Here is a 72,089-nt window from a genome sequence, read left to right as displayed (position 1 = left end):
TAAGGATACTGCCTACTTCTTGAGATTCTGCAACAGAATAGAACTTTTTGCTGAAAATACCCAGAGGATCCCTGAAACAAGACTGTATAAAGCACTCCAGAGTAAATCAGTCTGGCATAAGGGAAAATTCCTTCTTTTCCCTAATTCTGGCCATACGTTTAATCTACGCAGCAAAATAAAGACTGCCACACCAATCAGATACAGGCAACTAAAGGGTTTCCCAGCATGCCTGGAATAACAGGCTTTCTGTGGCATCAGTCCTTGTCAACCCCTAAGGTAGCTCTATTCTTTCGAAGGAAAGCAGCACAAGCTCTTACCCCAGCCACTACCCAGCACTTCTCCCCAAAACAAATCACATATCAAAGGAGAGGATATTCTTTCTATCTGGGTCAGAAACCTTTAAAGACAGCAGTAATTGAATGCAACACTGGATTAAGGTAAGAAAAAAAAGAGTGATCATATCTCATTTCAATTTCTGTTTGGTATTCATATACAGGGTCTGGAGCAAGTTACACTGTGCCATCCAAACTAATTGACAATGAAGAAAGATAAAAGGAGACACTAAAAAACATCGATTGTTCAATGTGTCATTACAGTCAAGAAATGACCATATATCCATCTAAAATGCCATCTCCTCCAGAATAATATGTGCAGCATTGACCGCTGTGTTTCAAAAAAAAACGTGTTAAAGAACTGGCAGAAGTTCAGAAAAGGGAGTTCAAATCTCAGAGAAAGATTCAAAGAAATGATCAAAGGGAGGGAAAATTGCTCAAAAAAGTTGGAATTTTTTTACTTAAAAAGGTGATGGAAAAGGTTTTCTTATCATGTATATCCATCACAATAAAAACATATGCACTGATCGTCTGGAAATGGCTGGAAGCTTCTGATCTCTGTTTCCCGTAGTAAGTGGACAGGAAATAATTCAATTAAAGGGTGGCAAATTAATTATAAACACCTGTTCTACATAGCAGAATAGAAGTCACTGTTCCTGGAAGCTGCTGAGATCAAAATCTCAGAGACCTAAAAAGAACATATGTATCTGATGACCATCCTGAATTCTTACAAGTTTCAAAAACCTTTATTTTGGAATATGTATAAAACTTCAGGACTAAGGGTAAAAACTTTGTATCCAGCAGAATTCACTTTAAGACCTGGAGGAACAGAAAGAAAAAAAAAATGTAAATTATTTTAGATTAACCGAGCCAGAAATTCTCACTTTTTTTTTTTTTTCTTTTTTTTTTTTTTTTTTTTTAATGTAGCTTACAATATCTTTCCTATGGTCAGAGTGAAAATATTGGACTAGACAGACTCTGGTCTAGTCCATTATGGAAATTCCTAAAACAAAGGAGATTAAAATTATCTAGAAAATAAGAGTGTCATTAAATTTTTCAACAGAAATTGATCAATAGCAACAATGGTACCTTTCAAATAATCCTACTGCTTAAATGCCCAGGTAAACTGAATGCTATTGTTTATGTAACAAGTTTATTTTTTTTATTAAGTAGTATTTAATTTTATCTAATTGTATCTAATTAATTGTATCTAAATTTATTTTTCGACTTTCAGGTATGATTTTTTTTTTTATTACAGTTCAACTATGTGTCATATACTCTACCTCAGTCAGCTCTATTTCGATCCTAAAAGACAGCTTGCTGCATGATTAGGTAAATTATAATTCATGGTGCATACTTTATTGCACATAGTCTATACATCGCAGATATTAAGCATTTCATTGTTTTAATGGCAGTATAGCTATTGAATAAAAAACAAAGAGATGTCATTTAGTAGGTAAAGGAAACATTTATGGCCCCACTTCCAAAAGTTATATCCCAATAAATATGAAGAATAGGAGAATAAAGTGTCATGAATTCTACGGTCATTTGCTGATATTATGGTATGCCTGTAATAAAAAAGGCTAACCAGACTGTTAAAAATACTATTTTCATGCTCTTCAAAATCATGTGCTTTTATACAATGATTTATTTTAATTAAATGTAAATTTAAAGTCTTCTTTTTCCATTTGCTAGTACATTATTAGAACATTTTTCATATGTCCATTATAACATTTTGTTTCCCTTGTCATTAAAATGTTAATTCATCAATATATCTTTTTCCTTAACAAATTTATTTTGTTTAGGTCTGTGTATTTTACTTATGTGTGTCCAAATTGGTTTTACTATTAAGAAAAGACATAAAATAAGCCCAAATGCACCAAATTTCCCAACATTTTGCAAAACTACTTTTATTTTTCTTCAGTCACTTCAAAACATATAACAGCATTATTCCTTTTGGATAACTAGGAAGTTTTAAGCCTGTCTGCAAAGAATTGTATAGTCAAATGGACTTTGGCATGCAAAACCATACCAGACACTATGTATTGTATTGTGGTCACCATGTACCCCAATTAGAGATTATTATTCCTGAATTATGGTTCATTTCTTAAATGGCAAATGAAAATATCAGCAGTTCGTGCGATGTTTATATATCCTGCAACATCTTATAAAACAAAGCTTTTGATTCTTTAAAAAATAAGAATGGCTGAAAGATCATTGTCACAAAACTTTATTCTTTATAGATATGATTTGAAAGTAACTAAAGTGAAACAATCTCCCCGTGTAGCTCAGTTGGCATACATTCACAGAATCATCAAGGTTGGAAAAGACCTTGAAGATCATCTAGTCCAAACATTAACCTAACACTGACAGTCCTCAACTGCCATATCCCTAAGCGCTATATCACAATCTTTCTTACATTAACATTTAAGCAGGTACAGCTTCGAGTTTATATCATGCTGCATTTCTGAATGCTTGGTAAAGTGGCGTCAATGCTTTTTTTTCCTTAATGGAATATTATCAAACTTTAATTTTAAAAACACAAACACAGAACACCTACTGGCTTCTTTTAATTTTATTTTTTAAGGAAACAGAACAATCTCCCAGACTTGATATGTCATTAGAGAGAGATATTTTTTCTCACTTTTCCCCCAGTTAATTTATTTTTTAAAATACCAGTAATATTTACAAAATGCTACTGTATTGTTAATGCATCATTATATGTTAATTTTTACAATTAAAAATTGAAAGAGTTTAATTTTGAAAACTTTATGCATGACCTCTGCTAGTCTTTAGAAAATTAAACCTGGGAAGTCATAATCAGATATATTTCTTTATTAATATTTTTAAGTGTTTTTCTATACATGCAGTAACAATTGTGCATTGTATTCACTGAATTTGTCCAGAATGCCTTCATGCATAATCTCTGGATAAGCATGTGAGTTTCAAAGTGATCTTCAGACTCAGTCCATTCACACTCAGATGAGAGTTACAGAGTAGTGAAAGGACGAGAGTGTCTGTTCTCTCACAGTAGCTGTAAATGAGTCCAGATTGGACTAGTGAAAAAAACCTTGATCTCACTCTAATCAATGACAGAATTTTCACTGTAGTGGTGAGACTACAGTGTTTATTGATGTAACATACTCATTACACGGAGTAGAATAATATGCAATTTCCATAAATCGGTTTTGCTCTGTTATATTCATATTACGTTGAAAATTATTTCAAAGGTATCTTTCTAAAGATCACTACCTCTCTTTCCTAAAGCATTTTTAGAAGTCCATTTTTCTTCCCCTTTATTTTCTTTTATTTGTTAAATAGTATTTCTGTCTCTGAGTGGCAGTCTCTGTTGGCAGACCTTCCTGAGACTTTATTTTCACCCATATTAGCACTCAAATGCACAATGCAATGTATAACCCGAATCTAGGCAGTTTCTGCCACTGTGAAAGAAGTATGCCCAAGCACAAGAATGACTAACTGGGAAATTAATCACACCTACTTCTGTTGTACTTCCAACCTAAAACTTCCATTCTCGTTCAGATTATAAACTCAGCAGTTCAGGTACGCGGGCATAAACAGGGCTTGGGATTTTAAATCAGAATACTCAGCATGGTGGTGTTTTAAACTAAACCCTTTTACTAGCCACTTGAGCCAGATTAGGAACATAAAGACTCATCTGTTATTACACTGCAGGTAACACAAGAGAGGACAAGGTTTTCTTTGCTGTTGGGCTCTGACAGTCTGCCTGCTGGCTCCACACCAAAGCACCTCTGCACCACATTCAAAGTGAAAAATATCCCTCTGAGGAAGCTGGGCAAGGACTTCTCAACATCTGCAGAGAGAAAGAACCATTTCTGCCACCATAGAAGTCTCAACAAGCTTTTGAATTTCACAAATGCATCTTCTGATTGCTCCTGCTACAAATACAGAGAAGAGCTGTAGATCTGATGGAGAAATTGATACTATGGGAGAGAAGAACTAGTTTTTAAGCCTACCAAAAGTCCAGAGGTTTGATATGATTGCCCTCTGCAGACATATCAAGAGGCAACGTATCAAAAAGAGAGAAATGTTATTCTATATCAAGGGTAATGTGACACAAGAAAAAATGAGTATAAATTGGGCATGAAGAATTAAAATTGTTCTAGAAATTCAAAGCAAGTTCTTTGTTACAGGTCACTGTTCTGAAATACTGGGAAGACCAAACATCAAATCTGCTTTTAATGTGGACTTTAATAAATTGATTAATGGCATTACATGATACAATTTCTTGTAATATTAAAAGAAAAGAAAAAAAAAAAAAAGAAAAAAAGAAGTCGTGCTTAGCTAAGCAGGATATAAATAGGAACGTCTGATATTTCACTGTTTGCCTCACAAAATGCAGTGATTAAAGTTGCTGATTCAGGCACCTTTACCGTCAAGTTGATGACCCTACTTGCTTTAAGACACCAATGTTGCAATTTGTTTGTCAGTGTTCCTATTCTGATATACATCATCTTCAACTTTTCAAGTAGTAAATATGCAGCACAAGAAGGATTCACATTTCCATTCTCCTATCAATAATTGTTAAGTAATATAAGAAAGAACCCATACCTTATTCTAGATTTATTAAAGCCTATAAAGGTAAAAAAGTATAGCACTAGGTCACTCATTTTCTATATGTATGTGGATTTTTTTTTTCCCCCTCCTGAGTGTTCTCATGAGAAGGAAAAACTAGATCTCACCATCTTTGATGATAATGCAGTAGAGATTTGGAGTCTTTGGGAATTCAATTTAAAACAGCAAGAGCTGTTTACAGAAAGTTTTTTTGTAAATGTATGACTCGAAGTCCTGTCTTCTGATGTGATCTTTGACACTGCCTTTTCAATTGAATATTTTGTCTTAGTTATATATGCTTACTATACACTAATAGTATAAATTATACACCTTGCTCTCTAGTGTGTATTTTTCATATGAACACTTGATATCTTGAATTCATTAAGAATTAAGTAAATTAGTTTTGCAGAAATACAGGAGTCCTACAGGCAGTATCCTAAAAACCAATTGGATTTTCTAGAGAATTATGTTTTTTCTATAGAGTATGCTGAAGAATATATACAATTAACAGCAGAATTTTATACAAAAGTTGAAACAACACACTGGGAAAGTTTTCTGAAATTCCCTAGGCCATTTCTACAAGGTAACCACACAGCAGCATATTAAAATAATTGTTCTTCATTTATTACATATTGGTCCCAGTACAAGTCAATTGCACTTTGTGATAAACTTCACTTCTTCATAACACGGAGTTTATTCACCATTTCAGACACATACAATATTTTTGACCATGGTGTTATTATCAATATTGAAAGACTACATAGATTTGGGGGTCAATCATTCGCAATCTGGTTCAATGATTATATCATAAAAGAAATTTGAGATAGTTTGCTGACCAACGAGTAGACAAACTTAATTAAATGAGAAAGAAATTTTAGTAATAAATGTAAAATTGAGTTCAGAAGGGAAACATGTTTGAAGATGGCTATAAAATGGAAGTATAGGCATATATCAAGCATTGTTAGAGACATTGAGTTTATCAGTCGTGCTAATTACATCCAGAGGAAAATTATCTAAATAGGTAAGTAAACTATGCTGGACACAAAGCATTGAACTATTCTTATTAGTGCAGTACACACTATCTTATTGGTCTTTAGCCATAAGACAGCCTTTGTTTTTGCCACCTGTAAAACTGCCATTTTATAAATCACAGTAATCCATAAAGATGAAAACAAACATATGTATGATTAAATAGGGAAATCTTGTGTAACAAAAATAATGGAAATACCTTTTTTCATAGCTGATGCCTATACAGATGCTCTAACTCAAAGGAATAATTACACTGACATAAATTATGTAAATTTAAAGACAACAGGACAGGCATATAGAAGCAGAGATTTCTAAAATTTTTATAATTATATAGGAAAAAAAATTCTGAAAATAAAATTGATTTTCAAATCTTTAGACCAAATCTAGAAATAGACAAGTTGGTAACCAAGATTAAAAGCTCTGAAAAATAAGACACACTATCATTGTTACATGAATTGTATAATCTTCATGCAAATTTATAATCTAGCTTTGAAATTGGCATTCATTGGCACTGAGACAACTAGTAATTATCTATAATGCTTACTGACAAGTTGGAGCAGTAAAACCACTAGGTGCCACTTTTTTTTTTTTTTTTTTTTTTATTCTCTAGGTCACACAGTATAAAAACTCTGCTTTTCCAGCAGGTTTGAAATACATGACAGCACCTCTTTAATGCATATCTGTAAAGGTGACATACGTTTCACAGAACATTAAATGTACCATTTGTATCTATTCATTCTTAAGAATAATGATTTTATAGTTGAGATGTCTTTTACCCTATCACCAAGTCTGATCTTTGTTTTCTTTTGCTTGATTTGGGGGAATACAGATTGAATTCAATTTGTCTAAGACACTTTTCCTCAAAACCTATTTTAATTGTTGCTTTAAGGTACCTAAAAAATGTGAGACTTTTGTTGTTTTTAAATCAGTGGCAATATTGCCACTGATCTCAATGGAGACTGGAGAAAGGAGTGTCATTGACTAGACTCTTTTAAGAAAGAGAGAAAAAAAATTACACAAAATCCATAAAGTATTGACAAGTTCTATATTGATGAAGAAATATGTGCTTCACACACAAAGCAAAAATAAATTAGTTTCAGCATCTCAGCTGTCTCAGGTTTCCAGTAATGATTATCTCCAATCTATTTTTATGCAGTGGATAATGGAACCGGGGCTCATTAACCTGTTTTGGATCCTTGCCTTAAAGATTTCAAAAACACAAATGTCTGAAATCAGTATAAGTCCTTAGTGATACAGGTTTTTGTACGGAAAGAGCTAATTATCGTTAGCACTTAACCACCAGTACTTACATAACAGTTTTCAGTGTTCAAGGGTACATTGGCAACTGTTTCAAATCACCTGTAAATTAGAGGTACTGCATGAGAAGGAAAAAAAGAGGGGTGGGGGCGTGGTGTCAGTAAGAACAGCAAAGATTACATAAATTCAAAATAAAGTATTCCATTATATAAAGAATTGTACTGGGTCTGGCTGAACTGGAATTGGTTTTCTCCTACAGCAGCCCTCACGGTGCTGTGGTTTATGCTGGGAGCTGCAGGGTGTTGATAGCACCCTGGTGTTGTGGCTGCTGCTGAGCAGGGCTTACACAGCACCAAGGCTCTTTCTGATATTTCCCCCAGTGGGACGGGGGGGACAAGATCTTGGGAGGGGACACAGCCAGGACAGCTGACCCGAACCGACCAAAGGGATATTCCATACCATATGACGTCTGCTCAGTATAAAGCTGGGAGAAAGGAGGAAGGGGGTGGGGCCACCCTTGGTCCTCCGAGGCAACCACTCCACGTATTGGAGCCCTGCTCCCTGAGAAGGCCCAACATCGCCTGTCCATGGGAAGTATAGAATAAATCTGTTTGCTTTTGCTTCCGCACGCGGACTTTTGCTTCATTTTGCTTATATTAAAACTGCTTTTGTTTCACCCACAAGGGTTGGTTTATCTTCTTTCCCCTTTTTACCCTGTTGAGAAAACAAGGGAAAAGGGGGGGGGGGGGGAAGTGGTAGAGCGACTTGGTGGATACCTGGCATTTAGCCAGAGTCAAACCATCACAGTCTATTCTGGCACCCAGCATGGGGCTGTGCTTCCACCCCTGGGGCAGTCGATTCCAGGTATACTGGACACCCCTCCACGTGAAAGCAAACTGTGGCCTGCACTCTTCTGCCAAAGGAATTGAAAAGAATGCATTGGCAATGTCGATTGTGGTGTACCACTTGGCTGCCTTTGTCTCCAGTTCATATTGGAGCTCTAACATATCTGGTACAGCAGCACTCAGTGGTGGCATCACTTCATTCAGGCCACAATAGTCTACTGTTAACCTCCACCCTCCGTCAGACTTTCGCACCGGCCATATTGGGCTATTAAAAGGCGAATGTGTCTTACTGATGACACCTTGGCTCTCCAGTTGACGAATCAATTCTTGGATGGGAGCCAGAGAGTCTCGGTTTGTACGATGCTGCCGTCGGTGCACGGTCCTCATAGCAATTGGCACCTGTTGTTCTTCAACTTGCAACAGTCCCACAACAAAAGGATCTTCTGAGAGGCCAGGCAGATTAGACAACTGTTTTACCTTTTCTGTATTCACATTGGCCACACCAAAAGCCCATCGGTATCCTTTTGGGTCTTTGACGTATCCCCTCTTGAGATAGTCAATGCCCAAGATACAAGGGGCTTCTGGGCCAGTTACAATGGGATGTTTTTCCCACTTGTCCCCAGTCAAGCTAACCTCGGCCTCCAATACTGATAGTTCTTGACAGCCCCCTGTCACTCCTGAGATCCAGATAGGTTCTGCCCCTCTATAACTTGACGGCATTAGTGTACATTGTGCCCCGGTGTCAATTAAGGCCTGGTACTTCTGTGGATTTGATGTGCCAGGCCATTGAATCCACACTGTCCAATACACCCGATCATCCCTTTCCTCCTCCTGGCTGGAGGCAGGGGCCCTCTATTCCCGTTCTTGGTCAGAGTATTCACTGTCTGACTCTTGCCGTGCCAGGCCGGAGGTTCCTTCTTCAGGGTCAAGGGAGGTGATCTCAGTCTTCCTGTATCAGGGAGATCTCTGGTTACTTTCTTGTGGTTTTACACCAGCTACATTAACAACCTTCTTGGATGTCTTCTTCTTGGCAGGGGTCTTTCCTCGCAATTCATGTACACGTGCTTCCAACTTAAAGGTGGGTTGACCATCCCACTTCCTCATGTCCTCCCCCTGGTCACGCAGGAAGAACCAGAGTTCGCCACGTGTCATGCGCCTTGGCTTCCCTTTCCCCCTGACTGGGACAGAAGAGAAATGATTTCTTGGGGAGCTCCTAACATCCAGGGCACTCGCCCGTACAGATGAGGAGGTACCAAGACTCTCTTCAAAGTTCTGAAGCCAGGAAGAGACTGCCTCCACAGTTGGCGTACATCTTAGTCCTTCTCCTGCATCCATTTCTGGGTAGTACATTGCGGCCAAGCCGGCAGAATAAGAGGATGGCGCACCTTTAATCACCTTCCTCCACATGGTCCGTGTGCATTTAGCCAGAGTCAAACCATCACAAGAATATATTCAAATAATAGAAAGTAATTTTACTTTACAAGTAAGAAAATAATTTTACATTGTTTAAAATACCTATTTCTTAATTCATTTATAACTTTATTTTGAAATGAAACAATCTTTTAGAACCACTGGTGTAAGTAATAAAGTCAAAGTGGTACCTTCCATCAGCAGCCCAGATTGCATGTCTGACTCTCCCCACCTTAAAGCTAATGGAGCAAATGCTCCAGCTTTACAGGGATCCCTTTTATTGTATAAACAGCCAGTGTAAAATCAGGAGAAAAAAATAGCAGAGTAATAGTATTCCTGTCTTGAGAGGCAAGAGGATATGAAGGAGGGATGTTTCTTTTTATGGAGGAACACTGTCCTCCTCTGTGGTACAATCTGACTGTCAGTGTTACATCTCTTCCAGCTGAGGATTAAGCTACAACAGAATTTCTCTCTTTAACCAACCTTTTCCTCTCCCTTCCATCTCCTAGCTCCATCTACACAAAAGGTGCTGATCAAGTAACTGACAGAACTGTGAAAGAAGAGAGCAAAAGATCTAGAGATTAATTTATCGATCTGTTCCCTACTACCAAAGTTTTCACTGATTTTATACCATTTGACTTGTTTTAGCTAGAAAACACCTCCCCTATATTATCTAACCTAGGAAAGTGATGTTATATATTCATGTATACATATCACTTCACAAGGGCTTCAAAGGTCTTTACAGATTTAATGTATAGCACACAAGAATCCTTTCAGATACTTGAGATTTGCAGTTAGTTCTATGGTAAATTGTAGGGACTATAGTGATTTTGCATAATACTACATAGTAGGAATTGAAGACTGCATCCAGTTGGAGCTGCAGGTGAAGTTAGGTAAGGAGAAAGTAATTATCAAAAATGGAATTTTAATAGAGTGCTAACAACTCCATTCTTGCAGAACAATACTGACATGCTTCTGGTTTTGTCACTCGTGAAAAACTTAATCATCTCTATAATATTGAGCCCCTTACTCACTGATGAGTCATAAATTCAGAATTGACTCAAATGTGTACAGGTTTTGGGTTTTTTTAAATCTACCACTTGATTTTCTTTGTGGTTTTACCAGGAGGAAACCAGCCTCTTTGATCACAGGGTCGTTGCTTTTTTTTTTTTTTTTTTCCTCAGGAATAGGCCTGTTTGATTACACAACTGAAAAAATACAGACCAAAATGGATTTTGCAAATAGAGAAAACATTTTATATGAATTTCAGCTGTTGAGCCCAGTTCTCTGTAGCATCACTAACATTGTTTTCTTTGTTTTCAGAACAATCCCAGGAGGAAATGCTCTCTGTATGTACAGCACAGGAGCAAGACACGACTTATGGGTCTGTACTGTCTTTTTAGGGTTGTCATAAGGTTGCTGTCAACTGTAGACTCATGGTCTGACAGTGAGTGCTGAAAATCCAGGATCAGTGAAGAACTGGGGTTCAGGACCTTCCCACACCTAATCAGAGTAATACTCTGATCAACATGCAGCCCAGTTTGTCAAGATAGAAAACAGAAGGGTTAGCCTGCTGGTAGTTTAGTTGTAAACATTGTTCTGGCTAAGCACTGCAAACTCTCTGTACTCCTTACAAATTTCCTTTTTTTTTTTTTTATGTGCAAGGAATTAGTTGTGATTTTCCTACAAACTAACTTTAATTTAAAAGACATCAGATTTGCATTAAATAAATCAAAACATCGTTTTGTTTCTTTTAGTTTTGCTTTAACCTAAACTCAAAAATCATTCTTCTCATCCAGAAGCAGAGCCTTTGGTGCTGATGAATACTGTTATCAGAATTTTACACTTACATTTCATAGAATGTTAAAATCATATAGTTTTTTTTCTGTCTCTGAGAAAGCCATAAATGTAGTTAAGCTGAAAATTAACAAAATCTTTAAACATTACCAGCGATTATACTGAAGAAAGCTTCTTATTTTGGTGGTAATAAGCAAGACCATGAAAGACCCAGGCATGCTTTTTCAGATCACTTCTGGGCAGTTTTGCTGTCTGAATTAGATACAGCCATTGCAATTATCCTGTAGATTATAAATACTGAAAGGAAGATACAGCCTGAATACAGACGGCATATGTGATTTAGAGACAGGGCTTCCAAGACTGAGTATCAAATAACTGGAGCATCTACATCATGTTTTATTGGTGTTCAAACAAAGAGGGCAATATTTACCCCATCATCTATTCACAGGAAGTGAAGACAAATATATCTGTGTCACTGAAGTCTAGAGACTTGAGAACAGTTTCAGAAGAGCTCAGAAATGGGAGGAGCTTTTCAACTTTCTCATTAACCAAAACCCGAAGACACATGTTTTCACATATCAGAAAGAAACGTTCTGAGATTCCACAGCAGAAGCTCTCTACTAATTTCTATTTATCCCATCTTCTGATGGGATTGTCTCACCATGAAGAAGCTATTGTAATCCACTCCTGCTTAGTGGGACTCGAACCCAGCAGATGCCCTTTGACCCTGTTGTGCCAAGTAGCACAGGTACTTTGAAGCTGGTGTAGAAAAGGCTCCCAAAGGAACAGTGTGCTCAGGGATTCACGTCTCTTCGTGAATTTTTAGACCCAATTAGAGCAGGAGGATGAAGCATAGAATAGAAAAGAGACTGTTACAAGTTATTATACATTATAATAGTTGCTTCTGCTTCTGCCTTTCATAACATATAACACAAGATAGCATTGGAATATTATTCAACTTTCCTATACAAGTCTTAGGATCAATATTACAGCAATCCAAAGAATCTATAACTATCTACTTCTGCTATTGTCCTTCAAGATTTTTATATATTTTCCAATCATCACATTAAACTAGCCTATTAACTTGATCAGTTAGTGTTACAAGTGCTTTTCTGGTCACTTTCCCACTGCCTTGACACTCTTCTAAAAGAATAAGGCAAAACTTTAACAAAAAGCTATGTATAAAATATAATCAGCCTATCACTGAGAGTTCAAATAACTTTAAGATGTAATATTTGTCTGAGGGTCTTGACTCACTTCAGCTAATGATACCCACTGAAATCAGAAGTAAAATTCCCACTGACTTCTTAGGGAGGGGAATTAGTCTGATGCTAAGCATTTTTAGCAGATTAACTACAAATACACCTTTTCTCCCATAGTCTACATTTTTTTCTATTCCAACAGTTCTCCTGCCTTTTCCTTAGGATGAGTTGCATTCTCTGATTTACATCAGTTTAATGTTATTTCACCTGGACTGTCCCAAATCTAATCTTTTAACCATGTTTAAATTGATATTCAGATGTTAAACATCAATACATGACTGTGCATGATGAAGGGTATATTTTAAAGTTATCTTGACTGTCTTGCTTGTTCTCTCATCTCCCCATCTAAAAACTAAATTAGAATAATTAGCAAGTAACATGCATATGGAATTTACTTGTGACTGACATGTGAATTGTGCAATTTTATGATGGGTGAACTGATATAAAATGGATAAGAGAGAAGACTAACAATTCTGTTCCCTAGGATTAATTCATCAGTGAATAAATATTCTGTAAGAGAAGCTCCATCCCAGTCTAAAAGATTTTTCTGCTAAATAGAAAATGCTAAATAATTTAACTATCTAACATTCAGATTAGGCCCCTAGTATGGATTTCTGAACTATGCCATACATTTATCTTTCCTAGAAATGCTACTACTGAAATTTTTCTTCAACTTCCTGTTTTCTGTCTTTTCAATTTAGAATTTTGGTACTTCCAGGTAAAAAAGATGTTCATTTTCCTGGAACTTTCGATTCTGGACTGTCCAGATATAAACCTCAATACAGCACACCTTAATTAATTTTGTTGTTTCACTTTGTTTCACATTTTCCAAAAAGTGAATGCCTCCACATTTTGGGCTTGAATTCACAAATGTAAATGACTCTCTTAGAAAACGTTAGACTGAATGCAAGGAAAGTAATTTTTCTTTACAATTACAGTACAAGTCTCATGTGCAGTATACTAATCTTCACTTCATTACACAACTGCAGTTATATAAAGTACTTTACACCCAGAAAAACAATAATTTGGATGTGATTTCATGCAAAAGAACAATTGCATCTACAAGATATTTTCTATTTGGACTAAGTGCACTCTAAATGGGTTTAATTTTGGAGCTACAACTAGAAGAGCTGCTGTTTAAATATTGTTTCCTAACCAAAAATCTACAGTACATATCCCTTTTTTACCTAACATATAGAAACTGAAATTAATGGTTTATGTAGAATGCTTGTTATATTCTATTGCCTCTTGTTCACAGTAAGTACAGTTGAGGTACAGAGTGAGATGGATCACCCTTGTCTTCAAACCCAGCAAATAAATAAATAGAGTTACTCAACTGACAGAAGTATTGTTCCTTGTCAGAACTAACGCTAGCAATTTTCTGTGGATCTATTAGGAGTCAAAAATAAAGTCCTCCACAGACAAGTAATTTCCAGAATTAGTGTAAGATTCAGGAAGAATTAGGAAAATTATTTTCTGGGATATACTCAAGTAAGATGATGTAAAATGTGTTAGAGTTAAATCTGTGGCTCCAGAGTGAAAAACGACATGCTTATTCTAAGTCAAACTTAGACTGGATTCAGATTAGAGATTTTTTCTTCACATTCTTTATCACACTTGAAGCTAGAGCTGAGTCATGCACACTTAAAAGGCAAAATTCAGAGCACAAGAGGTAGAGACATATAATAGATCTGTCTCAAAGTCTGTATCAGAGGGTTTAAGATAGATTTCTATCAGAAAGTTTCAAATTAACTGGAGATAGCTTCCTGTAAGTTCTTAAACTCAAGAGGGAAAAAAAAATGGGGTTTTGTAGCAGTTAGAATGATTCTACAGGATTGTAATAGTCAAGGGTTGGATTTTGTGTTAGATTTTTACTAGCACTGTATTTGTTGGCCTTATTAACATGCTGGAAAAAAAATATTGAATGCTTGAGAACTTCTTAAAAAACAGAAGCTTTTGAGAATGGCATTAAATCCCCTGACAATTTGTGTGTTTGCCTTTTGATTTTTTTCTTATAAAATTATTCTCTTTCAAATCTGGATGAAAATTGAAAGACCTACTTATTGAACATGAGGCTAACACAGGGCAAGAAAGAAGTTAAGAGAACTGAAGCTGACAGACCCTTTGGTAAGTAAGCTCAAAGAAGAAGGTTTAAGGCAAAAAATAAGGATACACTATCACACAGACAAAAGGCTATCTGCTTTCAACGTCTTCTAAACAGGTTGATGTAAGTGGTGCACCTTTTTCATTGGCCTTCTCCAGAGGGCTCAAACTGAGAAAGGAAAGATTAAAAAACTATATTTCTCTCTAAATAGCCCAGAGTTATTGTATTTGTGGGGAATCTTCAGGGTCTGTGCTGACTGAGTATAGTTAAAGAAAACACAGGAAACCGGAAAGGTCGAGCTCTTGAGAAAAACAGATCACTTAAAATTTATGATGATCGCCAATACCCAGTGTGAGCACTGTTTGCTGTTGCAACTGCAAGACATGAACTTACCTGCAGTTATGTCAAACATACACTCAAGGAGAAAATGTCCACGGGAGAATGGGACTGTGTCCTCCAACAATTTTGCTGGGGGCCTGCAGTCACTCATAGGCATGTAGATCACCATAGGTCAGTAATCAAAAGTCAAATAATCACTGTGAACTAGTTTGGAAAAACAACCTTGTTGATTACTATTGTTTAACTGAGTCTCTATGCAGTAGTGTGAGTATAAGATAATTTGGGACATAGACCTAGAAGTGGAGTTCTGCAAATCTTCACAGCCATGCAAAATAATTTCAAAACCTAAACATGGAAAAACATATAATTTATTATTTAAATCAACTAAGTTCTGTTAGAATCTATCACATATTCTTCTGTATGACAAATATGTACTGAGCCTTATCTGACATATATGTGACACAAACTTTTGTATAACAACTCCAAACAGCTTAGACAAGAGCCTCATAGATATATAAACTTCCACCCCATCTATCTATCAGCTATTTGAGGCTTAAGTGCTGCAAAGGTCATACACTTTCTTCTTTAATATGGAACAAGCTACCCTATGACACATGTGTTCTTATTCAGTTAATGAAACTTCAATTGATTTAATTGTTGACATATAATATCTTGAAGACCTTACAAGCTATATGTCAAATTGTGTCAAATTGCGAGATGGTCACATATAAAGAAACACACTGTTGGCAGTAGTGAAGTACAAATTTCAGGGATAGGTAAGTAGCAAAATACATCATCATTTTTAACTCCAGGCTTAAGAAAAGATGGGTGTGAGTATGGGCCACGAGCACTATTGAATGTGCCAAGATGAATTATAAAATATACTATTACCTTTAGGATACAAATAAGAAGAATTAAAATGGTGAACTGGGCACAGTCAGTGCTGCAAAAGGAGTAGAAGACCACACTTTACGTTCTCCACACCTTCTAAAATTTAAGACCACAAAATACCAGAGGAGAAATTTACACAAAAAGCAACTGCACTTGAATGGATGGATGGGGTGCACAAGCATGATTATAAGCTGTCTGCATAACAAAGTGGAGGGAAAACAAAAAAATATTCTATGGGAAACAACTCTACAGAACTGTACTCCGTGGACACTTAGATGATGAATTAATGGTTTGCACATACGATAAATATGCTCTCAAGAGGCAAGGTGGCATGAACACTACAGGTCTAATTGAAAGGTTTAGAAAGGGGACAAAACCTCCAGAACATCGTGTTTCCGCACTGCTGTAAGGAGTCATCCAGTAGCAAAAAGAATTGGATTCCTTCATCCCCATTTCCAAGATACTTACAATTTCTCCATCTCAGACACCAGATTTAAGTCAATTGATTAACTACAAACTACTTAAGATCTCCTTTGAGTTTCAGTGGAAATACAAAGAGGGCGTAAGAGTTGTGAGTCCTTTTAACCCAGCTGCTCATAGGGGCTCCCGTAACAGAAATCAAAGCTGAAAGAAGTGTGAGCACAGTATTTTAGTGAGGCACAAATCAGTCCAATGGAGGCTACCGATTTGTACAGTCCCAAGCTACCAAATCGTCCTTATTGGGAACAATAGGTCATCTGCCTCAGGAACTCATCAGGAGCCAAAAGCTGCTACCCTAATACAATTCAGTGGCTCTCATAGAGTTCTGAGGGGTGGAAACTTGTGCAACATGCAGCAATCTGTTTTACAGCTCCTTTGGTAATTCAGCAGGAGCCGAGAGCAATTGCTTTATACAAAGGCAAGATGATGGCCCATTAATCAGTAAATCAGTGCTGTCAAGGTGGAAGAGTGACAATTTTTAAGTTATTGAGGGTAGCAAAATACCTTACTCTAGCCATGCCATTTCTTCACTTGAACTTTAGGACCAAAAGCGTGTGCTTTTGAAAGCTGAACAGATGAAAAATATAGGAAGAGTGTACAAAGGTGAGGAGAAACATTTCTCTTATGTTGAGAAATTGTCATGGGCAGATTTCTAGGAATATTTACAGAAATATAATTCCTGCAAAAGCAGTAGAAATTAATTTCAGTCATTATTGGATGTGAGGACACTCATTACACCAAACCACAAAATTGCACATAAATATCATAGTAGATGGCACCTAAACAAAACTGCTAAAATAACCACTCAGACTAATTATTATTTAGGATATTTATCAGATACAAACCAACACTAAACAAAACAGCATAAATCAGTGAAGAAGATTTAAAAGCTTAAGTTTCATCAAGGCCCATCATCACAGAGTGAAGATTGTCGTTACAGCTCTTTATACATTAAAATAACCCAAGACATGCCATGTTAATTTTCACTCCTAAACTACTCTCTTAGCTGGAGGGTTCAATGCTTAACAGCCTCTACCATTGCTCTCATAAACAAGCCACTTATTTATATTCCAACATTTTCTGTGCTGGCTTGCAAAACAGCAGATATTCGGTGCACCCAAGCCTCGACAGTGTCTGGTAGTCACATACAAGAGGACCAATGACCATAGTGACTGATGATGGCCAGATGCATGACAGCACTGTTGGTTTACACTTTGTTCCTCCATGAACTGCTGAGCAAATCCCTGAGAAATAACATCACAGCTGGAAGATGCCCTTTGCTGCCATGTCACTGCATGTCTGTATGAGATTCAAAAATGCTACAAATCTTATTTAGATATCATGAAAATATTTCCACGGAGAGCTGGTGAGCACTGCCTGATCTGCATTTTGTTTTTTAATGAATCACCGCACTGAACTCAACCAATTTAGGTTGTTCAAAGCTGATAAAAATGCTCCCAACTGTATTACTGACAGCTCTTTTTTATAGTAAATCCCTAGACATGAAATCAGGGTAAAATGGAAAGGGCCAGACAAACCACAGACTTACCTTGTTGGCCTTAAGATTCCAGGAGCACAGGAGAGGTGAATTTTATGTGATACCTTAGGTCTCCTCCTGCAAATGTAACCTATTCTGTACCTTCCTGTTGTATATGAGGCAGAGTGCCAGGTGTCACTGACTGTTTCACAGATGGCACAAAAAACAGCACTGTACGTTAGCCCTTTTGTTCTGTCTTGCTGTTAATGAATGTATATGACACCAAGTTTTGCTATGCTATTCACAAAATCTATGCTGACACAGTAGAAACAGCTGGCAAGACTGCATCCTTAGAGATGTTGCATATACTTTTACCATAGATGTTGCATATACTTTTACCATCCTCAGATTAAAGTTAATTATATTGTGCCTCACCTGATTTATTAATCCTTTCCTTACTATTATATTGTATTCATAAACATCCAGAGCCCATTTTTAAGTTATAAAAAACGTTTTACCTCCTTGTGCTCCCTAGATTTCCAGCTTGTAAATTAAAAAGTAATATAGCAGCTCTTCATTCCATTCTGAAGAAATTAAAGTTACAGCATTATGATTACAATTATTAATGAATCCATTTCCCAAAATTACTTTTTTATGATGTACATGAAAAAAAGCGTATAACAGCATAACAAATAGATGAAACAAATGTTGAATGGAGCGTGGCCAGCATTTGATTCTGATAATTAGAAAAACTGAAGAAGAGATTTATCAAACTAGGAAAAAAACCCATGATGTTTGAAGCCAAAGTATCTTAATATTTGCAAGAGAAACACAGAACAAATTCTACTGCTGTTGCAAGCTCTGTGTGTAATTTGGGTTTCAACAGGCATAGTCCTCAAAAATGAAGAGAGACTTCATTTAAAGGGCTGCAGTCTGCATAAGAAGCTGTTGTCTTTAGAAGAGATAGAAGTTTCAGTGGATGCAGAGACTCCATCGAGTCAGTTTTCCTCATTATAATGGCACCTGCTGAAAGACTTTATTATATTATGTTCTATCATAACTGCTTTCTCAGGAATGTGAATTATGGTTTGTGGTATAATGATAGGTAGTTAATCACTGGTGATATTTTCTGCTCAGTATTTTCTATACATCAGTGCACTCCACTGTCAATGTTTTATTATAGTGACTGATTTGATTTGATGAAGTGTGATGATTTATTAAATATTTTTTTAAATTTTCAGGTGATATTTCAACAGCTAGTGACACATTCTGTTGCCATTACCTTCAGCTAATTAGCACTCCTGGATATTTTTTTTTTTTTACACAACTGACTGAAGATGAAGCACAACACCACCAGGAAATTGCATGAAGGATGTGGCACCAGAAAAACTGCAGTTCAAATGCATTGGACTGAATTTAAATGTGGTATTTTAGCCACTGGAATTCCACTAGGAAACTGAAGATCCACTGAATGTATCACACCTGAATTTGGTTCCTTAACATTAAACTATGTTGCTGCTCTTGATTCTTTCTACAGAAGAGCTCCACTGCCTGGGTAAAATTCACCTCAGCACAATAGGTCAACACAAAGCCAATGATTAATTGAGCCCCACTTATATGTTGCTCAAAATAGCACTATAACCTAAATGGTCTTTTCATGACCCTCTATAGAAAAGTAAATTGTCTTCCCTTCGCCCCCGCCCCCCTGACCAATCTCTCTCTCTGGATATTCAGAGGTGAATTTCTGAATAATAGATCAGATTTTTTCACGTTAATTGATATAGCCAGATAATCTAGGACTAAGGGCATCAAACAATAATGATCAAGTGAAATTCTCAAACAGGCAGGTTCAGTATTTGACAGGGGAATAAAAGGAAAGTGTTAGCAATATCGTTAATAGCATTCCTGTCAGTAGCAATAAGAAATGTGCCGTCATGACTAGCAAATACTTCACAGCTGAAAATATTTTATCTCTCTCTCCCATTTCTACATGTGTCTGTATCATCAAATGAACTGTTGATCTCAAAGGAAACATGATCAAATCCTAAGCCTGGAGTGTGCATCTTATCTTCCATATACACTATGCCATTTTCTCTAACAGTTGTTGTAACTACATTGTGTTTTGTGTTACTTTTTCTTTCAGAAATGTGTATGAATAGATTGTTACCTTATGCTTCCATTATATTGCCTTTAAATTGGCTTTTCTTTTCCTGTTACCTCTTACACTGGCAAGAAAAATAATAAGTATAATAGAAACTCAACATACTGTGATCAAATCCCTGCCCTTTCCTGTTCCATTCTTGCTTGTTCAGTTTTGCTCAATCAAGGCACAGCATCATACAGTCAATTTTATAATCCCTGGGTATTTTCCTCTAAAGCTGCAGAATGGCCACAGGCAACATACTTAAATCCACAAGCAGTATCAGATCAGTAGAAAACACTTGATATACCAGCTTTATAGATTTTTAAAAAATAAATGTCCCACTAATATAATATTTCTTTATTTGGATATTATTTAGTTAATAAATTCCTTTATTAAATTAACATATTCTCAGCTATGTTTATGTGTAATATTGATGACATTTTATAGATATAGGAAACCTTGACCTTTATTTCCAAACTTACTTGTAATATTTAACAGTAGACCATACAAATAACATATTTATGCTCATAGTACATTTATTTTTATCACTATAATGTACTCTCGGATGCTGATGTTGCTGCTATGACATCTTTTACCAAAGTCAACACCAGTTGTTCTTTTTATTAGAATTATTAGTGACAAGAAAAAAACAAACAAACAAAACAAAAAAAAAAAAAACAAAAACAAAACAAAACAACTAAAGGATGATTGTGAAACAAATGCTTTTGTGATTCCTTTTTGTATGACATGAAATGTCAGGAAAGGGATTAAAGATAATGTTATCATTTAACAAATACAAGAAGAACAAAGATCCTTATTGCTTTAAAGGTAATGGTATTATAAATTAACTTTAGCTCAGAATCAGTTTCCAAATTGGAAAAACCTCCAAATATTGCATATACTTCTGGTCCCTTTTTATTTAAGAAATATGAATTTAAATTGGAATGGGTTTCATAGCAGAACTAATACAATGATTAGATGACTGGAAATATTTTTTTAAATTGAAATATAGATTAAAAGAACCTATATCATTTTGTCTTCAGAAATCAAACTGGAATGGGAAGCTGAGGAAGTCTGCAAATATTGTAGGGATAGGAGTAAATATTAAGATGAGAGAAGAATTACTTCAGTTACAAGACATAATGGTCTATAGTCACACTGATATAAAGTTTTCTTGTAATAATGAAAGTGAAAAATGAAAGGTGTTTTCCAGGCCTCCAAAGAGAGAACTTTTTTAATGGAATTTAAAATAGTTAGGGAGCATTTATGCTCTTCACAATTGAGAGAAAATGTGAGAGAATATAAGTGGATCATGGAGTGAAAAGGAAAGCTGGGGTTTAAAAGCCTTTCCTAGCCATCTTTTTCACCTCAAAGGTCATGTTTGCAGGACACTGAACTGCTGTTTGAATGTCTGATCTGATGTCTCTCCTGCTTTAATTTTGTGAAAAATTACAGTTGATGCTTTTCTTTTTCACTGTAGATCTAAAGTTTATAACAGTGCACTAAAAACATTTTGTTAACTGTTATGAGGGAGAAGTAAATGTTTAGGAACATAAAAAATTTGTAATCTTAATTATCTTCCCTTCCTCCCACCTATACACATGCTCTCAAAGTTTTGTTTTGATGTTAGGGAGTCAGAGCTGCAAGAGGAACCAACATGAACACATCAGTCTCCATCTCACTCAGGGATAGAAATCCATAACAATTTGCTAATTTTACAAGAAGAAAAAAAAAAAACACCTTCTTTCCTTCTAATCCATGAGCAGCTGACAAGTTTCCCTTTTCTCCTACTGCATAGTGGTGCGTGCAGTTGTGATACAAAAAAATTACCCATACAACTCAATGTTATCCACAGCTTATGTTTATTTACAAGGCAAATTATCAATTATCAGCTCTAGTAAGTTTTTCAGTCTCAGCATCAGTGTTCATATGCCTCACAAAAACAGAAGGAGAATTGTTCCTGAGGTCACAGGGACAGATTGCACAAACTAATTTATGAAACAGAGAGACATAAACCACCAAAAAACAACAGCGTGCAATTTCACTGAACCAGAAGGAAAGGCAAACGTAAAAAGGCTTATTTGAATCTGGCCCAATAATTGACTTCTTCAATATGGTAATTATCAAAGATATCCATGCAATCATTCCCCTTCTTGACATATTCTCTATCAATTAGAAACTGAAGTCAATTCACAGTACTGAAATCATTACTGTTTTTACCATTAGAGACTAGTGTGAAGTGGTGTCTCTAATTTTCCAATAGCAAATTGAGACAAAAAACTAGTAATGCAAAACCACTATTTACATAATATAGTGCCACCAATTTAAAGCAAAAATTCCTCTCCAAATGAGTATGAACAAACTCAGGGTATAATAGATTTAGCCATTCATGCAACTGTATAGGAAGTATTTTTCTTCCTTAAAGGCATTTTTTTTCTAATTTCACATAATTTAACCACTTTTAAAATTAATTCCCTTCAAGAATGTACAACACTTTATAGTTGTTATGGTAGAAGAAATTACTTTTCTAACTTACTCTATAAATAATGTAAATAAATGTATTTTAACATTGGATATGATGGAATACACAACAAATATGTCAAACACACCAGGAATAGAAGAAAATCCAGACAGGTTTTTTCAGTAAAGAAGAAAGTACATTTCCTTTGACCACTGTTCGACATTAGCTTGATGAAATCTTTTTTGGATAAATGATTTGGACCAAGAGGACACTTTTCTGCCCCCCCCCCCCCCCGCCCCCCCCTGCAGTTTACCACACTACTCATGTATATTCTTCCCTAACTGTCACTGCTGTGGCTCTGAGCATTACAGCTGTCTAGGATGCAAAATGCCAGAAGCTAATTTACTGCTCTGCTTAATTAAAGTTGCTTTTACCACTGAAGGTAAAAAAAACTAGATCTCTGTTAGCTACCATTAAAAATGATAAGATATTTGCATTTTTGTTCGGAAGTGCCCTTGCTCCCCTAACAGTTGTTGTAACTTGCTAGAGAGAATTTACAAATTATTCAAATTTCCCCACGCAATTGCCAAATATCAACAGCTGCTGTTTCACAAGTAATAGACTTCTGCTTTAGCATGGGCACCACAGTTAGCATGTACCTAGACTAGCCATACAGAAAAAAAGGCATGTTGCTGAAAGACTGACATGTTCACAAAACTCTCCGATACAAAGACGCTTAAAGTTCCATGTTAAAATCCTATTTTCTGTTTTGAACCTCTCTGTTCTTAATAATAATAAAAATACATCAATATGAAAGTAGGAAGAAGATACAGCAGGAAGGCATTAACATTTTCAATTCATTCCTTCCTGAAATATCTATCCAAAGTTTGTTCTTTCCAGAATTATTGCAGTTTGGTTTTTTTCTTGATGCTGCTTCTCCTAGGCATTTGTGGGCTTTCAGACCAGCCACTAAATATGTGGAACAGGGTGCCTCCACTCACAAAGAGATGTATAATAAAAAGGGATGGCAAAATACAACCTGGCAGTAACCTCTCTGCATCATGTTCTTGTTGAACACTGATGGTATTAGAATCTAGTCAGCAAGGATCTGCCCACACATCCTAAGGGACTGTTGTTAAGGTCAACTGGAAAATAAATTAAAGCAATACTGATAGAAAAGGAACAATATTCAGAACATTTGTTCAGATTAAACAGGAAGGAAATTTATTCTCTGGATTTGTTTTTACTCATTTCTTGACACTAAAGACACTGACATTTTATGATATGTTGTTAGCTATTGAGAAAGCAGGAATGATGATAGGTCTGAGGGATTACGGAATCCAAACTGTTTGATCTGAAAGGGTTATGGTGACCTATGGTCCTTGTCTCCCACTTGCCCCAGAAAACAGTATGAATAACAAATACTGCTTTATAACTGCAGGTTATTGTAGGTGTTTACAAGGCAAAGAACATAACAGCAGAGCTAGAATCTGAAAGTAAATAAATCCAGAAACAGTCTGTGTGGTAAAACTACTGCAGAAACATGACTGGAAGATCATTATGACAGGCACATTTAATTAAATCACAAAGAAATAATTGCATCTTATTTGTTCGATTCCTTTTGTTATTTCTTCTAGTAGAATCACAAATTTTTACTATTATTTTAGCAAAACATGTTTTAAAAAGAATGGATGCTCTTTCTATGTACACCATGTCAAAGGTGATTTCTCTGATAGCAAGAACTTATTTGATTGAGAAAGAGTTCTATAATTCAATTGTTCAGAGAGAAGTAAAATATAATTAAGAAATATAGGCATATTTTTAAAGAAATAGGGATCTCTATGAGTTATATTTTTAATTTATTTTATTTTCAAAGCCCAGGCTACTTACTAGTCTGTGAATCTATGTGAATCTCCACTGATTTGCAGGGTATCATGTTATCCCTCATAGGATTAACTACAAAAGCCTAAAGCCCATCCATTGCCTTCACGGATCACAATCACACTTGAACTATTCTGGTGCAATGCCAACAGTAAATAAAGGTTCTATATTAAGTGCTATTGCTTTTGAGAATGAAGTGAATTGCTTTTATTCCAAACTCTTCTAACTGTCAATTTAAAATCTCAAGTTTGCCTCAAAGTTTTAATATTCTACCAGATTTTTTCTAGAGTTCTGAAACTTTGCAAAAACATAAAACCTTTAAATCCTAATATGGTAAAAAATCCCTGATCTGAAAGTCTTTCTTTTTTAATCTGATGAAGTCTGCTGGACTTTTTGCATTTTCAAATACATATTTTAATGTCAAATTGAAGATGTGTGATAGCTTTCCAAAATTTAAGGATGGTTTCCCTAACATTTATTTTCACTGATTTAAAGGGTAATGAATTCTTAAGCAAATAATTCCTGTGTTTCTTAAAAATTGCTGAAATTAAATTAGAGCCATCCTTAAAACTAAATAATGGTTATCTGCGGATGTATAAAGAAAATGTTGACTTCCCTCTAGATCATTTTAAATTTATGTCTAAACTAAAAGATTTATCAACACAGAACAACAAGGTTGGACAAGAGACCAAACATACATCAAAACTCTGAATGTGTTTTTTCACTTTGATTTCCAAAGGTAGGAAAGCTGTGTTTGATCTTTGAAAACAGGTATAACACATTCTGGCCAAGTTTACAACACAGCTGGCACAGAACCAGAAGGACAAGCTGCCATATACTGGAGTTGTAAATTGACTAAACTGACCAAATTTGAGGTAATAGGTATTTAAATTCCTCATCAATTCCTGTGTTTCCACCTTTCCCTAAGCTTGCTTAATGTAGGGTATAAAAGTCCTCAAAACATCTGGGCACTGTTTCTGAGCTGCACTGTCTAGATTATCTTTTTGAATTTTCTGACAGCTGTATGAGAATTCTAATTCCAACTTTTCTATGGTAGGTAGAGTCCATGGGCCAAAATGTTGCAGAAATAATCTATTATCAGCTCACATAACTTACACAGTTATTTTTGTTTTAAATTAATTCTACTAATCCCATAAGATTTAGACTTCTTCCAATAAGTCTGTGCACAGAGTTTTCCAAGTTCATGTTCCCCATATTTCTCCTTCTCTTAATACAGCTGCAATATATGTTGATCTGATCTCCTCCTGTCTAACCACCAGGATAGTCTGTCATATTTGTAATTGTGCTCTTCTTTTCAGTCTAAATAACCTTAGTTAACCTTCCACTTTGGCCTAAGAAACCTGAGTTTGAACAGCTTCACACAAGATAGGGACAAATGGTCCTGTGCCTCACACCGTTTCAATATGTATTCTAACCCCTAGTTTCCAAACAGAAGAAAATGTGGCTAAGAATCACCCATTTTTCAAAGAAAACAATAACCTTCCTCTTCAGTTTCTTTCTCCCATTTATCCCTGCTTCACTCATGGCTTCTGAAAGAAGGTAGATCAGCATCTACCTTTCAAAGGGGTTCATGGGCCACAATGTGGGCATGACTGGGTATGTGCTGCTTCCTATAGTTTCCTGCAGGTGCTAAATCCCTGAACATTTTCTACAGTCTTCTGTAGGAGCTAGATTTAAGACACACCTGCATGTAGTATTTTCCATTTACTATTAGAACATAGTTTACTTCTGGGACATCTAAGACTATGTCAACCCTGTTGACTCAACAGTTTTGAGATATCCAAGCTATCTGTGAAGAAGTATAACCTGAAAATGTTAGGGCAGATGCTGAAAGCAGAATGCTCATTTTATCCTTATCGGTATGACTTCTAAAATCTTGTTTGCTAGTAAGTAGTCTCCTATTTGAGTTAGTAAAGGTCACCCCCAAATAAAGCAAACAACAATAAAAAAGGTTACTAGCAGTACTTCTTCCTCAAATTTGTTTCATAATAAGAAGAAAGCTAAGATGCAGCGCATTGAATCTAAGCCTAAACAACTCAGTGCAGATGATGATTATCTACAAGTGGTGAGATGACAACAATAACCCAGACAGAAATTTTGAAAGGTAAAGTAAATCCTATAGTGAACGCACAAAATACTTGTTTATTTACTTTCATAAAAGCATTAAAAATTAATTAAAACAAAAGCAGCAGATTTACTGCTGTGAGTCAGATACTAGAAGGCCCTAAACATGCAAAATAGGAATAAAATATAGTGGACTCAATTTCATGTTATTTGTTATCTATTTGTTGCCATTATGAAATAACCCAAATAGAATGAATTAAAAGCAAAAGATGAGCACATAAGGCTTAACAAGATTATGAGAAGAGAATGAGGAGCTTAAATGATGGGCATGCCAAAACTATAAAATATTCATGTTTCTGCAATATCAGAGTGCACAAGACAATTCTTTGCTTAATGGAAATTTCCTTCTTTGTAATTCACTTCAGTGTCTGGGTCCACAGAGAAAATACTTCTAGTACACAAGGTTTGCCACTTCTTTCTTCATCTTTACAGTTAATTGTTGCTTCACTCTATTTCTAGTAGTCAGTGCTTTACTTTCTACTGTGCATGTTGGCTGGGGCCTTCTCTTAGGCATTGGTATGAGCAAAGGCAAATCTATTCTAGTTCCTGAAGTGTTTTCTCTATAAATCAAAGCATATCACTAGATTAGGAGTTGAAGTGATTTTGACTTTCTTAATTTTCTTTCTTAATAATTCTCTTTATTAGTTACAGATACTTTTTAGAAGTGTTGACTGTTGCCTGATTCATTATTTCCTATTAAATCTTGCTCTGCTTTCATGCTATTAAATAACCACTTCATCTTAGTATTGAATGAAGCGATCTTCTTATCCTTTGCACACCAGGTTAAGTACAAATACTGGCAGGTTCTTATTGCATTTGTAAGATGATCTATATTAATATTTAAATTAATGAAGAGATCTTCTCTAGCTTGCACTACTCAAATAGCTGCCTTCTCTCTTTATTGTACCATGTGCCCTGCAAAAGCCAGCTCTTGTTTGCCTTATTCACAAAGGAGGCTTTTGCTAGAAAGTCATCTGTGAACTGTATTCTAAATTCATCTGTATTTACAGAGGGAGAAAGAATAAGAACAGTGGAAACCTGGAAGATGGGAACAGGGCTCATTGCTGATAACTCCATGCTGCAAATGTAGGCTAAATTTCAGTCATTTCAGAGAATCAACCTCCTCCCCAGCGGCAGAACACTGGGATTCTACTTCCACTGGATACTGAATGTAGGTGTTTATGCTACAGGTATTTCTCAAGCTTCCATATGATCTTGTGTGTATACCAAAACTATGCAACATGCTGACTAGGAGCTACTTAGGAATTTGATCTGAGAATGATTGGAGAGAGATTTCAGTTTCTTCAAAACTTCATTTTTTCTGTGTTTTAAGGGGTTTTTTTTGTTTGTAGGTTGTTGGGTATTTTTTTGTAATTTTACAAACATTGCATAAAATATGTTTTACAAACATTAAATTCTAAAAGAAGATTCTTTGTATATGGAAAGTCAAGTTAATTCAGTATCACATTGCATTTCCCTATGGCATAATTGATAGAAGCTACTGTGTGTCAGAAGTGACTATACCTTCTCCTAAGCAATGTGGTGAAACTAGAAAGTTACTATTACACTGTAATAAAACTAGCCCAAAGAGCAAATGTATATTCAATCTGAATAAATGAGGTCAGAGGTACCTGACCATTAATATCCATTCCTAAGTGGAAATACAGTACTAAAAGAATAGAGATCTTAAACTCAAACTTAAGCCAGAAAAATTGTTTTGATACATTAACTAAAGTGAACAAAAATATGGTTCTGAACTCTCTTTACAGCTTCTATAAAAAAAAAAAAAAATTGCTTTTCAAAAAAAGCATTTCCCCTCATTGCAAGGCTTGTCTGAAATAAAAGGCACTATAAAAAGAAATTACTAGTTACTACTAGGCTCAATCAGCATTTTCCAAAGGGGGAAAACACAGGCTTCATCAAAGTATTCCCTATTACATTTGTCTAAAGCCAATGAAGTACTTCTTATTTTGCCAATGGAACTTAGTAGCAACTCTGATCTTTGCATTTCTAAATAATAAAGTATAAAACCTGCAATATGCAGCTTTACCAGCCTATGTAATTTCTCTCAGGGAAAATAAAGTTGCAGAGTTTTCACATAGATAGTACTGTTCTGAGCACAGGGATAGATATGGGATACTTAGAGCAGTACTGTTCAGGAGGATACATATGAGGATACACCCTATTCCACTCTGTATTTTTTTTGCTTTTTGTTGATTCATGGTGCTACTTCTCACTTTTTTTTTTTTTTTTTTTTTTTTGCATAACAATGTTTAAATTCTGTCCACATCTCTCTCCCTAATCTTTACATCTCCAGGTCTATTGATTTACACTCTAGATCCACAACAAAATTCTTTTTTTTTATGACTTAGTATTTTATTCTTATTCACAAAATAGTAATCTGAAGTAGTGAACTATGAAGAGTAGATTACAGTGGAATTCACAGTTTTAATGATGATCATAAATCTTGCTCTGTGGTGATGTAAAAAAATCATATATCTCCAAGCTGCAAAATGACCAGCAAAAAATTAGACAAAAGTGATAAATATATTAAAATAAAATGAACTGTATTAGAAGGAAGCTTCAGAGGATAATCTCAGTCAGAGGAACCTATTTTTCTCAGCTGTTTTAATAATGTATCATCAAATCATTAAATCCATATGGCTATGGTTGCAAGGTTTAGATTTCTGATTTTGCTACCAACTAAAGCTGGAATATACACTATTGCATAAATTATTTGAACAGACCAGCAGTATTTGTTGTATAAATGGAAATTATTATTTCATGCAGCTAAACAATTATGATGGCTGTCCTTATATAAACTGAGCATTTTCATATGCACATTTCAGATGAAGGTCACCTTAGTGTTAAGCTCTATGATTTTATTGCACTGTAAAACATTATTTGTAGAATAATTTAATAAATGAAATGGAATACTACCTATAAATAAGGCTGATAATTCTCAGAACAGTAAAACCAAAAAGTTCAGAAAATAGTATGATTTATTTTTTTCTGTCTTTTACTGAAGCTGTGGACCACAAATCTACTGATACAGAAATGTAAATGAAGATGGTGTATCTCTAATAAATTGTCAATTAATTTTCAGCTAGTTAAATTTAACTTTCTATATTTTATGTTTTCAACAACAGATCTTAAAATCAGAATTACCTGAGAAATTTGTGGTTTACAGTACTTCTATTTTATGTTCCTCTGTTGACAACTGCTCACTAGAAACAAACTTTGCAAATACATATATCTCTGTAATCAAGCAAACCAGTACCAGCAAAGTAACTTTTTAACTAGCACTAAAATAGTATAACAACCGTTGCAACAAATAATTTATAATTAAATAGAAATTTCCATTTGGTCTCTGAATATTATTCAAACCTCCTTGCAATTCTTAAATATGGTGACTCCACAGAATCACAGAATCATCTAGGTTGGAAAGGACCCTGGAGATCATCTAGTCCAATCGTTTGCCTAGCACAGTTCCCACCTACAGCATATCCTTAAGCTCTAAATCGACCCTACTCTTGAACACCTCCAGGGATGGGGACTCCACCACCTCCCTGGGCAGCCCATTCCAACGCCCAACAACCCCTTCTGTAAAGAAATGCTTCCCAATATCCAGTCTAAACTTTCCCTGGTGCAACTTGAGTCCATTCCCTCTTGCCCTCTTGCTTTCTACTAGGCTAAAAAGGCTCAAACCCAGCTCCCTGCAACCTCCTTTCAGGGAGCTGTAGAGGGCGATGAGGTCTCCCCTCAGCCTCCTCTTCTCCAGACTAAACCCCCCCAGTTCCCTCAGCCGCTCCTCGTAGGACCTGTGCTCCAGACCCTGCACCAGCTTCGTTGCCCTTCTCTGGACACGCTCGAGTCATTCAATGTCCTTTTTGGAGTGAGGGGCCCAAAACTGAACACAGGAATCGAGGGGCGGCCTCACCAGTGCCGAGTACAGGGCTCAGATCCCTTCCCTGTCCCTGCTGGCCACGCTATTGCTGACACAAGCCAGGATGCCATTGGCCTTCTTGGCCACCTGGGCACACTGCTGGCTCCTGCTCATCGGGCTGTCAGTCAGCACCCCCAGGTCCCTCTCTGACTGGCAGCTCTCCAGCCACTCCTCCCCAAGCCTGTAGCGCTGCTGGGGGTTGTTGTGGCCCAAGGGCAGCCCCCGGCATTTGGCCTTATTGAAACTCCTCCAGTTGGCCTCAGCCCATGGCTCCAGCCTGTCCCGGTCTCTCTGCAGAGCCTCCCTACCCTCGAGCAGATCAACACTCCCACCCAACTTGGGGTCATCTGCAAACTGACTGAGGGTGCACTTGACCCCCTCGTCTAGATCATCAAGAAAGATGTGAAACAGGAGTGGCCCCTAAACCAAGACTTTTTAGAGGGATTAAAATAAATGACATTTCATAATGACTGACTAAACAATCAGTCTATTGTTACTACAATTGGAATAAAAGCTTTTACAACTTCACATTATTTGAGACGGTTACAGGACTAATGGCGGGTTCAGGGTTTCCAAAAGCAATCAGACTCTTCAGACACCTTTGAGGATTGCCCTAATCTGACCTGCCAATAGAGTTTATGACTACATGGGATTTCTACTCTGTTATAAAAGTAACATTTGCTTCATAATGTCAATCAGTAAGTTATAAAGTTGTACATTAATGTGAGAAAACATCCTTTATTCTCCTGTAGTGACATGATGTAGATTATATAAACACATGAATGACACTGAAACACACTGTTCCATGGCTCATTCTCATTCTCATTCCTTTACTGCCTGAAAAAAACATAATCTTAAATAGTCTCCTAGGAATTACATCCTTACACTCAGAAAACAGACTCAGTACCTTCTGCTTGCGATAACATCTTTAGCTGCCAATATTTTTTTTAGTTATATTGTCAAGCTACAAAATACAAGAATTTTAAGAACTGATCTTTGTTTCACATCTGAAAGCAGAAGTAGAAATGAGTATTAAAGATTTTGTTGTCAATTCTATGATATATACATGTTTGGGTGCATAATCTAGCCATAGGAACAAACAAACATACAACCGCCACAATATGATGTGTAACAGCAACATAAACAAAAATTAACTTCACTGAGTTCACAACTATGTGAAAAGAGTGAACAGAAAAAATACCATACGAAATTTAGTAAAAAGAATTCACCAATACTTTACACAGATATAGCAATCTTTTTGGTTTTGTTTTTTTTTTCAACTAATGAATTTCTGGAATTCAACCAATACTTAAAAATAAGCCACCACCCAAATACAATTAAATTGGCTTGTTTACTTAGCATAAAATGTAGACACACCACTTCAAGTTTTGCTATTCCAAAGATGCAGAAGAGACCATATTGAAACCAGAGGCTTCAGAATATAACTAACACATCTATTGTGTCAGGAGAAAAAAAAAAACACTCTCCTTTTGTGAGCAAAAGTAGAAGGAACTGAGACACCTCATCTTTCCCATTATCTTGTCCTCACCCTGCAGAAACTGCTATTGTGCTGGAAGAGGCTGAGACAGAGAGGTAGAAAAATATGGGAAAGGGGCAAGGATAATTCCGCTTTCCTTTTATTTTCTTTCCCTAAGGGAAGCTGGTGGCACAAAGCTTGTTATCATCATCCATTGCAGAAAAATGTTCCAAAAACTATTTTAATGGCTTTGACTACTTTCAGCAGGAATGTAGGTTTAGATGCACCTATGGATCTGAGCAACAAAAGTACATTTTGGTCTCAAGCTGAAATCAGAATTTATGCAGAATTGAGGCTCAGTAATTAAAGTTAAGTTTGCAATGGAAATTCCACTGCCTTTTGGTATCTGAAACAATATGAGTCGCAATAGCACACTACAGTCCTCTATCCCAAATAGTTATCTCATGACAGGCAGCAAGCATCTCTAGCTATGTTTTATACCATTTTAACATGTTCCAATAAACAAAACAAAAGAATATAGCATGTGTACATCTATGTGTACATCTGCATTTGTAGATGTACATCTATGTGTACATCTGCAACCTTCACCTATGGGCAAAATACCCAAAGTCTGGCAGGATGGTGAAAATGTGACTTCTTATTTTCTTTTGTTTTAAGATAAAATTAATTCCATTTTTAAAAAGAGAATGATGGTTAAAAAAAATAAATATAAGTGCAGTCTATTTTCATTGCTTTTTTACCTTGTACACCTGAATGAAAAGAAAATAAATTGCTTGGAGCAAATACTTATCAATTATATGTCACACTGTCCATTTAGAAGAAGTTTTATAACAGATACAGAGGATTGAACTTTCCTTTTACTTCTGAAAGCTGTATTTTTTTGAAGCTACAATTAAATATCTTATTGCCTAAGTTTTAAACTACATGAACTCATGAATTCTTCTTTAAAGGGCCTTAGAAAACCACTAAAATATAAGAATTTCCTATACTGCTTTTCAGCGTATTCATAATAAAATTAGGTTGGTAAAAAAATACTTAAACTGGTTAATATGAAGATCTGGATTTATTTTTTTTAATATATATATATATAGAGAGAGAGAGAGAGAGACATGGAAGCAGTTTCTCTAAAGTCAATATTCTCGTAATAGCATAATATTATGTTCCCATTAAATCCTCATCTTAGATCCACCCCAAAACATAAGTATATGCCTTTGGACTGTGGAAATGCTGGTTTTTATCTGGTAGAGTTTTGAGAGTGCACAGATGGCTATTATAGATTTCTAAAATGGGACTGTGCAATAACAGTGCCAGCTGTGCAACAACCAGTCGATCTCTAAAAGAGACTGCGAATTCAAAGAGGGAATTCTTTCAGAAAAGGGCCAAGAGCTGCTTCAGAGGAGCTGAGGCTCTACATTAAGAGAACAGAACTCTGGTTTTACACAAAGGACAGAATGCTTCTAGCACATTTGCCATTAAAATTGTGTTTCAGTGAGTTTTTAGTGAAATGAAAGAGCTGAAATACTCTCCTTTATATTACAGTGATCATACCATTAAACACTCAGCTCTGATTTGTCTTAATTTTTCTAATCTGACCATAAAAAAATTAATTCCAGAGAGAGAACAGTGGAGTTACTAGGAGGAAAGCTGATTTCCAGAACATTAGTCCTAACAGTGATATCTAGTTCCACAGTGCCTGAAAACTATCTCTTGAGGAATCTTTGCCAGTTCATTTGAAAAGATAGTGCGTCTTTGCTCTACATCTCATTGAACTGAGGGAGGGCAGGAAGAAAAACAACCACATTCAAAAGTTGGCCCCTGAATTCTTAAATATTGAGACTTCTTTATATTTCTTTCAGGAGGCAGCAACTCCACACAAAACTGGTCATCTCCTTCATTTCCTTTCCCATTCCCTTTTTTCTGGCTCGCTGATACATTTAGAAATTAGAGATTCACATTAGACTAAATGCCTTTTTGTTAATTACTGAAACAGTTATTGCATGTGTTTGGTATTCTAGGGTTCAGTGCAATACGGATTGACAGTAATAAGTATCTTGCAGAGCAGGTGTTTTGATATCAGCCACAATTAACTAAAGTAAAACTTAAATCTGTCATTATAAATACAGGGACATCTTTACAAAGATGTCAGTAATGTCACATAAAACTTTGCACAAGGGAGAAGTCAATATTACAGCAGATACCTCTTTCTGGTGTCTCAGCTGAAACACTGAAGACCAAAAAAAAAAGAAGTCATTTTTTTTCTCCTACATTCAGATTTAATCAAAATTATTACTCTATACTGAAGCAGTGTAGTGTTGTCACTATATTGACTATATTTATACTTAACTAAATATATGAATCAAGCAAAACAACTTCCAGTCTTTTTGGCTTCTTTCCTCTCTCACAAAGAACTTGATTGAATCCTTACTCAATACAAGGAACTTGATCCTGTGAAAAGATCAGTATTAACAGTAAAAATGACTGGATTAAGGATCCAGTTCTCACAAGGATCTTAATCATCTGAGGATTTTACAGTTTTTATCATTTGCTTGTAAATCTGAAAAAAAATTTGTCCTTGCTGAATTTAAGGAGAGTTTTTCATGAGATTTGAATTGAAATATCATTTCACCAGAATTTATCTCTTGAGACAGACTTCTACAGATCCCCACAGAAAAGTTGGTCTGAAACATGCACTGTAAACGATTAAACAGTGAAACATGCACTGTAAACACTTTGTGTTTTCTCATAAACGGGAAGACCCTACTCTAACATCTATGAAACATTTACCTGCGCAAATCCATTGAGTTTGTACATAAATTTTTTTCTGCATACATGCAGATACTCCTACAAACATACATCAATTCAACAGCTGTTTGCCAAATCAAAAATTCTTTGTCAATTATAGAATAATAGTGCATAATTAGCAATTAGGAGGACCAATAAGCAAAACTGAACAGTTATGAGGAATTTAAGATTATGATAGCCACACCCTGGGTCGATCTTAGTCTACATTTCTTTCTTCATTTATATACTATCTAACACTATTTCTGGGCTATTTCACCTGTAAGTTGATCATTTTAATGCCAGGCGCAAATAGTCCAGTTATTTTCAAATAGGAAAGTAAAATGAGTAGCACTTACTTTTTAAGATACACTTTTTAACAAGTTTTAAATAAGTTAAATCTGCAAGGAAAAAAATATTATAGATAGAACCAGAGTGGGAAAAAAATTAGTATTGTCAACAAAAATAGCTGGGTTAAGGCCACAGCATGACAGTATGATTCTATCCTTTCAGAAGTTACAATTCATAAATATACATATAAAGCTAAAGGTGGAAGACACAAACAAGTTTAAAACCTCTTCATCAGATCATACATAAAATATATGGGTTGAGGGAATAGAAAATTTTCTTCTGGCTGGCTAAGCAGGAGAATTGCTTCAACTACCATCATTTCCTTCTAGTAGCAGAAAGAGTACTGAGCATAAAACCTTACAATAGTTCCTGCAGCAATGTCAGCTGGAGTTCAAGTAGCACTAGAAATTGCTGAAGTGTCCTTTACAAGGTGAAGTTACTGTCCTGTTAATGATCTGTTGTGTTTTCTTGATAATGTCATTTGTCCTGGTTTATGCCTGACTTATACCATTATTAAGGAATAAAATCATATTTGTAACAATATAATATTTTAATACCACTCTTCTTCCAAAAGTTCATATATTTTCAGTGAAGGAGGTCATTCTTTAGTGTTTCAATTAGGGTAGACTCTAGCTTCTGAGCTGAGCTTTTCTGCTCAGATTTAATGGCTCTTTTATAGACAATTGTATCATAAATTGTTTTAACTATTCTGTTTGGTCCTTTTCTTTGTTAAGAATTATTATTGTGCCTCTGGCTTATGAGCTTTACTTGCTAATTCTCCAGTTATCTTACATCAGTTTTAGGGTTCCACTTCCTGGAAGGCTCCTAAGATTTTATGTGGTGGCATTTTTCACACTCCAACCTTCATATGTGAGGTGGCCTCTTTCCTAGTTTGAGGTGTATTGTTTAACTAGGCCATTAACATGACATACATTGAAGATCACTTTAAAAAAAAAATCTAGAGCACTCAGTCATTTCCTTCTAATCACCCCACAGAAGGAGCTATCAGAGTTGAAATTAGAAATAATTTTTTGGAAGTTGCATTAGATTCATGTCATTAAAGTATGCCTTTTTCTTTTCATGCAGGTGCAAAACAGTCTTTGAGCTATTCTCTAATATTCTTAAAAAGTGTTTTATTCACTAGACATAATGATAAAAAACCTCAATTAACTGATTTGGAAACCTCCATCTAGTACATTCTCTAGCTAGGACAACTAGACAGATGATAGCAAAGATAGATAGATAGTAGACAGTGAGATAATTAAAAGCCGGCCAATGCACGTGTAGGGGAAAACCGCTCTCACAACATTTTTGCAAGCTAAAAGGTTGACAAACACCGGGTGTTCCGATAGAAAATCTACCTAAATAAGAAGCCTTAAGAGCAACACTATTTTCTGTCCTCCCAGCGGAAAAAAGTTGGAAATTAATAATTTTTGGTAGACTTTAAAGGAAACACCTGTTCTGATAAGACCGCTTTCAGGAAGATGCAAGGTGGGAGACACAGCATAAGAGACCATTTCACATGATGCACAGAATTATGACCAAATTTTCCTAACCGCAGGAGAAGCCTCTGGCCACTTCTAAATTCATGACATCAGTTAAGTTTCTCAAATCACTGCAACAGAAGATCAGACCCCTCATGTCTTTGGGTCTAATTACTATGATAGTACAAAAGGATACACTCTGTAGCAAATAGATTGGAAAGGTCAGGGCTAGATTACTGATTAAAAGTCTTTCCATGCATTTTCACTGCATATTTTTTTCAGCACAAATTCATTACAACTTTCCTTATCTGCTCCTAACATTCATGAAGAAGGGTAGGATTTTTTTCTACAAGTAAAAGAGAAACAATCTAGAAAATATGCACATCAGATATTGTGCTTTTACATAGGTATTGGTGCAGTGGAAATAATAAAATGGCACATATTTAGTAAAAAAATAAGTTGTTTGCTTGAGGGGAGGGTATTTATTTGTTTTGTTGTTGTCTTTTATCCCAGAAAATGCATTCACTAGCCTGTTTGTGTTTGGCTAGCTGACCTTATATAGTTGTTTTCCTTTATCTACCATGTGACTTTTAATGGCTTGGCAGAGCACATTTTTAATGTATTTAGAATACATTGTCTATGTAAACATCCACTTCCTCTAGCTAGGATTTTTGATTGAGGTTGGCTGCTATCTTTTGCAACTTCATGTGTTTATATATATATATTTATAAATGCATATTTCAAATACGGTGTAAATTCCAATTATCTTTTATCCATTAAAGCCAATTAACGGCTCTGAGCTTAGAATCAGCTTCTTCGTTATGTCATAATCTAAAGTGAATCTTCTGTAATAATTTTTACTTTTTTTTAATGCACATTTCAAACTCAGATCAAAAAAACCCAAACAACATAACAAAACTTTCTGTGTTGGTACTTTCATCCTTATTACAAAGAATATAATGAAAAAAATAATGTATGTTTAGAGGACAGAGACTCCATATAACAGTCCAAGAGGTGTTTTCTTACAACTTGCTCAACAATATTCAATAAGTACCAGGTACCATTTTTATTTAGACAGTCAAAAACACTGGTCTCATGTCCCTTTGGAATTCATAATGGCACTTTATGAATGTGGTTACTTTATGTGGTTACTTTAATTTTTTTGTACTGATTGATATGCAGGGCTTTTAAAAGATTGTAAATGTGTCCAATACTTTATGTACCAAGGTATAGAATGCACCTTAATAGTCTCAACTGGGCATAATGTAAATCTGAAACACCATCAGGAGTAGAAAGCAGAAATAGGATACTAGGAAAAGAGTCAACTATTTCCTTGGTCCAGTGGTTAACATTTTTGGGCTGGAAAAGACCGCAACATATTTTAATGAGTTTAGAGCTTTGGCCAACCCTCCCAAAGTGCTGTTATTCCCAATTTTTCAAAATGACTGCAAAAGCTCTCAAAAATGGCACTAACTGCAGTGACAAAAAGTCTCCAATTGTATACTTATTTTGTTATCTTGTGTAACAAATTTACAGAACAACATTAATGGAAAAAAAGAATATATGCTATTGTCCGTGACGTTTGACAATGCCTGTATGTACCTAGGTAATGCTAAAAGCAATGACCAAAACATAACATCCTGCAATAAACACTATCTATGATATTGCCTTTTGAATAAGTTCTTCCCTGACTTTAATTTGTAGTTAAATCAAGCAAAGCTAAGAAATAAATTGATTGTTTCAATGAAATTTTCACACATATACACACATATGTACACACATGTATCACAATTTCCACAGCAGGACTAAATGGTATCATAGATGGCCATTGTAGCAGTGGAATAAAATCAGAAATAGTCACCCTTATTGAATTTTTTTTTTTTCTAATTTTCAGAACATATATAATAAATTTTTAATCAAATCACATTTTTTCCTAATTGTTATGAACAGGGGCATGATTTTGCAGAAGGTGAACAAGTAACGGACTGCAAAGGCATGTGGTGAGGCAACGATTGTCTAGCTTTTACTGTACACATCTGTGCTAACATTTCTGCCAATGCAGCATTAGCGTTCATGATTCATCAACTGTCCTGGGTGGATCAGGAAAGGAGAGGGCATCTGTTTGCAACACAGTTGACAAGTGAGATTGGGATCCTGCAGGAATATTTTCAAAAGTATACTCTTAGGAGGCACATATACCTTGATCCTTCCCCTTCCACCTTGAATTTTCTCCATTCTTTACTCCCTTGCAGCATTTTACCAGTGAGTGATTTTATATCCTCACAATAATAACAGTATGCTTTCCCAGGGTTTAGTAGTTTGTGGAAAAGCAAGTGCTTCAGCCCAGGAATAATGAAGGGAATGAACAGTATTACAGCACTGCACGGTGTCCTGCAGAGGCTCCAGGGATGTCTTATTCAGCAGTGCGCAGCAGCAGCAGCACAGTACTGAGTTCAGATCAATCTGTCTTGCTTCTCGGCAAGGAAAACAGCCAGGACAGAATATCATGCTGTCACAAATCTAATCCTTCAGACTAAACTACCAGAGATAGCTCTACTAGACACAGGACAGTGTACTCCACCTATCCAGAGAGTACAAGCAATCTTCAACAGTACTACCTGCAAAGGTGCCACCTCCAGTACTAATAGCAAGGCACTGCATAGAAGTCATACAGTTCTTTCTCTTCAGCCAGATCTCCTACCAAGAGTACCTGTTTAGATTACAATGGCCTACTTTTCTGAAAGCCCTTTCTTTATCCTACTATAAATTTTCTACATCACAGAAGACCATGGTTATCTGACATAAGAATAAGGGAACCCAATATCCAAGCAGTTCATATATTTAAGGACTTTACAAACCTCTGTAGTTTCTTTTCCATGTGTGGCTAAGATATCTTTAGAAGTAGCTCACAAATGTTCAATAGACTTTCATTTTAACTAGCAGATACCTATTTTTCCAAATCAATTATGCATTTTTGCAAACAGTAGAAGATCTGGGAAAGCATCACATAAGTTTTGCATAGTGTGATGTATGTCCTCCACTGGCCCTAAACCCAACAGCAAATATCTTCTCTAAATGTTGGGAGGTCTAAGCTAGAGCCACTGTTCTCATCTTACCATACCTGAATAAAAATGTACTTTCAAAAACTATCTATACCTTGCTTGACAATTTTATTATAAAAGAACAGAACAACCAAAGATGTTTCATAACAAAAATTTTTTCATATGTTGGTCTCCTCTCCCCCCAGCCTTTGACAGCTCATTAAGATTAGTAAGTATTGGTAGGTAAAACTAGTTAGGAGAAGCTCACAGTTGCACCTCTGGTTTAATAGCAGATTATTTTCTCCCCATGAGATTCCTTAGCATCTTAAGGATACAGAAGCATGTGCCCTACTCAGTTTATGGTCTGGCTTCTCTTAGGTGATGTGTGAAGGTGCAGATGGCTTTTATTGTAGTCATCTTTCCTGAAGGATGAGCTGTTACTATAAATGATGATATAGTCTCATAAATAGTCTCATTCTGTTATCTTTACCACCGTAGAGCTGTAAAAGTCAATTAGAAAAAACTGGTTATGTAAATTATGTTCTCGGTTTCTATCCCTACAGAAACTCAACTGGTCAAGGAGGATGGCAGTCAGAATGAATCTTTTCTTCCTGGCAAACACAAAAACCCTACTAAACGTGCAGTCCGCACTTACTAGACAGGGAGTGTCAGATGTCAGTAAGACCACACTGCAAACTGAAACCAGTAGAGAATGATCACTTGCCTTTTTGAATCACTCAAAATTCATGGTGAACAAATGGAGTCACAGACACTGAGATTGTAAAAGCCTTTCAGATTTACACCATCTTTTTTTTTTCTGTTTTATGATGGATATAAATATAGAATCTCACCTACAGAGAGAGAGAGTAGAATCAGAAAACTGAAGGGGTTTGCGAGAAAGACTTCAAGACGAAATTTTCTTTCCCACGGACCACTCTATAACAGACAACAGGTTGCAGATGACATAGAAGCATAGAAGATTCCTTTAAGAATTTGGTAATACTATTGAACAGCTGTGCTTTAAAACTAACAGTCTCATGTGCATACAAAGATATTCTTGAAGCTATTTTTAAAAGCAAAAGTAATGAAATTGTTTGTAAATGTACAAGTTTTATATTTAATAATAAATAATAGAAAACATATAACTTTCAAATTGTAGTTAAGTGAAATATTTGCTAGCTAGTAGAGCAGGTACCAAAATTTTCAGTTTAATACCCAGTTTTACTACAGCAAGTACAAAAATCCAGTGATAAAGCAATGAAATATGAATTTATGCACATAAGCAACCGAAATTTTTGTATGACAAGAGTTTACCAAGAGCCCAGGCACAGAAAAGTTGGAGATATTTTTCCTACTAGTAGTATTTTATTCTAGAATATCAGCTGTTAAACATTTATTTCAAAGATGAGGCATATCACACTAAAAACTTACACTATACATCAAAGTTTCTGGCCAAGTTCTTAGGTTTTCCATTTTCCAAGGTTATAAATAACTGCAAATGTAGTAGCTTCTACCATCTTCCTTGATTTACTTCCTTTCTCCAGTAGTGACTGCCAGTTTTTGGACACTAGTTTTAGCCATTAGATGACAAAAAAACATATGCTAGATTTTTCTCTTCCATTCTTTCTCCCATATTCTACTTTTTCCACAAAATGCAACTTATAGCTAATGACTTTTTCTTCATTTCAATGAAAGTGACAGGCCTAGTTGCTACCTCCAGCTTATATGAGGGATCACGTGGCTCTAAAGAGTTTGTGTGAAAAGAGGACCTCAGTCAAAACATTGCTTGCAATCATATCACTGTAGACTTCTTACCAAGTCTTCTGAGGTGAAATAAAGAAAAACCCTGGCCTCTCTCATGGTGCGTCTTCTATGACACTGACTTCATATGAGTCACCTAAAATGTCTCATTTGTCTTAAAACTAATTTATGATGAACTTACAATGCACACCTCTGGAAAACAGGGCTATCACAGATTTCACTCTATTTGATTCAGTGAAGCTCTGCAAGATAAACACTACATCTGTTATTTTTAACTCAACTATTTCTAAGGCACATTGGGCAGTGTTGACTCAAATAATTTACAAAGAGGGAATAAGATACATAACCAGTATGAAAGGAGAAAGATACTCTTACATTGCTAAAGGAAAAAACTTGAATTCATATGCTAATGTTATTTATTTGAGTAAAAGAACTTGAATCTAGACTAACTAAACTTTTCCTGAATCACCTAGTAAAAAACCCAAAGTGTCTGTCTGGCAAAACATACTTTCAGGTAGGGTGTGATTCTGAGAGAGTCTAAAAAGTCCTAGACTCTCCTAATCCTTGTAACCAACAACAGAAGTATAACCCTGTACATAATCTAGGAAGTACAATTTTCTAAGAGGTGTCTTAGATAAGCAAAGTTCTAGAGCATAATTAATTGAGAAGTAATCTTAAAAAGTATCTGTCTTTTTGCAGCAAAAATTCCCTTTCAGTACATCAGGATGAGTATTCCACTATAACCTGAGCACTTATAGATGGAAATTCTTCTGCAAGTCTATTTCCTCTCAGACTTTATTGTCTTTAACAATTTCTACAGGGTCTTCCTCCTTGTTCTTGTTGAACCCATTTTCTTTCTTTTTTTTTTTTTGCAAGTATTTTGCTGACCCTTTCTCAGCAAATTCTTCCTTGTAACACTTTTTTTTCCTTCCTGAAAGGATTCTATGCTGATCAGATAGGAGCAACCTAAGCTGACTTTCACAAGAGCCTGTATAATAGCAGCATTTGGCTCACAGATTGTCTCAGCCTATAGCCCTGTTATGACAGCTGCTCCCATGACAAATGATAGCAGCTTACAAACAAGGCAGAGTTGCAAAGGACAGTGGATCTCAAGGAGCCATCCAGTAAGTTGTTTGCAGATAGAGCAGCTATTTACAATGTCTAGGACAGCATTTACAGTGCAAAAATAGATATGAGATCCTTCAGTATTCCCTAGCCATACTGATGTTCTCATCTATTCTCACTCTTGGCTCCTCTTCTCTATCCTCTCCTCATTCCCCACAACACACACACATAAGCACACATAAAACTCTCCTGTTTGGAAACACTTTTCTAGAAAGTTTCGTAAGGACAAATTCTGGGTAAAGACACAAGAAAGTTATTACAGGAATAATAAGAAGAGTGCTTATTAATTGTTTGTTGCATTGGTGTTGGATTACAATGAAAACTTTCTACTGCTTCCTAACTACAAGGTCATTTAATTTATAGGTGTAATAACAAATCTTCTGACATGCAATACAATCTAATTTCCATGGAGTAATTTATTAATGTTTTAACCACTGTACTGACTATATTTTGACCAAATCTGTACATACCATTCATAACTGAATGGTAAAAAAAAAAAAAAAATTCTAAATTGTCAGTTTACACACATAAATCTTCAACAGGAAATGCTACATCTATACATGAACGACCTACAGTCCAAAGAAAGTTTTAACAAAAAAAAATCTAAAATCACCAATCGGTAGTTAAAATCCTAGAACAGCCTTGAGAGTCTGAAAAACTTGTTTCCATTTACTATACTATAAGCTGCAAACCAAAACATTACTTGAGTCTGAGAAACACAAAGTGGTCAGATGATCTGAGAACTCAATAGGTCTGCAAAACTTTCCCCCTCTAGGAAACACTTGCTAGGATTTAATCTTGCCCTTTCATCTCTAGTTTACTATATCTCAGAGTAAGTAAATGCACTATTATTTTCTAAGCACAAAGAAATTTCTAAACTGTGATCAACCACAGGATTTCATTCTCAAGGTGAATGACACAGAACAAAGAAAAAATCCTTACATTTCTGCACCTCACAAAAGGACAAGGAAATATTTCAAAGATGACCAAAAGTATCCTAACAAGGACAAAAATATCTTAGTGTAAGTCCTTACTTTCCGTACTTGAGTAACATATTGATTTCCCTTTCAAAGCTTTCCATTTTCTAGTCACTGAAACAAAATTAGAGTATTTGCACATTGACATGATGAATATTCATATACCCTAACTTTAAGAGTCTATCTGAGGCTGAAATTAAGATGTTGGTCTCCTTAGACCTAGATTGCAGTCACTGGAGAATAGGTTATTGTTTTGTACAATTCAGAGTAATAAAATGAGTCTCCTGTTCTGAACATCTGGAGAAGTGAAGAACAAGTCCCAGTGCTGCAGGAAGTTTCGGGAGAGCAGCCTAACTTAGCCAGCCACAGTGGTGATGTGAATATATCCCCATTATTTTCTTTCCTCAAGCATTTTACATAACCAAATGCTTTTGTCAGCATACCTGTGATGTCAAAGACCAGACTGAGAGAAACTATTACTGACCACTGATGTTAGTAAATGTGGCACAGCAGTACAGATATGGGAAATTTTCTTGATTACAATATTTTTTCGTAATACAAAATTAAAAGGAAGCAGTAGCAAAATGTTCTGTGGAAAACTCTCTGCTTAGACCAAGTTCTCTAATTACATCATTTCAAATGAAAGCCAGAACAGCCAGCAGCTCAGATTCAAGTATATACACTGAAGGAGTTGGAGTATGGTCTTGATTGATTATGGCATATTCCAGGTAGGTAGAGTTACTGTCTTTGGACCAATGCATAGTTAATTACTTATAGAAAATAAAGAACAGATTGAAAGCAACACATCCCAGTACAGTCAATTGCATGGCAGGAATGATATTCATCTATGATGTGGACTAAACATACGAATCAAATCTTGACTCTTAGTCTGGCAGAAACTTCAATTAAAGAAGCATCTAGTTTTCTAGGTGCAGCTAAAGATATAACTAATGCATATAATAAGTACTATAGAATGCCTCCACTGCTCAAACATCTCTGAAAGTGTACTGTAGGAAAAGAGATATTGCCTGATAATGCATTGTTAAAGACAGAAAAGTATGCGAAAATATCGTAACTCATAACATGGATTCCTTGCATAAGCTTAGATTCCTTGGTCTTAATACAGGCAATATAGTTAACTTTCAAGAGCTGTGGTACTGTGAAAAACATTTCTCCTCTTTCGGCATTTCAGGCTGTCTGTACAAAAAAAGCCATGAAATTGTACAGATGGCAAAGTTTCACCTTGCACTTGAAGGCAGCTCAAGATCAAGGGGAAAGGATTTATCTGTGGAGAGTTTTGTATGCTCTCACATGCTGGCGTTTTTTCTCACACACAGACAACTGCTACAGTGATCAGTGATGATATTTTTTCTGTACCTTCTTATCAGGCATTTTCAAATCATCAGAAAACCTGGTGGGATCTTTTCCCCAATCACAGCCAAATTTGAGTCACCATTTCCCCACTGTATTTCATTTGCAATTGTAAGTTAACCTTACATTAATTTTGCACATCATCTCATGTGGCCTCATCAGGACTTTGGATGGCATTGTGACTTAGACTTGTTTACTGGCCGTATTCTACCCCAGACTACAAATCATCACTGAAAATGCCAAGTCCTTTTCTCCCTGGTGCATATACCAGAGCACAAATCACTTACAGATTCACCATGCTGATACACAAAAAGTCTTAAATATGTTTTGAAAAATAAATTACAGCAACACTGATTGTCCTTTGACTTCCAGCACTGTAAATCAAAAATAACTCTATTTTAGTCAGTTATACTACACAGATATAAAACTGGCCTAAGAGAACAGAAATTTTAAAACCCCACATGTTCTCTCCCACATCTGTGTGTGTATGTAATAAATCACCTGGAAATGCCATGTTTTACCATAGGTTCTAAGGTGAAAGCCTCTTTACAGCAAACAACACCAAAGTGCTATCAAAGCACTGCTGACACGTTTAGCCCAACAGAAAGAATTATCTGTTGTTTATGGATTTACTATTACGAGGAAAAGTATTAAAATTATTATCTCTTTATAATTGATTATGTTACATCAGACTCTCCCAGAGTGCATTAATATTGAGGTAAAAACCATACGTAAGCTTCTCGAGAATTTCCTGGTATTAAAAATCCTGCTGGAACAATCAGAGAGGCAGAATGGGATGCAGTATGTTCTTCAAAATGGTACATTTAGCTGCCCTGGTTGTATCAGTGCTACTAGCATTTTCAGATACACAATAAGAGTGTGTACCTAATTCCAGTCACTGGCACAAGTCTGGCCAAGGATTTTGTCTTTTTTTTTTTTTTTTTTCTCCATAAAATGAACAACAAGAAGCAATGCAAGTTCAGAAAGTATCTGGCATTTATGCAGATCGGGTTTTTGTTCTTTCCTATTTGCATTTTTTCTCTCATAGGTGGTGCTATAGCAACTGAAGCTGTGGTAACGCCCCAAAAACAGAAGAAAAAGCACAGTATTCACATTTTTAAAACATTAGCAAGCAAGCAGAAGTTGCAAATAGATATATTTATTTTTTAAATTATTCTATTTTTTATAAAGAATTAAACTAATTTTTAAGAATCGCTTTCATAATAATTGTGCACCTTTTGTTCATTATTTTAGCCACTAAATCAGAGTTAAATGTATATATCAGTTCATTCTGGCCTATATTTGCAGAGTAATTAGTGAATTGAAGTGCTCGGATGTGGCTTTTCATTTGAAAAAATTTAATGGTCTTCCAAGACTGACAGGCAAAACTGGGGACCTCAGACTTGTGGTCATTTCTGAAGAAAAAACGTAAGGGAAGACTAAAGGAATAAATTTGTGTTTCCTTTAGAAAGAAAAAACTTTTTACTTTGTTGGGGAGTAGATAGAATTATTTACCTTGCAATGTTTATGGAAGACTACTAATAAAAACAAGAAGCACATCTTTGTAAAACTTGCTAATATAAAAGGGAAATGCAAAACATTGCTACAGAAGAGCTGAACACCCATACAGCTGTGGTGTGTTACTAATCCCTAGGAGGGCTTTGATACTAAATTGGATGAATCAACCATCTCTTCAAACACAGCTATCATGGAGGGAAGAAAATCTTAAATGCTTAAATGAGAAGTCATAGAAAAGCATAAAGAATCACAGCATGCTTACAATTTGCATTTCCAAATCTTTTCACACCTCCGCAAAACTCTGCAGCATCCAGACTGATAAAGTGTAAGGAAAGCAAATCTAAAATGCAAAGAGATCGTTAGGATAATGACTTCATTTGAACAATTTGGTGAACAGATCAATGATTTTTTTAAATTATAAATTAAGTCAAGGCTGCATAACAAAATGAAAAATGACATGAGAATGCAGAACTCTGTCAGAGCTGATATTGTCAGGAAGGCAGTAAGAAAGGCCAAAACTGCCTGAACTTTCAAAAACAAATATGACAAATTTTATTTATTAAGAACATTAATGACCCATTTGTCATTCTATCACCAACTCAGCAGGGTGTTCGAATCTTTATTTAACATACTGAAACAGTAATGACTAAAGACATTCACAGCTTTTACTGTTGTTGTTCGTATCTAGTATTGAATGGGAACAAGTATAAACTTTGCATGTGAAAAGAAGGATAGTAGGTAAGGAAAGTAACTGAACTGACCCACATTTTATGCAACTGGAGACAAGGTCAGTGTTTCATTTCACGCTTCTGTTAAAAAATATATATGCTGAATTATTAATACCATACATGGTGATGTTGTCACTAGAGTTGTGTAAGTAAAGTATGCAGATGTGAGCACTAGTCATCATCCAAACAGGTATTTGGTTCAATCTCTAGTTCAACATGTCTTATTACCAGAAGAAGGTCGAAAATGAAGTCAAAGTTGTGTCAAAAAAACAAAAAGAATATTGATATCAAGTGCTATTTTAAGACAATAGAACTATTAGAATCACAACCTGTTTAACAAAAAGACTGCAATACCCAGTGAAAATTTATAATACACTCTTGCCCTAAAAGACATAGATAGGGTTTCACTTTACCCTTAGAAGGTTAGCTATAATTACTCAGAGGCATTTCTGGGGGTTTTGAGCTTATACACATGGAGAAATTAAAATACAGTGATAACATTCGTGTAAATTGGAAAAAAAAAGTTGTAGCTGACACTTCTGTGGTGTTAAATACCTCTGAAAGCATGAAGGTATATCTATTGCCTGGTCAGCAGAATCATAAAAAATTGTAAACCCAACAAATAAAACTTCAGTGTAATTATGAAAGTTTGCCATGGGGCTCAAACAATGAGATTTCTATGCCTTTTTGGAAAAAAAAAAAAAGCTTTTGAGAAAATTAGTTCAAAGTCCTTCCTGGCAAAGGAATTTATTATAAACCTGATAAGTTGGACTGCTCTGCTTATAATGATATTTTAATTCCTTTCTTAATGTTTTCCAGCTGAGTGCATGAAGATCAAATATTAAGACCAATAAAACCTACAATAAAAAGTTCATAAAGAAGCAATCTGCTATCAAGAAACATTAAGTATGAAGCAGTGCACGACAACATTCCACACCCTTGCAGGACAGGGAGACCACAGAGGCCTATGCCAACATGTAAAAAGATAATCTATTCTGACCAGTGATAAGGGACAGCACTACGGCCTGCTCATACAATACCTGATATACATGGAGATAATACTGGCCTGACCAAGGAGAACCAGAAAGTTCTGTCAAAGGATAGTGTTAGCAGTGTGTGGTGGTACAGATCCCCTGGGCCAAGTTACCCTGTCAGGAGCCAGCCAATATTATGCTATTGTCTTGGCTACGAGTGCAGTGAGCTGAGATGGCCTGGCACTTTCTTGTCATTTATACAAGTGCAGTAAGTTGCGATGCTTAGGGACTCCTTGACTGTACCCAAACCCCTGCTGCCTGACAGTGACTTTGGATGATTAGGCCCTCTCTAACCATACCTGGAACTTCTGTTGCCTGGGAACAGTATCTATAACTCCTGTGGCCTGGATTGTAGCCTGCTCTGGAAGGTACCGTAATTACCTGACACGAATTGTGGCTGAAATGAAAAATTACCGACCAAACTCAATTACCTTGCGATCCTAAACGAGACTGTTTGAGCTTTCCAGGATCACAGCAGACTGTGACTTAGTATCTCCCTCTCAGCTGGGATCCTCTCAGAACAGATTTTGCAAGGATCTTGAAGAACAGATTTCACAAAGACTTCCAAGATCATCCACTGGTAGATGCTGACAAAGGGAAAGGGTTTAGGATTATCTGCTGACAAACACTTATGAAGGAAAATAGTAATTCATTATGATTAGATTTTGCAACATTTCAATGATCGTTTGCTACCAATAATTTACTATCATAGGTTAACCTTTATCTGTGCGTGTTTGTGTGTGTTTGATTTGGGAAACCCTAGTGTTGATTATAGCAGATGTTATTAAATCACCCTTAATAATCAGCCAAAGATTAAGTGTTGTTAAAAATCATTCAGCCTAATCCTGCATTTTACTGTAAGAGTGTTGACAAATCTTAAATTGCTGTTACCTCAAAAAACTGTGTATGAACCATAATCACTCATTCCCCAACAAATTAGCATAACAACTCAACAAGATATTTTCCTTACCATTTATATCAATTCCATTAGACAAACCATTGACCAAGTCTGGGACTAGATTTGGAACCAGCTGCACCTAGACTCCTCTCTGAGAAGTTTAGAAAGCAAGGGGGGCCAATCTGAACTTCATGACTCAACAGGAGGGTCTTGTTACCCTTTGTATTCCTTTTGCTAGGCATAAATCATTGACCAAACCTGGGACTAAGACTAGATCCAGCCTCACCTGGCCTTCTCACTGAGAACAAGTTTAGAAAGCAAAGGGATCCAGTCTGAACCTCGTGGCTCAACAGAAGAGTCTCCCTTACCTTTTTACATCTTCAGTCTCTGTATAAAGCATTTAAAATTGATCCTAACTTGAATTTCCTTTATATATTTCTTCCATTTAGTAAATAATAGAATGAACCTTACCACTGAAGTTTGTTAAGTCACTCTCACAAATTCACATTAAAATCACTTTTGCTAATACCTTTGACAGATTCCATTTAAATGATCTAAAAATCTTATCCACAACAGAGTGTTAACATACATTCCACCTGCAGCTCCAGAAGATTTTCAGGTGACTGGGTGAAAATAGATGGAAAGCAAATATCAAAAAGTCAAACAATAAAAAGTTAGAAAAGTCTGTAATTAAGGCTGCACGCTTAAATTCATTCATCTCTCTACTCTGTATTTCTGAATTACGATACATTTAATTATGCAATTACATACATTTCACTCATTCAATAAATAGCAAGTCACTGATTTGAAGAGAACAATCTTGGTCTCCTTTCCTTCAGGAGCTGGAAGGATTACGGCAAATCACATAAGATACTGCAGGAGAAGAAAGATCATATGGCTTAAGAATTTCTACACTCCTGGAATATTAGATTTTACACTGTCTCTGAAAGAAAGCTCCTGGAGGAATCTGGACAAAATGCTTTTTTGGACAGAATCTTTTAGAAATCCTAACTACTCAGTCCCCATTATTTGGACATAGAAATTTGAGACTTTATGATAAAAATTGCAAAACCCCTAAACACTTACTTTACTGAAAACTATGTCAGTGGGATTTGATTTTATAAAATTGAATGTCAGTGCTTTGATTTTAAAAAATGTTCTGTCCAAACAAGTACCATGCAAGATTCTGAAATTTTCTGAACTAGAAATATCACTCCGTGCACCCTGGATTAGCAGATAAAATAAATATTGTTTCATGTGCTTTAAATAATATTGATAAAACAGAGCCACTATTATATACTTACATCATATAAAAAAACCATATGAATAAATAGAAATTCTCTCTTCAGAACAGGGCTTAAATATCATTCAATGCTTTAGATTGGGCTTGCATATTGAGAAACAAAGATAAAACAAAATATTGAAGCTGAGTGTCTGCTGCTTATCCTGTTCACTGAACAAGTCTTGAGGATGGGAAATCCAACATGTTATCGTGCTCATGCCTTCTGCTTCAACAGTTTTTCTAAGTAGAAAGTGGCTGATAGATTTAAGATATTAATAATGATTTCATTCAGTGCATCTCTTGATACACACAGGATGAGCTAACAATCCCTTCTTGTCCTTAAGTATTCCAAAGTGTTTACTACCCACTCTACTCTCTAACTTTGCTTCCAGCCAGTCTTACTATCATACAAATTTATTTTTGTAGATTCAAATGACATAGGCTAAGAGACTTGGTGCTTGTTTAATTTCAAATTTTTAAATTTCTCCTTAATTTTTTTCTTAATATAGTTCAGTTGCATTTAGAGGTCAATAAAACATGCAACAAACAAGCCATAAAGATGCAATCTGTACTGTTTATTGGACCAGGCTTACAGTAATTTGGAATATGAACTAAATGCTAAATATGCTAAATTGTCTGTAACAACAATTCAAATTACTAACGGTATTTTACCTAAAAAATTGAAAACTATATATGTATGTATATGTATTCATAATATATGATGTTTTCTGCTTCAAAGGAAGGCTTCAGATTTGTTTTCCTCAGGCATAAAATTGCCACTCCAGAATATTTTAAATAGTTGTTGGGAAGCTAATAGAGCCCAAGATTTGTGAGCTTCACACACATGCACACGTACATATAAATAAAATAGTGAAACATATCACATCTCAACTATAAGCTAAATTTATTCTCATATTCTTGAAGTATGGAATGTATGATACCACAATCTTTATCAAAAAAAAAAAAATCTGGATTATTACAAATTGTTGAAATAAGATAATATGGATCTGGCTGGTTTTTAAACAGAAATCTTAATGAGTTCTGACAAGAAGTTTGATCCATATGATTTAATTTTAATAGAAATCTTTTACTGGCTTATACAGGAATTTAGGTTCAAATCTAAACCTAGATCAAGATATGGCAGTTGATAGAAACTTCACAGAATATTAATATACTGCACATTGACAGTGTCTTTGTTCCTGATGTAAAACAAATTTGCTTCAGTTTTTTACCAGCTAAGAATCTGACCAAAATATATTGACAAACACTCAAGTCATGCTGGGAGCCATCCACATACACCCATGACTTATGCTGTTTATACAGGTATGTGATCGTTCTTACAGGAAAAATACAGGAAAAAAAGATCAAATAGTTGCAAACTTTTTCTTAATTAAATTTAAAACAAAACCAAAAACAGTATCTGATGCTACATTCTTCTCTTGTTTTCTATTTCACGTTAGGTGTTAAGGACTAAGCATACCTGATTACATGCAAGTAGAAAACAAAAAAAAATCAATCTTTCCTGTGCAATAACACATAGGAAGCGCTCCTTGTGTATTTCCGTAAAGGTCCCTCTAGAGCAATCTCTACTCTGGATCCACTATTAATCTGCTTTGATCTGAGAGATAACACACTTGGCTCACCTGTGAGTTACCTCTTTCTCACTCACAGATGTCAGTGATGCCAACTTACTGGAAGAACTGAGTCTCCTCCTTGCCTGAAACAAGGCTAAACCTAGCCTAGAAAAAACATTACTGCCAAGGGAACCTGTGGATGGCAATAAAGGTATGGTTTACTGCAGTCTAGGATTTAAACACTTCAGTGTTGCACTCCTCTGCTTCCCAGTAAACAAACCTGAAAGTAGGGATTCCTTGAAGTAATACAAGGTGAGTATCATATAGAAAAAACCCCAAACTGCTACTCCAGAGTTGTGACATACTTCTAGGCAACAGGTTATAGACTACTCCAGGTCCAATTGGACCTGTCCAGGATAACACCGTCAAGACCACCTACCCTTAGGAGGTACTGATACCTCCTGGAGAAAAAGAAGGAAACTAGACTAGGAACTATGTAGAGCTAAGGAAAAAGGACAAACTCAATTAACTCCTGCCAGAGAAGGTGTATTTTCCTTGTTGCTAAATTATCGGTTATATCACTTTCAGTGTATATTGGCAGGACTTCGGCATAGGAGATTTTGGTAGGCACTGGCCAGTTCTTGCATCACATTACCTTCTCAGCTCTAAAGCAGAAAGCCAGCAGACTAGTTTGTAACAATGGTAGGAATAAAAGCAAGCCATATGATGCAGAGTCATCTACTGTAATCTTGATTTGCAGAACAATTAAATGCTTTTCTTCACTTGACATTTGTTCCCTGGCATACATTTTGTACTGCTCTACCATGCAGCAGAAAAGTGTATCCAGATTTCACTGCATCTGGGGTATGGTCGAATGAAAGCAAAGTGAAAATTGTAGATGTAGAAAGGAAAATCAACAGCTGAAATAAAAACAGAAGTATTACAACTAAATCATCCAGTTGGAGGCTTGGTGGTTGCTGTGGGATGAGTAATCACAAAGTCTAACACAGCAATAGTCACCCTTACTCTCTGAGACTGTGTCAATGCAGTGAAATACAAGCATACTCAGAAACATTTCCTGATCAGATTAAATTAATTAGTGTAGCTTTAACCTCAGCGTATCAGCCCATGAACCATAGCCAAAAGACTGAATTCTTCTTGCATTTGTGCAAGTTTTAGCTTAGTGTTGAGGTGTAATAATAGGCGTTGTATAAAACTTTGAGGTCCAGAAATTATGCCTATTCAGAGAATCAACTGTCAGGCTTGGATACTGCCTATTCAGTTCACTATCATCTTGATTACATGTTGTATCATAGGACATGGCTAGAATATTAAAACAAACAAACTAATAAACAAAAACTAACCAAAGGAAAAAAAAAAAAAAAAAAAAAAACCAAAATTCAGAGTTACCCAAGTTGGCACTGACTGCACAAGCCAATTAGAAACAGTACTGTGATGGCACTGGCAAAACTGTGACTGGGGGTGAATGCCCCTGCTCTGGAGGTACAGCATCATTTCAGTGCAGGTCACTGGCAGCAGATCAGACACCCATCCACAGAAAACTGTGGTGGTTTAGGCAGAGAGAACATCACATGCAGCTGTCTTGAAGCACATACTCCCAGCTAGCTTGGAGCATCTTTGCACTGTGCTACTAGGGTGCTGTGGGAGAGAGGCAAGTCAACACCGGCCTGTCAGCTCTGCGCAGGCCCTGAAAAGCAGCTAGGCTTTGATGAGAAACAAGCCTTGGGAGAAAGATAAGAAACTGCTGAATTGTGCCAAGGTGTCAGGGAAAAGCAACGGACAGCTGCAGCACTGAACTGTGAAAAGTTACTGCTCATGAACACCGCAGGAACAAGGCGGTGATCGGTCTGCACAGCACATTTTAGAATGGTCTTATGCCGACAGGAGAAAAGGTAGATAGCTGTCAAATTGCTGATTTGCTAATTATGAAGTAAGAGCTTTAACCATAGCATAAATATGTACTACTGTAATAATAAACGGTCTTTCCTTTTGCACTTCATGGAGAGTCCGTGCGCCAATTGCCACAGGATGCCCATGGTTTCCTTACAGTCTTCATCTTGCCTATAATTGTCATTCTCATTGTTTCTTGAGAGCTCCAGGAACACTCAAGACATTTCAAAAGTTTTGTTGCAGTTTCTTGGAGGCAGTGAACTTCTCCACTAGAATAGGTTCCTGAATATAAGTGAATTTTCTGAAAATCAGGGCGTGGATTTATTAGGCACTACTCTCCACTTCAACTTTGTCTAGCCTGCATGAAGACATCACATCATACCGTGAACTTGAAGGGCTGTGTCACAGACAGTTTGCATCCTGGGATTACTTACTCCCTCTATCCTCACGTAGGTCATGGATGTAGAATAAAGGTTATATTACCTCTGCGTATGCTGTGATGTGATCACTATTAGAGCACTACACCCAGGTATGACCTTAACATTTCAGAAAGAATATCATTAAATTGGAAAAAAGTCAGAGAAATCCCAAGAAAAATTAAAGAATCATAAACTTTGAGTTATAGAGAAGTTTAAAAGTTCATTCAATTTAATTCATTAAAGAGAGACATACAACCTGGATAGAAAAGTCAAAGAAACCGTATTCTTAAATATATCTATTCTATTCCTCAAATCAAGATATGGGATCTGTATAAATTCTGGATTAAAATTTAATATTTGCTTATTTGTGGGGGGTTTTTTAACAGACAGCGCAATTAATTGGAATGGTCTATGTTGTACATCAGTGATAATGATACACTCAAGACTTGGGGGTATTTTTCTAGAAGCAACATCTACTCAGCATTGTGGATCTTCCATTCAGAATTCACAGAAGTTCTATAGCTTCTGCAACAAAGGGAGTCACAGCAAGATGATCATGATGGTTCTGACATTTTACCTCAAAATTTATTAACCTAAATAGTAATAAAGAAACATTTAAAATTTTTCTGAGGTCTCAAGAATGATATACAAATACATCCCACAGAACATGATTTTCTGTTACTTTTCCAGAACGCCACCTATACAAGGCAATAGAGGTTCAGTATCTGGGCTTCAGAGTACAAGAGCTTTGTGTAAAACAAGAGATAAAGCTGTGAAACAACTTACTACATTTCACAATTTCCACCAGTATGTTAGCAATTTCATTAAGGAAAACCAAGCAAACTACCAGCAGTTTTTGTATCCTCTTTATCTGTCCATGAGCAATCAGCCAAACTGAAACAAGTCCAATTAATCTTACTTGTGAAATAACCTGTGAATTACACTGTGAGAATGTTCAAATGTGTTTACTTGTGGGGGCACTCTGGCTTTGAGCACTTGTCTGATATATTTCTTACATGCCTGCAAGAAAGCCTGTATTAAAGTGATTCCAATGTGCCTAGACAGATACATGGGGTTTTATTTCTTTGTTTCTTTTTTTTTTTTTTTTTCCCAATAGTTGACATCTCCAGAAAAGCTCATTTTGGAGCATTCTCAAAGTACTTTCTCAAGCAACATTTAAATGGCTTCTGACATTTTTGAAGATAGTTTTTTTGTGAAAAGTGGTAAAACTCCTTCTTTTGGTATGCAGCTACAATCAAGGACTTTTACTCACCATAAAACGTGTCAAAATAATGGATGGCATTCCCAGTAAAGAAAATTAATTTAAACAAGCCAGGTAGAAACATATACCTTTCTGCAGAGAAAAGAATCTTTGTAGACATTCAGCTTATTTATTGCCTTCATAGGAAACCATACCACATAATTGTTTGGGACTGTTTTATTTTCCCAGAATATGCCTTTGAAATAAAACAAAATTCCAATACTTCCAGCAGCAATGTTGCTTCTTTCAACCTGTGTGCATAAAAAATCCCTTTTGACTTCCAGCTGGCCTATTAGTTAATCAGTGCAGCTTATTATGAAATCAATAACAACATGTCATTGCTGATACATTTCCCATTTAAGAATGTGAATATACAGGGATTCCAATTACCTCACTACTGAATTTATTTGTTGGAAAGATTCTTCAGTGAGTAATGCATTAGGCTGGCATAAGTCTCTCAGTTCCACAAGTGCAGAACACAAATAAAAGTGGGAATGAGGAAAGGCTGCTTACTACCTTTCTTGTTTTATAAATGCTCTTTATTTATCAGACTCTTCATTATTGTATGAAACATTAATAAAACACAGCATTAAAAAGCCACACATGTTTCTATATTGTTTAAACATCTCTCTCCAACAATAGAAATAAAGAAAGCAACAAAATTCACCCACCCTAACTCTTGTAATCGCTGGCAGTATCAATTTTGTGTGTTACTGAGCTCAATAACATGAGACACACAACTACCTTAGGTATTATAAAACACAAAGGGAGACAACTCTGGTCAGATAAAGATGTTGTTAATACTCAATAGCAACAGAGTAATTCTAGCCAAACTAATGTTCTCCTAGCTGTTTCAGTAATATTTTCCAAAAAAAATTCTCTAATGCCACTACATAAAAAATGAAAGCAACTTTGACTCTTAGATTAGACATACTTTGAAAAGACAGTAAAGCAGGATTTTGTCTTTATTTGTTTTAAGGTCTCATAAAAATTTCAGGTGCCAGACAAAACAGTGATAGTTACTCAACATGTTTTAAGTGTTATGATATCAGTAGTCATTTTGGAAGATCTTAGAATCAGAGACTGATTTAGGTTGGAAGGGATGTCTGGAGGTCAAGTAGTCAACCCCTCACTCAAAGCCAAATTGATAGGATCAGACTGCTTAAGGCCATGTCCAGTCAAGTCTTGGGCTTTTCAAGGATGGAAGTCCTAACACCTTCCTAGGCCCTTGTGTAAGTGTTTGACCACCCTTGAGGTAAGAAAAACTTTCCTTTATATTCCATTTCCAGCCGTTAACTCTCACTAGGAGCAGCAAGCCACCAGAAGAGGTTTCTAGAAAATGCAGCTCCCAGATGTTTCCTGAAGGAGGGGCCTGCAAACTGCTGTGACAGCTGCTCCCTCCCCTGTAACTACCTCTGCTGTTATCCTATGTTGCATGAGAAAAAAATACCAATAAGGGGCACAGTGAGACTTTCAAATGCAGGATGCTATTGACTAAACTTTCATTTTACGTATTTGCCTAAAGATATTTGTCATTATGCTTAACTGAAAAGTATCTTCTCTCAAAAGCCGGTCTCTGGACCTGTTGATATTGTCGCTACTTTTGGTTCTCTGTAAGCTCAACTTTTTCCCAAAGCAGTTTGTATTTTCTTTATATGATTTTTACAGACAAAAACAGAGTAGACATGGTACATTGCTGCCTAAGCTGAAAGATTTCTGTAACATGTAAGCAATGCCTCAAAATATCTTTCTCACCTGTACTTAGCAGCAATCAGTTCAGTGGTGTAAAGAGCATTTATGTGGATCTGGACACTGACAGAAAAATTATGGGGCTGTACTGTCTTTGCTGCAGGACTAACACTGAATGCAGAAACTAGCACTGCAATTACTAGAGGAAAAAAACCCAACAAAAAACCCCACCAACACAAAAAAAACCCAACCAAACAAACAAACAGTATAATTGTATTTAGATTTCTGACACAGATAAAATGCCCAGAAAATTCTGATCAGGGTTCTTCTGCCTACCCATTTTGTCAAGTTCCAGCACTCTGGATGTGTATATTCTCATTTTCATTTTGTCACACAGGGTTGGAATTTCTTCTTTTGACCTCTCTGACACATTCCCTGACTGCTGGCACTCCTTCTTTTTCTTCTTTACAAGAAGTAGGAGATCACAACCCAAGTACTGTAGTCCAGGTTACAAGACTGATCCCTCAAGGTTTACTAGGACCTTAAATTATTCTAGTCATGTGATGATATTGTGTTAGAGCTCAAATCTTCAGTGATACTTCAAGTAAAGTAAACAAGTGGGATTTGTACCTGTTCACTGTATTCCACTTAGTTCCAAAAATACAAAATACATAAAATATAAAACAATGAACCCCGGAGAAATCCAACTTCATTCAGTTTGACTCTAAGTTACAGAGTCTTTCTATACATTGTTGGTCTAAATAAGCTTCTTATGTGACCAGTTAATAACTCCTCATACTTATTTAATGTAGATGATTAACTCTTAAAGGCTCATCAAGTCTTCGAAGTTCTTGATTTGAATTGTTGATTTCTAAATCTCAGACTTCAAGGAAAAAATAGTATATAAATTGTGCACACAGGGACACTGAAATCATCACCAAAACGCTGCCTGTTATTTATTCATTCATGGACAAAACTAAACTCCAGTGATGAAGTGGTGGAGCTGTATCTGTCCCAGGGATCCCAGGACTCTAGGCAGCAGGATTTCCTACAGAAAATAGCTGTATTTTCTCCCATAGTAATCCAGTGATTCACCAGCTAAGGAGCTCTTTAACTGAGCCAGTGATCACTTAGAAGCAGTTGCAGTGATGTCCTAATGATTGCTTTCAGATTAGCATCAGTGTAATCTATTAGAACCTGATTAGAAAGTAGTCAGAAATACCAGAAAAAAAAAAAAAAAAAAACAAAAAAAAAGGAAGAAGCACACCAACAGCTGCTGAATCATGTTCTGAGTAAAAATAACATATATCCTTGTTGACAATAGGAAAAATAAATGTTATTACAATCAGTTTCGAAGCTAAAATAGGGGTAAACTGTACTCTAGATACAGCTACTTGTCTGAAGATGTTTTTCAGCTTGCAGTTTTTGGTAATGCATATGCATTTTTCCCTATTTCCTAATGTTTTCCTTGCTTCATCCCTTGATTGTTTTTGATACGTTGGTGGCAATTCGCTATTTCTTGCTGATTATTTTTATGTTCTGATTTTTAATGGCTTAGATGTCTTAGAAAATTAAGTTCATATATTGTGATCTATGACCAATATAGTTATCTATCGAGTGACTTATAGCTGCTTTTCCGTGGTAGTCCAAAGTCCGTGTGAGCAGTTAAATGCTTGGATGATCTGTTCAGATATCGTAGCCGAGTGGGCTACATGCAGTAGCCCTGTACATGGTTCTTTCATATCTGCTAACAGCTCATGACTGACAGTTCAAATATGGAAGCACAAATTTCTTCTTTCAGCAGCAGGAAATATGCCTCTGGCATCTTTCTTTTGCATTTGCCAGTCATGAAACTGTATACCATACAGATTCTGAGGGCAGCAGAGCAACAGTGGCACCACAAGTTACAAAAATACTGGTATTCAGGGATTTGAAGTAGAGGTCTGGTTTCAAGGAAAATAACAGTAAATGCCTTGCAAACATTCCATGGACTGTATGACAGTGCTCTATTACACCGCTGCCTTGACTGTTTATGCTCCAACATCTTACTTGGGTAGACTGCTTGTTGCTTTGAAATTAGTGCAAAATCCTGATTTCAGTGCAATTTGATCTGGATTTACTCTCTTATCACAGAACGGACTACACATACACCATTTCTTTGATAAAACTCTCCAGATCTTTTCTTCATCTTGCTACAATCATTTTAAAAGAAAAGTCATAATAAACCAAATTTTTGAAGGTGTGGTTTTAAAAAGCCTTCACTCCACACAGTCAGCAGGTCTATGGGAACAGGCTGAGATCTCCCTAGCTGAACCTCACAGATTTCAATTACAATTCATATTCCTCAAATTCTGATACACAGAAGTCAGGTGATTAAAGGGACAGGGCTGCCTATAAATCTAGGTAAAAGGTGTTCCCAGATCACACTTTATGCTGCACTTCTCTACTTTCTGCCACACTTTTATCCAGAAGCAAACAACCCTATGCCCCATAGAGGTCCTTCTGTGTCAAGTTCCAGAAGGACCAGTGGAGCAGGAATAACCTCCTAGATGTTGGCATAAACATTTTCCTCTGAAAGAAAGCAAGCTTCAGTCTAAGTCTCCTATCTGTACATGGGTCTTAGAAAGTAATCTGGTCTGTAGAACTGATTTTGTTAGTGCTCATTTTTGCCAAGAATGAAAGCTAAAACAATCTGCCCATCTTCATGGAACCTACATCTCCCTTGATAGTGCCCAACTTTTCCCCAATGCTGATTAATTAAAATGCAAACTAATATACTGTGATGAAAAAATGCTATACTAGACAGGGGATAGAATAAAGTTTTTGAGAAGGGAGATAATATATAAACACATAGTAAAAAAAAAAAAATCTGAATACCTCAGAAGTTCCTGGCTCATCCTAGCTGGGTACTCAAAGTGCTTTGTGTGAATAAAACGCTTCAATATCTGTTCCACAGTCCCAAGAGAATGTGAACTATGTTTTAAAAAGCAGATTTGTCTGAACCTTATGTGGTATAAGGTGAAGTGCTTTCCTCAAGTATACCATGGAGTCCTGCTCTCTGCACTGCAGAACAGGTCTGCTATTTTCATGTATCACTGTTGGTGCAGATACAAGTTACCAGGTGTGCATAAGAGAGTGTTCCATCCACAGACAGCATAAATTTTTAGTGCTTGTGAAAGCCAGGTTAGTAGAGACAGAGACAAAGCAAGCAACAAAGCAAACAGATTTAACTCTTCAGGTAACAATGCACAGGAGAAAACTGTGAGCAGAAGTGGATCATCAAATTACGAAACACAATTACTTAAGCAGAGGACCAAAAAAGTTCTCAAAATAATTTCTGATACAGTACTACGTGCTGTATCATAACATGCATATTAATTTTTCCAGCAGAGTAATTCAACAATATTTTCTATGCCATGTCACAGATCCAAGACTTGGATATTGTTCCATTAAAAATAACTGTGGTAATTATTTTTGTTAACATTCCAGTGAGCCAACTATGTTATTTTTTGTTAGGAGCAAATGCAGAGCATTATTGAACCTTCTTTGCATTTTCCTCTTTGCTAGAGGTAAATAGGATGACAATTTTCTTTTCTGTCAGAAAATAAGATGAATTGAAAAATCTGTTTATACTGTAAAAGCAGTGAAGTAATAGTGCAATACAATGTAGTCCATGGAACATTTGCAGAGCATTTTCAGTTATTTCCACAAAATCAAACCTCTACTTTCAGTCCCTAAGGACCATTTTTTAGTATGTTTTGTGGCGCCACTGCTGCCCTGCTGCACCATCTGGTCTTAGAAGTCAATCAAGAAATAAAGCAAATTTTGGATACACTGAATACAAAGCTTCTAAATGCCAAGAGCAGAGAAGAACGATCTTGGATTATTTCCATGTTTCGTTAGAATCTCCCTCATGCTTAGACAGTTCTGCATGGTGAGTCATGTTGGGACGCAGGTGATGTACTTAACATGCAGCAAAGTAAGTTATATGGAGTAACTTACTACTCATAATAGCAGTAAACTCTAGTGCCCGAAGGATTGTAATTCTTAACGAAATAACGAACAGGGCAAGACATCCCCACATAGTTAATGATTTGCCGGTCTTTCCCCTGCTTGGATCTCATTCCAGAGCTGCAGGACAGAAAGTAAGGGAAACTCTCTCTTCTAAGCAGCTTTCTCCTTGTGCTCCCTTCCAAAGTGTGCTCCTTTCAGTTCCCCTATGCCCTGTATGAGTATATGGAGCCACACGCCTTAGAAATAATGCCTAAGATTGCTCCACAAAATTTTTTTCAAGTGTACAAATAAAAAGTTCAAACTAAGGTATCAGAAAACTCAGGTGCTAGGAAATCTTACCAGCTCTGAAGTCAACTAAAACACCACCCTGCTGATTGACTGACCTTAGGAGGTCAAATGACAGGGTTGCAATCAGTTGTGAAAATCATTTTATATGGAAGAGGCATGTTGGAGTTCTGAAATAAGATCTCTTTACAGAATAGCAAGCTATGAATTTCAAAGTGGCATCCTGATGACTCTTACTCACAGGGGAATAAATGATCAAACATATATCAATAGCTTTGATCTATGTAGTGCAACTGAAATGACACATTTTAACAGTACTACTTTTAAAAAAAAAAAAAGTGTCTAAATGTAGATTTAGCTCATTTAATGTTTACTATTTTGTCTTTCCAGTTAACACAAACTTGTGGGCACAATGGCCTGTTACAAGTAATCATTGACTCAAATATAAATTAGTGTCTTTGAAAAACTCTTCAGTATATGCCTGATTTTGTTTGCTTTTGCTATCCATAAATGTCTGTGCCTGCAGATTTTATATTTACATCTTACACATGTGTTTGTTATGTGGGCTTATAATGGCATACAATCAGAAAGTGACAATATTAGTGTCTACTAATATGGTAATAATATCATCTCAATATTTCTCAGGCAACCAGTATATACCAAGTAGTACATAGTAACCACTGTTCAGTCTGTTTCTCGGTATTGACTAGAATCACTTGATTACAGCTGATTGAACAATAGAGACTTTGTTTTGCACTACATCATGACTCCTTCACTGTGCTCTAACTTGAAATTCTTTAAGCAGAAAAAAAAAAAAAATCTGTAAAAGCTTACCAGAGACACGCAGTTTGGAAGACTACACCACCATCTCAGAAGATCTCTACATAGAAAAAGAAAAGAAAAAGAAAATCTCCATTTAGTAAGTTCACCTTTTATGCAATATGTCAAGTCCTCACACCAGTAACTAGAGAAAACTCAGTAGGAACTTAAGAGCTGTAACAAAGAAAACCTCAGTCACTACAAAGGCTTATAGTCTTCTTATAGTTGAATGCTCATGCTTAAATTGTGTGCACAAAGCTTTTTGCTCTTTAAGTTGCCACAGATTGCCATGGGAACTGAGGTCAGGAACTGGGAATGGTTTTTAGTGAAGGATCATAAAAAAAGATAACTTTAAACTTGCATGACAGTTTCCTTCGGTCTTGTTACTGATTCTACACTCCATCTAGAAATCCGGAAAATTTCTCAACAATGAAAGGATTCTCTCTACAACTGAAACTTTTAGTGACTATATTCTACTTTTAATCTCATCCCTTTGGAGCACCATTGAAAATTGCTCGTCAGAAAACTAAAGTACAATTTAAACAGAACATGTACCGGACTCTTAAAACTTCCTGAAAATTCTCTTCCAGTATAAATCAAAATGTTTATGAGGACCTAATTTAATATCATAAAAAAATTTAGTATCTGTGCTCAGTCACTCTGATAACTGAAGTGGTGATTTTAAGCACTTGAATTCAGGAAAACAGTACAGTCCTAAGGAATGGATGTTTTGACCCAAGACAGAGCTGCAGTTCATGTCTAAGTGTCACTTTCTAAGGTGCAGCCCTACTTTAGCCATCAGGGATGTAGCCAAACTCATACATGTAAGGTGGGTAGTTTGTCAAAATTATTGGGATTGTTCAGAAAACAGAAGGTTTTATGAGCTTTAATAAAGGTTGAAGCTATCCCAAGGACCTACTGAAAAGGTGGGAAATGAATGTTTCTTGCATTTTCTTCTTGAGCTAAGTCTGATAGGATCAAATGCTTGGAAACATCTTTCTCTGGAGACATTATATTGTCCTTGGCTTTTATTTTAAAAGCATAGCAATCCAAATACAGAATTTTGTTGTCAACTTCACTCTTTCTTCTCAAGAGTTTCTCAACAACAGTTAATTTCAATGAAATATGTCGCCACATCGAACTTTTTAAAATCAATTTTTTATTAGATTTTCCTTATCAGTTGGGTTGATAGCACCCAAATTTCAAGTCTGAAGATGTGCATAACATTTCTAAATCTCAAGTTAAGAAAGCAGTTCTTAATTCTGAGGAATGCCTGAAACCACAATTTTATACTACACAGAAAGTAACTTTATTAAACATTAGCTGCTGCTGGGGATATCTTCAACTGCAAGTCGAATGAGTTCCTAATAAAAGTAATTTTATGTGAATGTGCAGAAAACTGGGGATTATTAAGTGAAAAGTAATGATCACCTTTCCACCAGAAGATGGATGATAAGAAACAGTAGTCAATACCCCATTAGCAAGTCCATTATAACCTTGGAATAGAAACACACTTTATTTTAGAAAGCTAAAACAATTTTAAGTGAATTTTACCAGCTGAATAAATATATGTACTAATCTATGGTTACAAAAGTTAAATAAATTAGTCATGCCATTACTTCTACTGCACAAAAAGTTAGTAACATTATCAGACTCATTATGAAACTCTTCATTATGACTACACACACTTTTTACCATTAATGTTGTGTCAGCATTTCCATTACAAACACAACAGGGGCTTACAATTCAATCATTGCAGAAACTCTGCTTTGGATCCTTCATTCTGGAAAGCATTTTTATAGATGGCTTTAGCATAGTTCTAAAAAACTTATAGAAGTGCAAAAATAATAATTGTCATTTGACATAATTATTCTAGGGTCAAAAATTCCTCTGCAGCTACAGACACTCAAGTCTCTAACCAGCTCAGATCAAAACTGACAGGAAAAGTCCAACCAAATATTTTTCAAGAGCGAAATATTGAAAACATGAGGTGATTGTGAACTCCCTCCTTTTTTTTCTAAATCAAGTTAACTGATAGGAATATATTTCTTCATGCAAAATTCTGGTACTTACACAGTATCTAGATTTCAATGAATAAAATAAGATTTCATTTTTGCTGATCCAATAGCTTCTGGATCTCATTTCACATATGTTGTCTGTCAGTGGAGATACAATATTGAACTACTGACATGATTTAAATCTTGTCTCATTCCAGTTGAAACCAGGAATATCAGGTTCACAAATTCAGGTCTCGTGGTTTTTTTAATTTGCCATAACCATAAATGCATCTTCAGTGCTCATATGGGTCTTATGAGTTCAGCGGACTTCCACTGTTTGAGAGAAAAGGATACAGTAAGTCAGGAAAGCATATTGCACTGTGTCCTCCAAACATATTTCCATTTAGTTTTTTCTGGGATGGTCCATCATGGAAGAGTATGTTATTGTTCTTTGTTTCGTGAGTCAGAGTGAAAAACAAATTCTGCATTTTCCTACGTGTCTGAAAAGTGAATGCCTTACTCCATTAAAGAGTTTTTCTAAAACAAAGTGAAACACTTTTGTGGTCTAGCTCAGTTATGCAAAATGTATCACTACCACATATGAATTTCAAAAAACTAAGGAATTCCAGCTGCAATACAGCTACTGTTAAATTAAGTTTGATGTTGAACTTTTCTAAGTCCTTTACAAAATTTTACATGCCTATTCTTATCATGTCAAACTTTTCCACATCTCAAGATGATGAATAATGACAGTGGCTCTATCCTGGTCTATTTGAAAAGGAAGCTTCAGGTTAAAACCTGTTATAAAGAGCATACCACGAAAGGCTCTTAATTCACTAATCCTTAAGATCAGTGACAGTTACAGAGTGTGACAGTTACATATTTGAGTATATGAGTGTGCTCTCTTAAGCAGGAAATCTGAAAATACTTCAATAGAAGGTGCAGGTCTCTAGAATAGCACGTTAAACACTCCCTTGCTAGAAAGATTCAAACACCTATACATAGAAAAGCTAGACAGATGGATTTCTAGCAGCTCACAGACATAGCTTAAGGGAATATATTGTGGTTACTTCATCTTCGGTACTTCTGCTGAATCCAATTTGGAACTCTGTTCTTGACATATAATTGAATAGAATATAAAGTCTACAGGTCATACCTATCTGTGTTCAGATTTTGTGTTGGATATACTCGCAGACATAGGTACACCCTTCTGAAAAAGGTTGTTACTTTGAACAACTCTTTTACAGAATATAATCGAACTATATGCACTTTGTCGTTCAGACAGTTCTAGTGACTTTTTGCGGCATGATTCCTCTTGACAAAAGCCAGGCTGACTTAAGTCCATCATAACCCATTTTTCTGGGTTATTTTCATAAAATCTACCAGTTGGTCTATAATATCCTGTAATAATAAAGGTTATCCCACTTCACACTGCATCTCTAAAAGGCTTTTACTATGACTTCCAGGGAAACTAAGAACCTATGGAAACAGAGAGAAGACATTTGTGTGAACAGAAATTTGATTCTACTCATGCAAAGAAACAAAATGTAAATGCTTTTATTTCACAATGGAGTCAAAGGGGGAAACCACAGGAACCCATGTTGGGATGCTATATCATATATAATTATGAACTGCTTCATTTAAGTCCTTGTGAAGTCAAGAAACTCAGTACACATAACGTGATAGTAGCCTTGATGGTTTACCTCAAAAAAAAAAAAAAAAAGTTATGCCACTCAACTGGTTAAGACTTCAAGGCTTTAGTAACTACAGTCAATATCAGATTTAAACAAAAATTACATTCTCTTTCTCTCTCTGTATCTTCCCAAACCAAGATCAAAACCCAATGAAACTCTCTTCCTTAGCCTTCCACTCTCTAACGCTAAAGCCTGTTGTGCTCTCTCTAATTCCTGGATACAGAGTAAAAACCTCTCCAAAACCATTTTTTCACAAGCATCCTGTCTATCTTAAGAAACTGCTTCTGCATCTTACAAGTGTCTGAAGCCCACTGTCCATACCAGAATGTTCTTCTGACAGAAGAACTGTACCTCACATCCCTGCAACAACCAGAGTTTCTGGCTTTGAGATCTCCATTAATTAACCAAAAAAAAAAAAAAAAAAAAAAAATCCTTAAAACTGTCATGAAAGAGAACTTAGTAATATCCAGTCTTTTCCTCTTATATTATGCTTACATTTCCAGTATCCTCCTAAGTCAGAAGGTCGGTGACTCCCACTCTTACTCAGGCAGAGATGTCCTGTGAGGTACCAACATCCATAATTATCCACCATAAGCAGCACAATGCTGGTGATGAGGCTCTCTTTCTCCTACTCTTAGATCCACCTGAATCTATTTTTAAATGTTTTCTAATCTTGCTGTTTTTTTTTTTTTCACTGGTTCTCAGATGAAGTTTTAAAGCTGCACAATAACCTCCCACTGTCTCAGCTGGCACAAAGTGCTGTTGTTTGCTGGGCTGCCATATTGTCTGTTATGCTACACCTGATAACCTACTCCCTAGGTATGTCAGACTTTTATGATCTGTGGTATTCACAGAGCTTGAGTTAAAACAGAGAAGAAAGAGTTAACTGCTAGAAAATTGTTAAAAGCTCAAGGTCTAAGTCCTGTCAGGTCAGTACAAAGCCTGTCAACTTAAACTAGCCACAGCAAAATTTCTATTTACTGGGCTGTGAAAGATAACAGTTTGCTGCCTGAATTCTGGTTTCCACCCTCCCCTCACAGGTTCCATTGGCCAGAAGACAAGAAATATGGCTAGAGAAAGCAAGGGGCAGCAATTCTTCCTTCAAAATACCTCCAGTATAGAAGGTGTAGATTACTATCACAATTCTTTTTACTAGGGCTATGTAGTGATTTCTGAAAGAAAAAAAAATATTCCTTTTTCAGATTTTGTTCTTACAATGTTTCAGACAACCCTATTTATTTTGCTTTCCTTCCTGTTCAAACTGAGAAGACTCTAGGCTTAGTTTTAGTTTGGTGATTATCTGCTACTAAGAACTGTTTTTTTTCTGGTTGTGGCATTTTATTTATGTATAATCACCATGACTGTTTAGATATCCATTGTTGCTATTTTTTCAGCATGACTGTGGAAGCTACTAAGTAAATGAAATAAAAATCAGAAAATTAAGGGACTAGATAATTATTCCATAGGCTCAAAACAAACTCACTTTTCAATTTTGTTTTGTCTCGATAAAGTATTATACTGAATAATTCGATATCTCAAGGAACTTTGGGAAGAGTTTTAAGGCACTACAGATTCCTACTTATTAAAAAATTATCATTGCAAAATACAGTGAAGGTTGAATGGTTCTCAGACTCATTATTTATTTCATAATTTGTAATTTTTTTCCAGCTCACTAGCTAGAAAGTGCCATGCAGAAAAGTAACTTATAATTGCAGGAATTGTTACCATTCTTTCACCTGAACCAGTGTGGCTCTAAAACTATTTATGTTTTCTAAAACTTCATTTCTGTCTTAGATTAGCTAAGTGAAAGCTCACTATAAAACAGTTTCATGATAGTAGCACATTAAAATTTATGTTTTAGAAAGTGTTTTGTAGACTACAGGAAAAGCTATTGAACACTCTCACCGAAAAGTCACTGTTTTGCATGACAACAAAATAAAACAATAAAAATATTTTTTAAGTTGAGGGGGACAGGAAGGCTGGTTTTCTTAAAGATAAGATTCTGTTGCAAATCTTGCAACATTTGCGGAGTCATTTGACAGTGATTGCAGAATAGTATCAGAAAACTAACATGATGCAAGTCAGATTATGTTTCTTTCTCTCTTGATATTCTTGCTTCTGTTATCAAGCAGAAACTGGAAACTGATTTCATCAACTCTCAGGCTGAAAAGGATGACCTCTAGATACCAGGTAATGATAGTAACATCAATTCCCACTCTTAGAAAAGCAAGAGCATCAACAACAATGGTACCAGGTCTCAAGGAAGGAAATAAAATATCAATACTGAAACCCATTGGTAAACTTTAAAAATACAAACTAATGTGACCAACACAAATAAGAACATCTGATGCACTAAATTAATCTTGTAGGTCGTGGGAGTCTTCCTTACCTCTGAGCTCCAATGCAGATCTTATATCATAGATTTGCCTTTGTTTTACTTCAGCTTGTTTCCCATGGAAACCAAACTGATTTAGTAACTCTCTCTGTGCCATTGTTAGTGTCTGAATGTGTCTTCAATCTCTTCCATATGAACTGAATGGTTTCAGAATAATTTGACAGAGGTGAAACAGTCTGAAAAAATAATTGCATTTCTACAGTTTTCATGAAAATAAGCAGCCAGGTAGAGAAGAAAGATCCTTTAGAGATACCCTTCCTTAGAGAATGGCTGCATCATGATCTTAAACCTTCCTAGACTCTATAGTCAAACTGGCCTGAGACAAATCTGTAGGAAAGGAGGGTGCCTTAGATTCTACATTTCAGGAGAATATTTGTTATTCAAAGGCATCATAACACAATTCTTAGTTTCTGCCCCTTGTTATTCTCCTTCCTGTGCTGTTTCCATGTCATTGTTTAACCCCAGTCAGCAACTAAGCCCCATACAGCCACTTGCTCACTCCCATCTGGTGGAATAAGAGAGAAAAACTCATGGATTGAGATAAAGACAGTTTAAGGTAAAGCAAAAGCCACACATGCAAGCAAAGCAGAACAAGGAATTAATTCACTGCTTCCCATCAGCAGGCAGGTGCTCACCCACCTGCAGGAAAGTGGGGCTCCATCATGTGTAACAGTGACTTGGAAAGAAAAATGCCATCACTCTGAACATCCCCCCCTTCCTTTTCCTTCCCCAGTTTGATATGCTGAGCATGTGAAATGCTGGGGTTTCAACCCCAAGACCCAGACTAAGGTTGACATATGGGTGATTCCCACAGCCCTTCACAAAGAGGGGGTGAGTTCACCTTTAGGCTTCCCTCCAGGGTGGGGCCGGCCTGGCAGACAGAGCCATTGGGTGAATGAGCCCCAGGTGTCCCACATTCAGTAAACAAAGGTCAGGTGTCCCACTGAGGGATAAAAGCTGGGACCACTTGCAGGCAGGGGCAGTGTCTGTCTGTGAGGTGGATGCACTTTGCAGAGTTCCCTGTTGGGGAAGGACCTCCTGCCTCCCTGGGACTGGGCTCCAGTCAGGTCTGGCCTTTCTAAATGTGGGCTGTGTAGAGATTCAGTATGTGGCTTCCTTGGTCTTACGTATTTGGTTTGTTGACTCGGTTGTCTCCTGTCCCTTCTATGGGAGACTGCGTTTCACCATTTATTCCACCCATTGTTGGTTGTGTGGTGGTGTTGTTGGGGTCAGTGGGATTGATGTCAATTATGTATAATCTGATTGACTTGTTTGTACCCCCAGTGCTCACCCATGTACTGACCCTTTCATATCAAATACAATTTGGTTATTGGTTCATCTTTATGCTGGCTGTGTCCTTTATGCTAGGCCTAATAATTGGCAAAACAGCATGACGTCATATGGTGTGGAATATCCCTTTGGTCAGTTGGGGTCAGCTGTGTCCCCTCCCATCTTCTTGTGCACCCCCAAGACCACTCATTGGTGGGGCAGCATAAGAAGCAGAAAAGGCCTTGACTCTGTGTAAGCACTGCTCAACAGTAATGGACATCACTGTATTACCAACACAGTTTCCAGCACAAATCCAAAAGAAAGCCCCATACCAGCTACTATGAAGGAAAATAACTCTACCCCAGCACATTCCAGAATAAAAAAAAATTGATAGATTAATATATTTACTACAACTTCTACTTTAAACCCCAAAACATAAATCACAGAAACAGTTTTCTGTACTAAGGAACTAGATTAAGAAAACGATGGAGGATCCAAATAAATCTAGGCCTCTTTCCTAGAATGAGTGAAACAATATTTTTTTCCCTTGGTTTACCTCAGGTAGTTTAAAAGAAAATTAAAGATATTACAGTGAACTATTCTAAAAACATGTTACTATGTATATTTCTCATCTTATTAGTTCTGTTACTGTACAACGTACAGACAAGCCTTACCCTGCTCTGCTACTTTTATAAGACACCACTTTACAGTTTTACCTTTCCACCTGAAGTATGATGTATTTAGCAATATTGTTTATCTGTACTCAACTAAGTGTGGAATGAATCATAAACATAGTTTGAAAGCAATAAGTAGGTCAAACAGAAGGTGAAGACTGAGATGTCCTTCTGAGTTTTCTTTTTAAAAACCCAAACCCAAACATTGTCAACAACTACCTACAAGAGAAAAATCACCAAATTTTTACACATCTGTTGCACACCCAAGGAAATGAACCAAATATTTAATAACAACTTGCACAGAGCACACAGCATAGCTGTTGAGTATGACTTGGAAGTTCCATTTTTTTGTAGTATTTGGGTGCCTTTGGTATTCCATAGACAAATTGTGTAAGTGACAGACAAAATGAGGGGTTATCCAATAAGGACAAGCTGTAAATCAGGTGTGTCTTCCACAGAGGGATGTAGATTTATGTGGTTTTGGGCTCTGATTCAGAGATTTTACTGGGAGAAAAGGTAGCAGATGTTTATGCACACATAGAGAAGTGATTTTTATTTGTCTTTCAGCACCTTATTATATTGGAACTGCTTATCTTCACATGTAGTGCATCAAGTGTATCAACTGAGGTGTATGTTCTGTTAGAGAATTAAGCAAAGAGTATGCCAAAAACTGCAGCATTGACATTATATACAATTCTGTGCAGCGATATCTGCAAAAGAAGGGTCAAGATCAATTCCATTAACCAGAAAGCATCACTGAAATAGATTTTTAACCCCTTGGATGTAATTACTCACCAAGATTTCCATTAGCACCACTCCATCCTTTTGATGGATTGCAAGTCATTAGCTACTCAAGTTTTACAGAGACTGTAAAGTCATCCAAAGCATCTAAGGGTAGATATTTTGTGTTGGACTCAACTGAGACACCACATTCAGCCAAAACCAGTTTTAAATATTAAAATAAAAAAGAGGGGGAGGAAAACAAAACAAAACAAAAAGTGCAATGGGGTGACGTCTCCTTTCATTACCATTTGGCCTCATTTTTATTTGCAAATGCTCATAAAAACTTATAACAGAGACCAAGCCATTTCAATTCTCCTTTTTACCCTTTTCCCAGAATCTCCCTGGAGGAAGAAAATTACAACTCCCCCATGTTACTGAGCCATAGTGTGCCTTTTCTTCCTGAGATGTGCATCACCTACTTTGAAAGGATAGGTTTCAGCTTTGTTTACTAACAGATAAACAAGCTACAGCTACCAATTCATCTTCACAAACTGGCTTCTTGGATGCCTTGTGGAAAGCTATATTCTAAAAAGTGAAGAGATTTAGGAACAGGACTACAAAAGCCAGACATGTACACCTGGTTCAACACTCTGTTTAAGAAATGTATAATGAAAATCACAACTCTCTAATCCCCAAAATCTTTAATTGCTTTAGGTGTTTCAGGTCTGTTATGTCCAGAAAAGTGTTTTGAACAGAGAGCTATACCTGATGAAAATCTGACTCTAAATTTTCACTGAACTCTGTCAGGATTAAAAAAAAAATGAATTCTGCTGTGTATGTTGCTTGCAGGGTTTTTTAACCTCTCCTATAGAAATCAGAAATCATACCACAAAGTCCCTCCCCATATCCACATGCCTATCTAGTATTTGAAGATGTATACACCCTCTTGTGTGTAGTGTCTTTTTCTACTTTACCCAGTGAAACCTGAATTATATCATGAAAAGTGGAATATCTTATGAAGGAAACCCTAACAATCTGCCTCATCTCAGAAAGCTGGTTTTTTATAGTTAAATACTAGTAAACAGTAGATGCAAAAGCAATTTCTCTCAAACATAAATCGGAATTCC

Source organism: Athene noctua, chromosome 4, assembly GCF_965140245.1.
Source record: "Athene noctua chromosome 4, bAthNoc1.hap1.1, whole genome shotgun sequence".
Lineage (NCBI taxonomy): Eukaryota > Metazoa > Chordata > Aves > Strigiformes > Strigidae > Athene > Athene noctua.
This window is presented reverse-complemented; position numbering follows the sequence as displayed.